At 41.3% G+C, this 72,089-nt stretch overlaps 2 protein-coding genes and 1 long non-coding RNA gene across 3 annotated transcripts; all 3 read left to right on the forward strand.

Annotated features, from left to right (window-relative positions):
• Nucleotides 1-2,442: 2,442 nt before the first annotated feature.
• On the forward strand, nt 2,443-3,736 carry LOC111189591 (uncharacterized). The gene is made up of 4 exons (XR_007428164.1): nt 2,443-2,553; nt 2,644-2,731; nt 2,932-2,977; nt 3,481-3,736. It is a non-coding gene; the product is annotated as an uncharacterized LOC111189591 (long non-coding RNA).
• Nucleotides 3,737-29,269: 25,533 nt separating this feature from the next.
• On the forward strand, nt 29,270-39,824 carry LOC107197490 (B-cell receptor CD22-like). The gene is made up of 7 exons (XM_049469493.1): nt 29,270-29,377; nt 29,730-30,065; nt 33,546-33,785; nt 34,263-34,517; nt 35,000-35,254; nt 38,879-39,133; nt 39,248-39,824. Exons 1-7 carry the CDS (start codon nt 29,320-29,322, stop codon nt 39,547-39,549), a joined length of 1,701 nt encoding a protein of 566 aa, XP_049325450.1. The 5' UTR covers nt 29,270-29,319; the 3' UTR covers nt 39,550-39,824.
• Nucleotides 39,825-40,345: 521 nt separating this feature from the next.
• Nucleotides 40,346-41,415, forward strand: LOC125785817 (B-cell receptor CD22; the record flags this gene model as incomplete). The annotated part of the gene is made up of 2 exons (XM_049469988.1): nt 40,346-40,577; nt 40,692-41,415. Coding segments are annotated over 2 exons (507 nt in total), but the record flags the coding sequence as incomplete, so codon positions are not given.
• Between the last annotated feature and the right edge of the window lie 30,674 nt (nt 41,416-72,089).

Here is a 72,089-nt window from a genome sequence, read left to right on the forward strand (position 1 = left end):
AGTGATGGAAACCCACCTGTACAGAAATACACCTGGTTTAAGAAGGTGGATAAAGACGTTCAGCAGAAATGGACCGGTCAGATCTACAGCATCACAAACATCAGATCTGCAGACAGTGGAGAATATCAGTGCATGGCAACCAACACACAAGGGTCTCGATACTCAAAGTACAAGTCATTAACTGTTCTACGTAAGTTCTTATTCTTTGTTTCTAATGTAGAAATTCTACAAATTAAAATCAGTAATTACTAAATTTTAAGATGCTGCATATTCATGACATTAGTTTTCTAATTAAAATAGAAAATAATTAAAATCTAATGTATTTGTATCAGGAAATCTGGTACCAGACTCAATAACTGCAATGTGTCAATCTGCCTGTAGATCCTCCAAAGAGCGTCTCAGTGTCCATCAGTTCCTCTGGTGAAATAGTGGAGGGCAGTTCAGTGACTCTGACCTGCAGCAGTGATGGAAACCCACCTGTACAGAAATACACCTGGTTTAAGAAGGTGGATAAAGACGTTCAGCAGAAATGGACCGGCCAGATCTACATCATCACAAACATCAGATCTGCAGACAGTGGAGAATATCAGTGCATGGCAACCAACACACAAGGGTCTCAATCATCAGAGTACAAGTCATTAACTGTTCTACGTAAGTTTTTGTTTTTTGTTTCTAATGTATAAATTCTAAAATATAAAAATCAGTCACCTCTATATTTTAAGATACTCTACAAACTTTATATTTTTTCTAGATCCTCCAAAGAGCGTCTCAGTGTCCATCAGTCCCTCTGGTAAAATAGTGGAGGGCAGTTCAGTGACTCTGACCTGCAGCAGTGATGGAAACCCACCTGTGGAATATACCTGGTATAAAGGATCATCATCAGTAGCAACAGGAAAGACCTTCACACTGAACAAGATCAGCTCTGTGAACAGTGGAGAATACAAGTGTAGATCCAGTAATAAACATGGAGAGAAATACTCTGATACTGTAACTCTGAATGTTCTGTGTGAGTGCTTCTTTACTTGTTGTAGTTATTGATTCTGTTTTCTATAACAGCTTAACTTCAAGTGTCTAACAGTTTGTGATTATACTCTCACTGGTGTTGTTCTCTGGTTTCTAGATCCTCCAAAGAGCGTCTCAGTGTCCATCAGTCCCTCTGGTAAAATAGTGGAGGGCAGTTCAGTAACTCTGACCTGCAGCAGTGATGGAAACCCACCTGTACAGAAATACACCTGGTTTAAGAAGGTGGATAAAGACGTTCAGCAGAAATGGACCGGTCAGATCTACAGCATCACAAACATCAGATCTGCAGACAGTGGAGAATATCAGTGCATGGCAACCAACACACAAGGGTCTCGATACTCAAAGTACAAGTCATTAACTGTTCTACGTAAGTTCTTATTCTTTGTTTCTAATGTAGAAATTCTACAAATTAAAATCAGTAATTACTAAATTTTAAGATGCTGCATATTCATGACATTAGTTTTCTAATTAAAATAGAAAATAATTAAAATCTAATGTATTTGTATCAGGAAATCTGGTACCAGACTCAATAACTGCAATGTGTCAATCTGCCTGTAGATCCTCCAAAGAGCGTCTCAGTGTCCATCAGTTCCTCTGGTGAAATAGTGGAGGGCAGTTCAGTGACTCTGACCTGCAGCAGTGATGGAAACCCACCTGTACAGAAATACACCTGGTTTAAGAAGGTGGATAAAGACGTTCAGCAGAAATGGACCGGCCAGATCTACATCATCACAAACATCAGATCTGCAGACAGTGGAGAATATCAGTGCATGGCAACCAACACACAAGGGTCTCGATCATCAGAGTACAAGTCATTAACTGTTCTACGTAAGGTCATGTTATTTGTTTCTAATGTTTGAATTAAACAATTTACAATCATTGCTGTATTTTAGAATGTTCCGTATTTATGATATTTTTCTAGATCCTCCAAAGAGCGTCTCAGTGTCCATCAGTCCCTCTGGTAAAATAGTAGAGGGTAGTTCAGTGACTCTGACCTGCAGCAGTGATGGAAACCCACCTGTGGTATATACCTGGTATAAAGGATCATCATCAGTAGCAACAGGAAAGACCTTCACACTGAACAAGATCAGCTCTGTGAACAGTGGAGAATACAAGTGTAGATCCAGTAATAAACATGGAGAGAAATACTCTGATACTGTAATTCTGAATGTTCTGTGTGAGTGCTGATTCTATTTCTTATATTATTATAACATTTCTTTACTTAAAAGGGTTTGTGTATACTCTTATTAGTTTTTCTATGTTTTCTAGATCCTTCAAAGAACATCTCAGTGTCCATCAGTCCCTCTGGTAAAATATTGGAGGGCAGTTCAGTGACCCTGACTTGCAGCAGTGATGGAAACTCACCTGTACAGAACTACACCTGGTTTAAAGATGGTGGAAGCTCACCTATAGGATCTGGACACAGTTACAGCTTTACCTTGGACTCTGAAAGCAGTGGTCAGTACTACTGTGAGGTTCAGGATGAACACGGATCTAAAATATCAGAAGCAGTGCTGCTTAGTTTCAAAGGTATGATTGACAGAAAACTACTATAACATACAATTTCATGATCATCGGTAGCGAATGTATTACAGATATATTTGTTTTTTTTTTTCACAGGGAATCCAAGTTTCACTCTTTACGTGATTGTTGGAGTTGTGATTGGGTGTGTAGGGTTGGTCCTTGCTCTTGTCATTTTATTTATATGGTAAGCTCATGTACCGTGATTTTAAGCAGTTTGTTTTGAAAGGAGTAATGATATAATATAATGATAGTAATGATAACGCTATACCTCATATGTACTCTAGTAGAGGTTGCTCTTTTTTCTAGTACAGTGCTACTGATTGATACATGCAGAACAGGAAGCTTTATTGGTATTACGTGTGTAATGTTGCTGTGTTTTTTTAGGAGAAAGAGAAGAGGTCCTGTAGCAGAACAATCCAAACCAAAGTGGGTAAGTCTGAAATGCTTTAGCACACCGCTACACATTAGTATTGCTTTCAAATCAATTACTATTATCATTATACTAAGGATGCATAAGTTATTTTTTTGTGTTTGCTAGTAGAGATCCCTGCTTAGATATGTAACTATCAGGAGCATTTGTTGTCAAGGTGGCCACTTTGTCTAGATAGTGCAGCAGGAAACCCTGATTCCTCACTCAAGATAACACATATCCACTGCTCTAGGGTTAAGTGGCGGTGTGCTTTACACTTCTGTATCCAACGGTTAACATTGTGTTTGGTGATTTAAGGTTGAGATGGAGCTGTTGGGTCATGGAAGGCCTCACCTCAATTCCCATAATTCACCTCGCCTTGTAATGAGAACACTGCCCAATTTTAACCACACTCACAAGACAACATGGCTTTTGACACGTCAATCAGAGATACTCAGAGACAAGACCTAGAACCCAATTTTCAGTTTTATTTCAAAGTGTACCTTTGATTATTTTAACCTCAGGAAAACATCTACAGCAGTGTTGCAGTGGATGATACTACAAATGACCCACCACCAGATGCAGCCAATCAAGACGATGGTTTTTATGCTAGAGTACAACTCCCCAGACCAAAGAAACCCACGACCAAAGAGCGCTCTGCAGTTTCCCACGAGGAGGTTCAGTACAGTACCATCCAGCCCCATGGTCAAGAGGTGAGGAAGACTGGAGAAGATGATGTACAGTATGCTAGTGTCAGCTTTCCCCGTACTGTTCCGTCCCACTGGTGAGTAAGTACAACAAATACATTCATTTGACTTAAAATTTAGGATCTTTTAAATGCTTTCCAGATCCCAATCTGATAATTTCTGGTTTACAGGTCTGCTGAACCCAAGGATCCCGCCGTGATCTACAGCAGGGTGAAGTAAACAATATCTGAAGATCTGTTCATGACCCATGCTATGACCCATGAATTTACAGTGTGGCCATGCTGGCTGACCAACATGATCACAATGCTCATCCTGGTCAACCACCTTGGTCTTTCTGGTTGATTATCTTGGACAGTTTAGCCATGTCTTTAGTCCAGCTAGACCATCAATCTCAAGAACATATCTTAGGATGGTCAAGGTTCATTTGAGTTTGATGCACTAGCTGTTCTATTGGCATGACCAGCTCCACCAAACTGGTTTACTAGATTGGTACAGCTGTTTTCCCTATTTGGTAAATCTATTTGACTAGTGGTACCAACTTAGATTGGTCATTCTTTCTGGTGGACCAGCATGGTTAGGCCCCTAACTCATGTCATTCAACCAACTTACATATTTCTTGACTAGTCAGTTGGCAGCAAGCTTGTTCATGCTACTCAACCACATTGATTGTGGTTGAATAGCTTGAACAGTGAACAGTAGACTACCTAAAAACAATCAAACTGAAAAGTTAAGCATATTCTATGGTAGTTAAAAAGTTCATTAACCTGCTAAACTTTCTTGATGCTTTTTCATTTACTAAGCTTTTTTATTTTGTACAGGTGTTTCCACCTTTAAACAGTATTACACAGTGCCTAACACTGGTAACATTGGGAACTACTTATGTTGGCAGACTAGGACTAGAGCAGTACATTAGCTATAAATACTTTAAGTAATTGTTTATTAAATGTGTCTAAGAAGTGGGGGCTCCGAGTGGTCCAATGGGCTAAGGCAATCAAAAACTATGATCGGGAGATTGCTGGTTCGAATCCTGTTCATGTTGGGGCATCACTAGTGATAGGGGAAGTTCCAATTAGTGGGTTGAGTAATTGGCTGTTTAAATTGAAGGGAAAATGGGGAAAAACGTGTCTAAGAGGTTACTTGTTTTTTTAAATGCTTTTTCATCTTATGTCTTATATTTTTACCTGTTCTGTGAGAAAACAAAAATTCTATAGGTGTGAAGTGCTTTAGTGCTTGAGCAGAGCTGGATTATTTGAGTCCATGAGCTCTTTATTATAAACTGCTAAAATCATGCTTATTTACTTTTTTAATTTTAAAGCAAAATATATCTGTTGACTTAAGCTGTACTATCTTTCATTGGCCAGTTAGCTAATTTATACGCTAATTAATTAAGTAATAATGCATGCCATTCAACCAGCTTAACCAGATTGAGGTTGTTTGTTTTAGTGAGTTTTTTAAACGAGTGTATCCTCATTTAAACATAATTAATTATGAGTGATTAAAGAGCACCTACTACTCGTGACATTGGGAACAGCTCATGATGGCAGAGTAGAGAGGTAGTAGAGCAGCAATTTAGCTAAAAGTATTTTTATTATATGTTTAATTAAAGTGTTTAAGAGATTGCTTTGAGTTTTTTTAATGGCTTTTAGGCTTTTGTTTTTTCATATTTATAGATGTGTGAAAAGCGACTTTCATTTATATGAATTGTTAGTTGATATGATGCATTTGATGATAATTCATGACATTTAACTAGCTTGAAGCAGTTTTATTTACTGACCTTTTTTAAACAGTATTAATTGTAAATGCTAAAAGAGTGCCTGCTACTGGTCTGGTGAAATTGGGAACAGCTCATGCTGGCAAAGTAGAGAGGTAGTAAAGCAGCAATTTAGCAATAAGGATTTTTATTATATAGTTGATAAATGTGTTTAAGAGATTGCTGACTTTTCTAAATGTTTTTTTTTGTTATTTGTTTTTTATATTTTATTTTTTTTAGATGTGTTAAAAATGAATTTCATTAATATAAACTGTTAGTAGATATGATGCTTTTGTGCCTTATTTTATTTTAAATTAAAATATATCTGTTGACTAATTACAGGCATGATAATTCATGACATTTAACCAGCATGAGGCTGTTTTATTTACTTAGCTTTTTTTAACAGTATTAATTATAAATGCTTAAAGAGCGCCTACTATTGGTGGCATTGGGAACTGCTCATGTTGCCAGACTAGAGGGGTTATTGAGCAGCAAATTAGCTATAAACATTTTTATTAAATGTTTATTAAATGTGTTTAAGAGACTGGCTTTTTATATACATTTTATATTTTAGTTGTACTGTGTAAGAAAAAAAAAAACTAAATAAATCAGTTAAATTTATAAAATCATGCGTTGTGTCTTTGATTTGATTTTAAAGCACCCCGTCTTTATAGTCATAATAATTATTTGACTGGCTTTATGAAAGCTGGGGCTTTTTTACCTGCTCAGGTGAATACAGTGTGTCTGTAATTTGTAATTAACAGTATTATATCTTTTAGCAGTGGATGGAGATACTGGGTTTTGTAATCACTGTATAAGTGTACCGAGACTGCGCTCTTGTGTCTAAAAGCTCTACAGTAAGAGATTATTCAAATCAATTTAAATATTAGTTAATTTGTCACATACACATTCAGACACGATATTACTACCAGTTAAATGATTTTAACCCTTTCAGACCCAGATTACAATGGACATCATGTACTTTCTTATTTTTTTCAAATGTTTTGTTGCACATAAGACTACTGAAACCTGTTTTTAATCAAAATAGACTATAAAAGAGCCAAAGAAAAAAAAATACAAGCCAAAGAAACAATAGCTTATCCCCACCCACTGCACTGGAAAAAACATCACTAGAGCCAAAGAGGCAAATTAAAAGAACTTAAAACAGCTTGTTTTTTTACTAATTGTATGTAATTTAGAACACTTTTTCCATGTTTATTTTAGTGTTTATGGATGGCTTGTGAACAAAAAGGTCAATAAATATCTAAAATAAAATCTAAAATAAAAATGTTAAGCACAGGCTTCCAATCCAAAAGACAAAAAAAAAATGTTACTTATATAGTTAAGTAAAGTTACTTAAAGTTATTAATATAAATTGTATATTATAATTTAAGAGTCTTCCTTTGTGAGCATTAATATTATACATTTAATATTAATTAAATTATAATAATTATAAATTATATATAACACATAATTCAGGTCTGAAAAGGTTTAAATGAGTGTTCGGTCATGCAGAAAATCAAGTTAAACATATAGATTAAATAATTAAAATAAAAATGTTCTAAATAAGTACTTCAAAGGTTTAAGAGAATATATTTTTAATTGACTCTAATCCAGAATATATGCTGATGACAGTTTAAATCTGCCTTAAACCTGACCAAGTAAGATCATATATTTTATTTAATTTAATTTCACTAAAGGACCTTAAATTCTTACCTTCTTGTGGAAAATATCTTAACAAAAATCAGCAGCACCTTTTATATAATTTATTAAAATAGTATTTATTTCTTACCTTCTTGTAGAAAATACCTTCAACAAAAACGCTTTAATATTGACTGTATAATTAGAGCTATTTTAACTGATGGTAGTTGTGCCCGCATTTATGTGTTCTAATCGTTTACTCTCAGTATTCTGATTTACTTCTACCTCTTCTATCTCTCCTAAAATGAGCATTATGAAGAGAATTAAAGATCTAATCTGATGATTATTTTAGTTCTTCTTCACTTGTTCAGGATGGAAGCTGAGGAGATTAGCATTAGCTAACTAGCCCAGTTCCATGTTTACACTGTAGGAGGAGAGAAATCCCGTCAGAAAGTTGAAATGATGTTTTGTAAGCTTTGTGTAAAGCGGTCAGCAGTTCACAGCGCGGTTCTGACAGACTTTTAGTGGTTAATATTTACAGAAAACTCTCTAAATCACTCACATTTCCTCCATTACTGCTGTCCTGTCAGGAGCTGCAAGTTCGGTTGCTGAGCAACGGCGCCGCGCGCGCGGCTAATAAAGCGCGGGAAAGCAGCTGCCTAATGGTGAAGATTCAGAGCAGGTTAGCTCCAAACAACACGACTTTCCACAGCAAATCCTCTCTGATTCAGAGCCGCTTTTCTCTCCATATAAGATCAGCTCACTCAAACACACCTGCCTGAAATGCCTCACCTGTTCTACAGAGTTTATGGGGAAGAATTCCTCACACTAAATCACTGCAGAACGCTAGAGGGAGCCCGCGAGAGAGACCAAAATGAATGGGGGTGAATGGAGCTAAACGGCTAAAAACACTAATTACACATAGCAACTCTACACTAAACTAGAATATTCATTTAATTTTAGAAAGTAAAATGATGTATTTCGATAAAAGCAAAGAAAACTTTTAAATGTGTGAGTGTTTTTACAGTAAACGAGCAGTTTTAAGCAGTAAAGACGCTAGCATTGCTGCTACTGTGAGCTGATTGACTAGTTGCTTAATATTAAAGCGTTTCTGTTAAGGTAGTTTAACATTTTAACTTTTAAATTCATCACCAGAGACCATTAAAAGTAGCATATAAGACAAAATCCAAAATTAGTAGTGAAAGTGTGTTTATATTCAACATTAAATAGAATCAATACATATTTATATTTATTTTCTGTTTGACTGGACAGTTTTAAATATATTTGTCTGCTTATTAATTACACAGTGTCTGACTGTGCATGTAACAAATTAACTTTAAATCAGATTTGATCTGATTTAAAGAATCTCTTAATGTAGAGCTTTTAGCCACAAGAGGGCAGTCTCTGTACACTTAAACCTTGATTACAAAAACCCAGTATCTCCATTCACTGCTATAATAAATATATAATAATGTTACTTACTAATTACCCCTTTATCAGACACACTTCATTCATCTCATCAGGTAAAGCCCCAACTTTTATTTAGCAATGGCATTAATTATAATGACTGTAGTTAGGGTATATTTCATTGGAACATCAATAAACTCTCACAACTTTAGCATGAAATTGCTGCTAGTATTGTTATATTGTGCTATGTTCTTACACATGAATCAGTTAAAGATAAAGTTTGGAGTTTGGAGCCACTTGAATGGACAAGAATACATATGGTAAATTATATTTTATATTTATATTACTGTAAATAAAAAAATAGCTTTGTTTATGGACAAAATAAAATAAATAAACAAGAATAGTAAGGGATATATGCATTATGCATTTAGCTTAGTTGTACATCAGTTTGTGAAGGTGTGCTCTTTCTTTTTCTAACCATTTGGGCTTTAGGACATTTTATTAAAAATAATGAACATGACCTTCCTCTATGCACCAGTATATGAACCATAACATTAAAAACACTTAACTACTTTTGGAGATGCTCTGCTTATTATATTACAGCTCTTATAATATATAATGTGCCATTAAAACCAGTTCATCCATGCAATTCACTTCCTTTGTCAGTGGTTTTAATGTTATGGCTACTCAATGTCTATTGGTATTGCTGTAATTAGCCACCAATTATACTGAAAGATTGTAGAGTCAGATGTTCCTCTATGTCTTTTGCCATAAAGCAGCAACTTCTAAAGGCATCTTATATTATAATTCTCAAATAGGCTGATGATATGATGATAAGAACATACAGAAAGTGTTGCACTATAAAGCTGCTGATTGTTTTATTGTTTATTTACTGTTCACACAGTAAGAACTGAGGAGACTAATATTAACCAGGTAATAAATACTTTATTGTAATTTATATGTAGGCTGCATTGGTACAGGCGTTAAACTTTATAACTTCATACTGAGTGTGATTTCTATCTGCTGTTTTGAGGCCTGTTCTAGCCTCTGCTTCTCCCACACTCTAAATTTAAATCAGACTACGTCTGCGTTCCACACACACAGTGACATCAGTGCAAAACTATAAACATCATAGCTTCTATTTGTAAACACAGATTGAACCATTACTACAGCTCTCTGGAAGGACACGCCCACTTTCATCTTCATCTTCCTCAGTCACTGATGAAGATAAGGATGATGATAATGATGATTTTCAGGTTTTAGTGCTCATCATCACTGGAGAATCTGAATAGAGTCCTTATCACCTCTGACCCATAAGAGTGTGTGAGCTGTAGTGTGGTTTTAGCGTTGACTCTCAGCACCTGGCCGGCCTTATCTGATCATCTAGAGAGACGTGGTCGGAGTAGATCAGGTATAAAATAAGATGTAGTGTGAGAAAGGGGGCAGAAGTCACTGACACTGACCGTACCCAACGACGACATCTTAACCACATCCCGCCTGCCAGTTTAAACTGGTGAAGCCCCTCCAGTTCTCTGCATTCGTCCTCTGGGTTCAGGAGATGATCGTCGCTTGATGAAGGTAGGAGAACTCTCTCAGTGATTTTAGATTTAGTACAGAGTCAGGAATTTAGATTAATGGACTTTATTCACCCGTATTGTCTTAAGAAAGTCTTCTATCAGATTAATGATGTTTATTAAATTTCTTCTTAAGATCAGTTGGTGATTAAGGCCTAAAGAGTGTAGAAATGAACTGGGTTAAGAAGTGGAGTTGGACTGTTGGTCTCCAGTGGAAGTTTCTACTATAAAACATTAAGTTAGATACTCTGGTAGATAAGAGCTCATATGGAGAGCAGGACAGACCCACCTGAACACACTCTGTACATTCAGCTTCACTCATAGGGGGATTAATGGAGACACACTGAGGGGCTGATTGTGCTGCTGAATAGAGTGTAGGCTGTTGGTAGGTGGATGCTGTACTATTGAAGGTAGATGATGTGTGGTTGCTATGATGTTAAAGGTGGTTGTTATAATACTGCTAGATATGTATCTTGATACACACTCACTCTGTCTCTTTCTCACACACACACTCTTTTTCTTTCTGACACACACACACACACACACTGTCTCTCACACACACACAAACACACACTCTCTCTCTCACACACACACACACTCTCTCTCTCACACACACACACACACACTCTCTCTCTGTCACACACACAGTCTTTCTCCCAAACACACACACACACACACTCTCTCTCACACACACACACTCTCTCTCTCTCACACACACACACACACTCTCTCTCTCTCACACACACACACACACACACACACATTCTCTGTCTCTGATTAACAACTATTCCTGTCATTTTACAATAACTTGTCCTACAATTACATGAAATCTTTAACTTTCAACAGATTCTCCTTATATGATATGTTGCCATCCTATAAACAAGAGTGTTTTTTGTTATTTGACAGAGTTATTCAAACAATGTACAGCATGAAAATGTCAAATTACATATATCTTGAAGTAAATTAAAATAAATGTACAATAATTTGTCAATAAGGGTATTTTTTTACATTTACAGATAAATAACATTTTTTCAACAAAAGGAATCTCATTTATTTGTCTTTTAACTCACAAGCTTTCTGAGCCATGTATTTAACATGTATTTTAATCAACATACACTGTGGCAATCATCTAGAAAAAGCAATGTTAGACTGCACTATCTTCAGAAGCTCTTGTTTAACAGAGAAGTTGAAAATGGCGGAATGTGGATTTATAGAACTATAGATTACAGTGAGGCTGATTAAAATTTTTAAATATTAAACTTTTAATTGACTTCTTCTGTTGGTTCATTTGAATTAAAAAACATCACAGACACGCCAACAGGCGGTAAGCTGAGAGATCCTGCACAGCAACATGAGTTGAAGAAAAGTGCCAGTGGACGAGTACCTCTATAAAAGAGACCAAAACACCCATAAAAACACACAAACACTCCTGCGCCGCCACAATACACTCCAGCCAAACCTGGGGAATAAATGCTAGTGAACATAACAGTGTTTAAATAAATAATAATTTAGGGTAAAGCAGCCCTTAACTTAATTAAACAGTGAAGCTGAAGATTAGATCTGTGTTCCATTTTTTTCAAAATGTGTAATTCTCATTTACAGCTAAATGTAAAAAATATAAAACTACTTTACTGCTCTGTATTTTTACACCAAAGACTGTTTATACATCAGTGTGTTTTTACACTGAAACCCCATAAATTAACATTCAAACCCCTTAAAAAACTGTACAGTAGAGTTTAAAAACAGGGATTCTTGTCATTTAAATTTACAGATTTCGACTGTGCTTTTACAGAGGATTTATTGAAACAGATGTTTTTACTGTGATTTTCAGGTATATTCTGTTTTTTTTACATAAAATACAGATTTTTTTTTTTCTATCTCTGAAGTATCTTGTTCTACCTCTCTCTCTCTCTCTCACACACACACACACACCCTCTCTCTCGCACGCACTGTGGTGGAAATACCTGTGACAATTAATAAAGACAACTGTTAAGGTCTGAGTTGTGTCAAATGAGTAACAAGTTTATTAATGCAAAATATTGAGAGTACAGCTCTGCAAAAGCTCTGAGTGTGCTCTGAGTGACCAACAGTTTCTCTGAGAGTGTTATCCATTCTCACTCTGCCTTATTATGAAAACATAAATCATACTTGTGCATAGGGCTTCCGCCTGCACCTGCATCCTTCAAACCTCCCTTCTGTTCTGTTCCCAGACAGAGTCTAATGTCAGTGTAACCTCTTCTGATTTCATGATTACAATGATTGCATTTGTCATAACAAGGTGGTTATAATGGTGATTATGATGGTGATAATGAAATTTCCCACGTCAGCACACACACACACACACACACACACTCTCTCTATCTCTCTCACGCACACACACACTCTATCTCTCTCACGCACACACACACACCCTCTCTCTCTCTCTCTCACACACACACACACCCTCTCTCTCTCTCACACACACACACACACACACACACCCTCTCTCTCTCTCTCTCTCTCTCTCTCTCACGCAGACACACACACTCATATGTACACAAACTCTCTCATACACACTAAGAAAAGTAAGTACAGATTTGTACTTAAAAGAGTACAAAGCTTGTCGCTGGGGCTGTATCTTATATTGAGGTACATAAAAGTACCTTTAAAAAAAAATCCTTTTTTTGTAACCATGTTTTTTGTGCCAGAAAAGATTATAAACATTAAGAACTTGATGATCCATAATTGTCTGGCTTTCAAATAAAAAATGTGGAATTAAAATAAATATTGTTTATTAGTGCAGTGATACAGAATACTGAATGTACCTTTTGGCTGGTTACAGTTTTTCCACATTGTTTGCACACAAAATGTGGAACTATGCACACAAATCCAAAAACATGAAGCTCATGTGTTGACATTGTGACTCCAAACTGCTAAACTCTAAGCACCATTCTATATGTTTTCACTCAAATATTATTCTAAATCACAGTTTTACAAATCACTAATCACAAATTGCATCATTTAGTACACCTTGGTCTCCTACGAATCACTGACCTTCAAATACATCAATAATAAATACATTTTTTGTTTCCTCTTTGTATGTGAACTGATTTTTCTCGTCATATTTCTCATTGCACTTACATAGATGAAAATTACAGTTTTGCAACAAACTACATGCAGTAAAAATGGCTTACACTTGTGTTGCACATACATGTAGTACTGTACTGCTATATAGGGGCGCCTACACCGCACCAAATAAATATAAATAACAGAAAGCCAACATATTTCCATTGACTTCCATGGTAAGCATTTGAATTTGTACAGTGGCCTCATGAAGTCAAAAACATAACCAAATACTTCTGATTATAGAGCTTTGAATTGATCTTGTCAGTGTTTATTTGATGCTCTGTAAGAGATAAGTATATAAATAGCTGTGTGTGTTATTTTGGTGAAAGGAATCGGTTTTGCTAGAGATTTGTGGAGTTTTAACAAAGCAGTTAATAATTTTCAGTTTGTGTTTAGAGTTTTGAGAAACTGAGCCAAGTTTCGAGAAATGCGTTTAAACATTTGGGAAAAACTGTAAATGGTACAAATCTGTACTTATTACTGTTAGGAATGACTTTGTACTATAGAGTGAACAAATCTGACCCTGTAAAGAACAATATTATACCTTTGAGGGTACAATAATGAAGAGTGTACCTTTAAAGGGGACATGAAACACTTCAAGTATTTAGTTTAATTCACAAGATGTATTTTCACTCTAACAAATTTTATAAGTTTAACAGTTGTCAGTGAAGCGGAATTAAAATAATAAGCAATCTAAATGTCATTTTTTTAAGTAAGGGCAGCGCCATCTTGTCCCAGCGCTGAAAGTGACGTCACGAGGTTGGTTCCCGAACGCCTCACTACTATAATCTATGAGAATACCGTAATTTAGCTACTCAATAGATAATAAAATCCAAACCAACACTTTTGTATTGTCCCTGTGTGTAGTAATACTGGGAGTAGTGAAATTTAATAGGGTGAGGAATGAAAAATATTTACTTTCACTTTCATACCTTCAGCGGGGGCTCGCAGCGCTGAAGCGTGAGAATTCTCCGGTTAGCTGCAATGCTAGGGGTTAGTGGCGAGCACTTTCTAGACCAGGACTATGTGAAGGAGAGGGGTTTGAGTCAGGAGCATTAGCGCCGGACAAATAAGCTGCAGTCCGAGGCTTTTTTCCTCCGTTTTTTATTTTTCCTCTGATCAGCTGGAATGTACAGACCGTCCGACGGATGGTAACGTTACTATGAGAGCAGCAGCTGTGAGCCGCACCAGCCAAACAACACGCCCACCCAGCAGAGCAGCGAGAGGTACCGTTACCGAAAATCTAGATAAAATGACAATTTAAAGATAACATAGCTAGCGTTAGCTACTTAGCTAGCTATCTTATTATAGCTAGCCAACGCTAGCAAACTAGCTAACACTAACTAGATGAAGCTAAGTACCCAGTAAGCATTCTAACTTCTAAACTGAACGGTTTATCAACCAAACAGCGCCTGGGTGTTTCAATATCCACTTAAATCATGTTCGTTTCATTCAGTCTTAATGAACTCTGGACTTTACATGTTGTAGTGACCTTTTAAACAAAACGAACTAAAATGACCTAAGCCACCACAATTAGAAGAAGAGCTGGCGATAGCGGTTTGACTCGCTGTAGCGGGAATTATAACAAAGTCCATACCTTTAAAGCGTTGGATATACCAATCCATTTATTGGTCTGACATCAGCAGTACATATTCCAGCAGTAGTTCCAGCGTTCATGGTCTTTAAATGTCCCGCATTACACACACACCAATAGCGTTCACCGGTCAAAATACTGTTGACTTCCTCGCCAACTCCCCCCCCCCCCCACTCTACCATACATTCACCTATAAACCTTGGCAGCGCCCCCAAGTGAAAAATGTCAATATAAACCAAAATTTTAAAGAAACATAAATAGCTCCAACACACCGGCCCCTATTTGTTAATGGCAAAAGGCCTAAACAATTAATTACATATTACAACAAAAAGGAGCTGCTTTCATTAATGTATTATCATACTTCAAACTATATACATATGCATACAAAATTCAAAAGGTTGGTACAACAACTCATACACCTTCTTGTAAAAGACAAAGTTTTGTTATTGGTCTGGTCAAAAAAATAGTTTTAGTTTGTACTCGTGCTGATCTAACCAGCCCTTTTTTATCTGGGAATGTTTCAAGTACCCTGCCAAGCACCCAGGAATTACGAGGAGCTGTGGTATCTGCAACAAGAACTACATCACCAGGTTCCAGATTTCGTTTGTTTTTGGTCCATTTTTGTCGCTCCTGCAGTAAAGGCAAGTACTCTGTAATCCATCTTTTCCAAAAAAGGTCTGAGATGTACTGCACCTGTCTCCACCTTCTCTTCACATAATGATCAGTCTTATCAAACAGCCCTGGAGGCAAGATTGGTTTCCTTTTCATGGTAAGAAGATGGTTGGGAGTAAGTGGTTCTAGGTCATTTGGATCCTCAGACAATTTAGTGATTGGGCGATCATTGATTATCGCTTCCACTTCACACAAAACTGTATGTAGGCCTTCATCATCTAAATTCTGCTGATGCAAAAGTGATGTAAGGATCTTTCTCACCATCCTAATGATTCGCTCCCATACACCACCATGATGAGAGGCAGCAGGTGCATTAAAACTCCATTTGATTCCTTCCTGCAGAAAGGTCTTCTGTATTTTATCATAGTTTAAAGCTGCAAGTGCTTCCTTTAATTCCCTTTCTGCACCAGTAAAATTGGTTCCATTGTCTGATCTCAAGTGGGAGACTTGTCCTCTTCTACAAATGAATCTTCGAATGGCATTAATACATGCATTTGTATCCAAAGAATATGCTACTTCTAAATTAATGGCTCTACTGGCCATGCATGTGAAAATAACACCATATCGTTTTACAAAGGAGCGTCCTCGTTTCACTTCAAATGGTCCAAAGTAATCAACTCCAACATTAGTAAATGGAGGAAGATCAGGAACCAACCTTTCTACAGGTAAATCGGCCATTTTTTGCTGACCCAGCCTTCCCTTGAATCTTCTACACAAGCCACAATTGGATAGGATTTTTCTTGTTGCCGCATTGGCATGCGTTATCCAATATTTCTCACGTAATTTGGAAAGAACCTGGTTTCTTCCACCATGACCGACCTGTTCATGTATATGTTCATGTATTCGTGCTCTAGAACCGGATTCAATCGATGGATAGTGCTGTCCTTTCTCACCTCATATTTTCCTGAGGACAGTGCGACAATTTCATTGGCAAATTTTTCAAACTGAGAGAAACGAATGACTGCATTTTCTGCTTCAGTTAGATCCTCTGTTGACAAGCTGACGATTTCAACAGTTCTTTCCTTTCTTGCTCAATTCCATTAAGATATGCTTTAGTTTCAGCATCCATGCAACTGCAATTTTTAGCCTCTTCCAATCAGAAAAATATTCAATCCGTTGGCTAGTTACATTTGTTTCAATAATCACAGCATTTATTTTGTGCTCCCTTTTGAGCTCTGGATCTTCAGGAGCAATGCAACAATCCAAATTGACTTCTGGCCACTCCTCCTGTTGTTGACCTTTTAACCATCGTTTGTTTGTGATTAACTTCCCCACTTTCAACCCCCTTGAAGCATCATCTGCAGGATTCTGGGTGGTATGGATGTATCTCCACTGTGTGATGTCTGTTATTTCTCGAATGGTTGATACTCTGTTGGCTACAAATGTACGAAACCTTTTTTCTTCATTTTTTATGTATTTAAGAACTGAAGTACTATCAGTCTAAAAACAAGAATCATCAAGTGGAAGCTGCAGTTCTGTTCTAAGCATCTTATCTATTCTAACAGCCAGGACAGCAGCAGTAAGCTCTAATCGAGGAATGGTAATTTGTTTGAGAGGTGCCACTCTTGATTTGCCAAGCAGAAAAGAAACATGTACATTATTTTGATTTTGTAGTCGAAGATACGTTACTGTTCCATAGCCATTTTCGCTGGCATCTTAGAAGTGATGCAATTGAGCATGATCAAGTTGTCCAAAGTCCTGTGCCTTGATGCATCTGTCAACTTTGAATGCGTGTACTTGTTGAAGATCTGTTAGCCACTTTATCCACTGTTGTTCGAGGCTTTGGGGAATTTGATCATCCCAGCCATAGTTCTTTCTGCACAGCTCCTGTAACATAAGTTTGGCTGGAAGTGTTACAGGAACAAGAAATCCCAAAGGGTCGTAAACTGAGCTCACCACTGATAAAATTCCACGTCTAGTATGCGGTCACTCCTTTTCCATCATTTTGAACTTAAAGGTGTCTGTCTGGACACACCAATAAAGTCCAAGAGCTCTTTCAATGGGCAGTTCATCCCGATCTAAATTCAGTTCCCTCAGGTTTTTAGATCTATCCTTTTCTGGAATGGTTTGTAAAACCTCACGATTGTTGCTAATCCATTGTGTTAAATGGAAGCCACCTTTATGGCAAAGTGCAGCAAGATCTTTAACCATTTGGATAGCTTCGTGTTGAGATGGAAGACTTTTCAAAAAATCATCAACATAAAAGTTATTGTGGACGCTATCAATGACCTCGGTTGGAAACATTTGTTTGTTGTCTTCTGCTGTCTTTCTAAGAGCATAGCAGGCACAGCTCGGAGAGGACACTGCTCCAAACAGATGTACGATCATCCTATATTCTGCAATTTCTCGAGTAATGTCACCATCAGGCCACCATAGAAACCGAAGAAAGTCTGTCTCATTTTCAGCAACTTTAACTTGATGAAACATTGATTGTCAGTCATGAATGCAACTTGATCTTGTCTGAATCTTAGCAGAACACCCAACAAAGAACTGGTAAGATTGGGACCTTGTAGAAGTTGTTTGTTTAAGGATGTGTTCCTGAATTCAGCACCACAGTCAAATACAACACGTAATGTTCCCTTTCGAGGATGGAACACCCCGTGATGAGGAATGTACCAAAGTTTACCATCAGACCGCTCTTGTTGATCCTGGGGTACCTGCTCGGCATAACCATTTTGAATAAGTTCCCTAAGGTACTGTGTATATTCTTGATGGAACATCTCATGTTTCTCAAACTTTCTTTTCAATCCTGAAATGCGCTGTTGGGCAACACAGAAATTGTTTGGCATGACAACATTGTTCATTTTGAAGGGTAGTTTTAAAATGTAATGTCCATCCTTACAGCATATGGTCCTTCCCCATGACTGTTTACCACTTCCCATGGTTCAAGCAGCATAGAAGCATTGGTACCAATCAATAGCTCAACATCAGCCTGAATGTGAGGAATGGAAATGCCATCTAAATAAGGCCATTTAGCCAAATCCTTCCTTTTGATAATGTTGGCTGTGTTCACATGCATTTTCTTTTGTGAATAGACTTCAGGAAGATCATAAAACTGTTTACCATGAAGTCCAGAAATCTCTAATCCATTCACAACATAACTAGAAACTGTTGTCTTTGGACTCATCGTTAGTAAACAGATCTTTGTTTTCCTTCCATTCAAATTCAACTTTGCCATTAAGCTTTCAGAGCAAAAGGTAGATGTACTACCTGGATCCAAGAATGCATAGGTCTGAATGACTTTGTCTCCCTTTTTAGATTTTACTTGGACTGGTAGGATGGATAAAATTCCATGACTTTTCCCGGCCCCTGTATGATCACATGCTTGTGCAGAAACAAGTGCGGTATCCAATGCAGGATCATTGACCATTTCACTGTACGTGTTGACAGCTTTATCCGCCTTAAATTTGAGATGTATATGAAGAATAGTTGGGTGTTTCTGGTCACAAATTTCACAAGTTAAGCGCCTATTGCAATCTTTGCTTACATGCCCACTGTAAGGGCTGGTGGCCGACTGAGGCATCCTCCAGGGCATCGGAGGGTGCGCCAGCCCAGCGCTGAGGGTTGATTTGGCTAATTACCAACACCTGCTGTGAACACTTCAAAAGCAATGCCAACCAGCCACTCGGCGCTGGATCTTTGAAGCTCGTGAGAGCGAATCTATGCCCGTTTTTCGAGCGAGCCTCGGCTCTTTTTCTCTTTTCTTCCCTGCTATCCCTTTGGAGAGAGTATTGTTCGGCACACGCTGGCATACTCCTCCCGCATAAGTATCTTCCTCTATCCCTTTCCTCTCCCTCTCGAGTCTGGTGGAGCTGTGTGCTCTCTCCGGTGTGTGTGTGTGTGTGTGTGTGTAGCAGCCACGAGGCGCGGATTGCTCACCTCTCTTTCCCCCCCGCTGTTCCTCCCCTCTCTGGTGGAACAGCATATAATCCACAAACTCCTTAGTTAAGTTTCGTTTCCTTTGGAAGCTCTTTTGTTCTTCACCTCGTCTTATAAGAGGTAGCCGTTAGCTTCCGCGGCGAGTCTTGTTTACATTCTCCCCCACTATTTCACTCACGCTAGGCGTGGCTTTGTTTTGCACCCGTTTTTGTCCTCCGCCCGTTTTCGTTGCTCCGCCCCTTTTGGCGGAGGCTCTTAAGGGCGATTAAAGCGGCTGCGTCCCAATCCACTCGCTGGTGTAGCGGTTAGGGCATTGGGCCGCGACTGCTACAGCCTGGGTTCGATCCCCGCGTGGTGCGGGGTTTAATAACAAGAATTATATACATAATATTATTATAAATCCTGTTAATATATATATTACCGTTATATTATCATTATCATTCTTATTATTATTATTATATATTATATAATATATATATATATATATTTATATATATATATTATAAATATTATTATTTTTCCTTTTTTCTTGGGTTTACCTGCTTTGAGATCTGCTGCTCTGCACTTGGGTCCTACAACCTTCTGGGCTGGAGAGCTACTGCTCTCCCCCCCATTACAGAAAGATCCAGCCCAACCATGGATCCAGCAGAGCAGTCAGATCTCGAGCAGGTTAAGCTCGCCCTGGGCAACCAGGGGGCTGTCATTGGGCGACATGAGCAGGTCCTGCAGCAGATCTTGGCCCAGCTGCAGGGCCTGACGGCTGTGCTTGCCCCGAATCCACCCCCACCCGCACAGCCAGCCCAGCCTGGGCCTGAGTCCCCTCATTTCGAACACCCGGCCGCTGCCGCACCCTCTGTGGGGCCTCGAGTGGAGCCCCCACTACCGCCCCCGGTGCGGTACGAGGGTGAGCCGGGAGGCTGCAGGGGGTTTCTACTGCAGTGCTCCCTTGCTTTTGAGCTTCAGCCGTCCCGCTTCCAGTCAGAGCGTGCTAAAGTGGCGTACATCGTCTCCCTCCTCTCTGGAAGGGCATCGGCGTGGGCCACCCTGGTGTGGGAACACCAACCGGACGTCTGCGCTACCGCTGAACTGTTCACGGCAGCCCTCATAGGAGGTCGGTGTCAGAGTTTCGCACGCTCTCGACTGAAAGCGGGTGGAACCCCAGCGCTCTGGCAAGCGTGTTCCACCATGGGCTCAATGAGGAACTCAAGGATGAGCTTGCTCATCGTGATACTCCAGCATCCCTTGACGACCTCATTGAGCTCACCCAGAGGCTGGACAACCGCTTGAGGGAGAGGCGCAAGGTGCGGGGCTCGGGTACCACCCCCCGGGGGCCTCGTGGCCAATTCTCGGGTAGTGGGCCATCAGGGGCCACCGAGGGCCCACCTGACCACGGGGTCCAGCCCATGCAGTTGGGGCACACTCGCCTTCCCCGTCAAGAACGCGAGGCGCGTATGCGTGAAGGGAGGTGCCTCTACTGCGGGGCTCCAGGGCACCAGCGTGCCACCTGTCCCGAGCTGGCGTTAAACCCCAACATCCGTTAGGGGAAGAGGGCCCCCTGACGGACCGGCCAGGGTCCCCTCGCACTACGGGAGTATTCCTCAATGCCACACTGGGGTGTGGGTGTTCTGAGGTCCGCCTCCCCGCCTTCCTTGATTCAGGAGAGGCAGGCAACTTTCTAGATGCCACCTTGGCCAGAAGGCTTGCCTTGCCGCTAGTACCCCTAGGGAAGCCCTTACCAATAGCGGCGATCGACGGGCGCTCCCTGGAGCCAGGGGAGGTAACTCACCAAACACGCCCTGTCATGCTACGAGTCGGGACACACTCTGAGCAGATCACACTGTATGTTATCAGTGCTCCCGATTTGCAGCTGATCTTGGGCTTTCCTTGGCTCCAGAGACATAACCCCCATGTTGACTGGCTGTCCCGTTCGGTGGTAGCATGGGGGTCAGCCTGTCGATCGTCCTGCCTCCAACCTCCCAGGGCTTCCAAGGGTGCGGACCCTGATTCCAGGGGCCCTGACCTTTCCCGGGTAACCTCTGATTACCTAGACCTCCGGGAGGTCTTTAGTAAGCAAAAGGCCCAAATCCTGCCCCCCCATCGCCCCTGCGACATGGCTATTGACCTTCTCCCGGGAACTAGTCCCCCCAGGGGAAGGTTGTTCTCCCTCTCAGGCCCTGAGCGCCGGGCGATGGAGGAGTACATCCAGGAGGCCCTTGCCTTGGGATTTATCCGACCCTCTTCCTCCCCGGCCAACGCCGGCTTTTTCTTTGTGGGGAAGAAGGATGGGGGTTTGAGGCCCTGTATAGACTACAGAGGCCTCAACAAGATAACGGTAAAGAACCGTTATCCCCTGCCCCTCATGTCGTCCGCCTTCGAGGCACTGCAGCAGGCCACCATCTTCACTAAGTTGGACCTGCGCAGTGCCTATAATCTAGTCAGGATTAAGGCGGGCGACGAATGGAAGACGGCGTTCATCACCCCCTCTGGGCACTATGAGTACCTGGTAATGCCCTTCGGGTTGATGAATGCCCCCGCTGTCTTCCAGGGGTATATTAATGAGGTGCTCCGGGAGGCGTTGGACAGGTACGTGTTCGTTTACCTGGACGACATACTCGTGTACAGTCGTTCGGTGAACGAACACGTCACCCATGTCCGACGTGTGCTCCAGCTACTGCTAGAGAACCACCTCTACGTCAAACTGGAGAAGTCCGAGTTCCATGTGCAGACAGTGTCCTTCTTGGGATTCATGGTGTCCCATAACACCCTGCACATGGACCCCACCAAGGTCAAGGCAGTCGAGAGCTGGCCCCAACCCACCTCGGTACGCCTGGTCCAGCGCTTCCTGGGCTTTGCTAATTTTTTCCGGCGCTTCGTCCGGAACTTTAGCACTGTGGCCGCTCCACTGACCGCCCTGACCAGGAAGACCTCAGGGCGGTTCACCTGGACCACAGAAGCCCAGGAGGCATTTGATGCTATAAAGAACCTGCTGACCAGGCCGCCTGTTCTCCGACTGCCTGACCCCGGACTCCCATTTGTCGTGGAGGTGGACGCCTCGGAAGTAGGCGTGGGTGCGGTCTTGTCCCAGCGGGTGGGGCTGGATGGCAGACTACACCCATGTGTCTACTATTCCCAACGTCTGACCCCTGCCGAGCAGAGGTATGACGTGGGAGATAAGGAGCTCCTGGCGGTGAAGCTTGCCCTAGAAGAGTGGAGGCACTGGCTTGAGGGGGCCGAACACCCCTTTCTGGTCTGGACTGACCACAAAAACCTGGCCTACATCCAACAGGCCAGGCGCCTAAATCCACGCCAGGCCAGATGGGGGTTGTTTTTCACCCGGTTTTATTTCGTCTTGTCGTACCGCCCTGGGTCCAAGAACATCAAACCGGACGCCCTCTCTCGCCAGTGGGAACCCCTCCCTCTCCTAAGCGAGCCCTCCACCATTTTACCTCTGGCCAGGATCCTGGCGCCCCTTCGGTGGGGACTCTTGGACGCCGTCAGACGGGCCCAAGAGACAGATCCCGGTCCGGGGAACGGCCCACCAGGCCGGGAGTATGTACCCCACTCCCTCAGGAAAAGGGTGCTCACCTGGGGACACTCCTCACCTCAGGTCGCACATCCAGGGGTCACACGCACGCTCGAGTTCCTGCGGCGCCAGTTTTGGTGGCCCCGCATGGAAAAAGACGTGCGTGCCCACGTGGCCGCCTGTGTAGTCTGCACGCAGGGTAAGGACCCCAGAACCAGGCCCACGGGTCTGCTGCACCCTCTAGCAGTCCCCTCGCGTCCCTGGTCACACCTGTCCTTGGACTTTATCACGGGGTTGCCCCCGTCTCGGGGCAACACCGTGATACTAGTCATCGTTGACAGGTTTTCCAAGGCTGGTCGCTTTGTGGCTCTGCCCAAGCTACCAACCGCGCAGGGGACTGCAGAGGTGCTGCTGGACCAGGTGGTCCGCATCCACGGACCACCCGCTGACATCGTGTCAGACCGTGGGGCACAGTTCACCAGCCGGTTCTGGGGGGCCTTTTGCCGCTTACTGGGGGCTGAGGTCAGCCTGTCCTCGGGGTTCCACCCCCAGTCCAACGGTCAGACAGAGAGGGTCAACCAGGATCTGGAAATGACCATCCGCTGTCTGGCTTCCTCTGCCCCGTCTACCTGGTCCAACCAACTGAAGTGGGCGGAGTATGCCCACAACACCCTCTGGCACTCATCGTTGGGAATGTCGCCTTTTGAGTGCCAGTTTGGGTATGCTCCGCCTGCTTTCCCCGGACAGGAGACCACGACGGGGGTGTCTTCGGCCGACCAGACGGTCAGACGTTGCCACAGAGCCTGGAGGAAGGCGCGGGCTGCCCTCTTGTCTGCCAGGGCGACCCAGAAACGCCATGCAGACAGGAGGCGGCGGCCCGCCCCCTCATATAGGGTTGGTCAACGGGTCTGGCTCTCGGCCAAGGACCTCCCGTTGCGGGGTACCCCACCTAACCGTGGGGCCATTCAAAGTCCTTCGCCGGATCAATCCGGTATCATACCGGCTCGCCCTACCACCCGCCCTTAGAAGAGTCCACCCGACCTTCCACGTGTCCCACCTTAGGCCCTACCTCTGTTCTTTGGGTCCGGCTGCTCCCCCGGGTCCCCGCACCATAGGTGGTGCCCCCGCCTACACCGTCCGTCAGCTCCTGGACTCCCGGAGGGTACGCGGGGGCCTCCAGTACCTGGTGGACTGGGAGGGGTACGGTCCGGAGGAGCGGTCCTGGGTGCCCGCTAGACACATCCTGGACCCGGAACTGGTTAGGGCTTTTCGGCGAGACCGTGCGGCGGGTTTAGGGCCGTCGGGTGCCGCCCCTCGGGGGGGGGGTCCTGTAAGGGCTGGTGGCCGACTGAGGCATCCTCCAGGGCATCGGAGGGCGCGCCAGCCCAGCGCCGAGGGTTGATTTGGCTAATTACCAACACCTGCTGTGAACACTTCAAAAGCAACACCAACCAGCCACTCGGCGCTGGATCTTTGAAGCTCGTGAGAGCGAATCTATGCCCGTTTTTCGAGCGAGCCTCGGCTCTTTTTCTCTTTTCTTCCCTGCTATCCCTTTGGAGAGAGTATTGTTCGGCACACGCTGGCATACTCCTCCCGCATAAGTATCTTCCTCTATCCCTTTCCTCTCCCTCTCGAGTCTGGTGGAGCTGTGTGCTCTCTCCGGTGTGTGTGTGTGTGTGTGTAGCAGCCGCGAGGCGCGGATTGCTCACCTCTCTTTCCCCCCCGCTGTTCCTCCCCTCTCTGGTGGAACAGCATATAATCCACAAACTCCTTAGTTAAGTTTCGTTTCCTTTGGAAGCTCTTTTGTTCTTCACCTCGTCTTATAAGGGGTAGCCGTTAGCTTCCGCGGCGAGTCTTGTTTACATTCTCCCCCACTATTTCACTCACGCTAGGCGTGGCTTTGTTTTGCACCCGTTTTCGTCCTCCGCCCGTTTTCGTTGCTCCGCCCCTTTTGGCGGAGGCTCTTAAGGGCGATTAAAGCGGCCGCGTCCCAATCCACTCGCTGGTGTAGCGGTTAGGGCATTGGGCCGCGACTGCTACAGCCTGGGTACGATCACCGCGTGGTGCGGGGTTTAATAACAAGAATTATATACATAATATTATGATAAATCCTGTTAATATATATATTACCGTTATATTATCATTATCATTCTTATTATTATTATTATTATTATATTATATAATATATATATATATTTATATATATATATTATAAATATTATTATTTTTCCTTTTTTCTTGGGTTTACCTGCTTTGAGATCTGCTGCTCTGCACTTGGGTTCTACAACCTTCTGGGCTGGAGAGCTACTGCTCTCCCCCCCATTACACCCACTGCATAAGCAACCAAAACAAATCCCTTTTTCTTTTAGAAAGGAAATCTTTTCCCTGCGTTTAATTTTTTCCAGTTGTGCACAATGCTTCAATGCATGGTTCCGTGTGCAAAACATGCAGTTGTTCTCTGGCAGATTTTGTTGAATTTTTGTTTGTCTGGGTGTTTTCCATACAGGCTTGCTAATGGTTGTCACAGTAGTAGCAAAACTGTCTCCTTTAAGTTTGGGTTTGAATTGTAATTTTCCTTTGTTTACAGGTTTGCTGTTTGGTCCAGTTTGGGTATTCTGAATATCACCAAATATTGGGTCAGACACTATTTTCACTTCACGTTCAATGAACGCAACAATGTCACTGAATTGTGTCTGGCTTCTATGCTTTTCCATGAGGCTACATGCGTGGACTCTCCATTTATCTCTTAATTTGTAGGGAAGCTTCATTATAATTGTTTTCATATTTGCTGGCATGTCCAGTTCATGCATGTATTGCAAATCAGACATTGCATTACAACATTCCCGCAAAAAGAGTGCATAAGCTTGAAGAGCCTTCACATCTTCTGGTTTTACCACTGCCCAGTTGTGCATTTTTTCCAAATATGCAGATGTGACTTAAGCATCATTTCCAAAATGCTGTTGAAGTAAACTTTTAGCTGTTAAGTACCCTCTTTCAGGAGCCATATGCTGGCAGCTACGTACTAATGCACGTGGCTGCCCTCTAGTGTACCGTTCCAGAAAGTACAGACAATCCCCTTTGTTAATTGTTTTTTCCTCCACACAATATTCAAAGGCTTTAATAAATGTTCTGTATTGCAGAGGATCACCTTCAAAGATTGGTACGTCTCTTGGGGGAAGAAGATGAGAGTTATGCTGTTGTATTAGCAATTCTGCTATGTCATTTTGTCTTTGAAGTAAATTTAAGGTGGCATTCTCATTGTTGTTCTGAACATTTGGTTGGGATTGTTCTCCTTGCAATTGTGATCTCCTAGGCCGTATGATCGGTTCATGAACATGGCCTTGTGAGTCTCCTCTTGGTAATTGATAATGTAGTTCTTGGGATTGTGGCGTCTTTGCAATAACTGTTTTATTGACATGTCTTTCTGACTCTCTTGTCTGAAGTTCACTCTGACCACCTCCAGTGTCATCTTGTGTTACTTGTTGCGAACCCAATGCATCAAAATTAAGAAGACTTTTAACCTTTTGTCTTGTAGAAGGATTTGGATTTTCCTCTGTGGCTTTTGTTAAGGAGACTGACTTTTGTTTGGTTTCTTTTTCAAAATAGGACTCCATTCCATCTGAAATGACACTTGATGCTTCATATGTTTTTAAAACAGACAGTTTAGCAGTAGAAGCGGCCAACTCTGCATCAAGCTCCATTTATTCCCTTTTCCTCCTCAGCACCTCAGCTTGCTCCTCCAGAGTGTGCTTTTCCTTTAGAGATGCAGCACGAGCAACAAGTGCTGCTCTTTCTGCCTCAGCTTGGAGACGTGCAAACAGTATAGAAGAGTGGTTAGACCTTTTTGATCTAGAACTGGATTGGCTGTCTTTTTGGCTAGAGCTGTTATTAGAAACACTTGTTTCAATATTAGAAATACTGTCATCAGGATTAACACCATCATTTAGATCAAGCTCTTTACCCTGAATTTCAATGTTTTGACCCAACACAACCTGTTTTGGACATACTTCTTTGTCAGAGTTCTACCTTTTGAAAGTGACAGCCATTTAATCACCCCAGCAGAAAACTCATTTACACTCAGCATTTTTGCTTTAAACCATATGTCATGTTTTTCCTTTTCCTCATCAGGTAATATACCCATTAAAGACTTATGTGCTTCTTTTGCTTCAGTACACAAACCCTGAAACTTTGCAAATACACTTTTAACCTCTATTTCGTGTTCTGTGTCAACCATGAACCCTTGAATTATCGTTTTAAGATTGGATGCTTTACTAAGTTTAGATTTCCTACTTTTTTGTAAAGACTCCAATTTGTCAAGCAATGCCTTTTCAGTAAGTTTTACCACCCTTTTAACAGGCTTTTTGTTCACACTACCGTTACCATTAATACTCTGAGCATTACTATCATTACCCTGGGATTGAACCACGGCGGGCTCACACACACCAGATTCAAAATTCATTTTCATACACTGAACTTTCAATTAAAACCAGTCACTTAAATAACGCAAATTAGTAGACCCTTAAACCCCACCAATGCACATTGGATTTTATTAACTAGTCATTTTAACGTGTGCACACAAGTTAGTTAGTTAAATGGCCATTTTTTTTTTTTTTTTTAAGGTAGCGCTACCATACCTCAACATCCATTGTTCAGTCAGTCCGCCGATCCAACGCAAACATTTCTCCCTTGCCTTTCATGAAGCGTTTCCTATCGCCGCAATCCGTGCACACTCGCCTCGTCCGTCTGAAACGAGAAGCCGTCCAGCCTCAGGGTCCCTCAGAGCCTCCAATAGCCTCCACTTGAACGAAGCTGTCCCATATTCCTCCTTTAGATAAAAACGCAAGCGACCATTCTCCTGCTGCAGTCTTAGCCTTTAAAATGTTGGATATACCAATCCATTTATTGGTCTGACATCAGCAGTACATATTCCAGCGGTAGTTCCAGCGTTCATGGTCTTTAAATGTCCCGCTTTACACACACACCAATAGCGTTCACCGTGCGGTCAAAATACTGTTGACTTCCTCGCCAACTCTACTTCAGCAAACAGTCCGCATCCAATTCTAGTAACGTTAGTCAGTATTTTGACTTAAATATGTAGTGACCTTTTAAACAAAACGAACTAAAATGACCTAAGCCACCACAATTAGAAGAAGAGCTGGCGATAGCGGTTTGACTCGCTGTAGTGGGTATTATAACAAAGTCCATACCTTTAAAACGTTGGATATACCAATCCATTTATTGGTCTGACATCAGCAGTACATATTCCAGCAGTTGTTCCAGCGTTCATGGTCTTTAAATGTCCCGCATTACACACACACCAATAGTGTTCACCGCGGTCAAAATACTGTTGACTTCCTCGCCAACTCTCCCCCCCCCACTCTACCATACATTCACCTATAAACCTTGGCAGCGCCCCCAAGTGAAAAATGTCAATATAAACCAAAATTTTAAAGAAACATAAATAGCTCCAACACATGTTAAATAGCTAAATGTATATAAAATAGCTGGTTAACGGGACGGCAGTACCTGCTGTGGTCGTGCTGCAGGGTTCTGCACGGCTCCACGTAGAGAGAGAATAAACACTCCCAAAACGTCTCGCTCTCAGAAAAGCATCTGAAAAAGTTCTGCTCAGGGTTCTGCAGGAAAGATCTCTGAGTAAATGCTCCATGTTAGCCTAGTTCAGCTTCGTCTTCATCCATAATCTCCACAAACAAAAAGCTCTTTTCCTCTAGCTATATGCCTGGGATCTTAAACCAACCAACCTCGTGACGTCACCAGCGCTGCACGGGCAACATGGCGGCGCCCTAGCTCAAACGTAACAAACATAAATATATTATAATTTAGTGTGTAAACATTTTATATTAACCCCCCCCCCAAATAAATTCCATTATATTTAATACCTTAGAAAACTTGTACAAACTGAAATGTTTCATGTCCCCTTTAAGTACAAAAAAGTACTCATATCTTACCTGTTTTTTGGAGTGTAGTGTGCATAGTAGGGTAATTAACGTTAGAGTTTTGAATAACAGTGTGTTTCTTGTGAAAAACAGATTTTTTAAATGAAATTTGTGTGTTTTAGAGCTGCAGTTTGAGGGTAAAGCATGAATTGTGTTTGTAGTTTAGCAGAGCTGGTTCAGGGGTAAATGAGTTATATGTTGTGGTCATTGTGTCTCAAGTACCGATACTTGTGTTTAAACAATGGAGAAAAACTGTAAACTGAAAGAGTGTTAGGAAGAGGGAGGTGTGTGATTGAATTATACAGTCTGTCGGAGAGAGGGGGTTTAATTGGTTCAGTTAATCTTAAATAGAGTGGGCAGAGGGAGGTGTGTGATTGGCCGAAATAATCCGTCAAAGAGGGGTTTGATTGGTGGAGTTAATCTAAAAGGGAATCTGCGATTAATTATCTGATTATACAATATTTTCTGTATGTATGATAAAACAGTTTGTTTATAAAAATAAACAACAAAATCATAAACTGCACTTATTACCTGTTGTGTTTGTAGACTTTGCAATGATGATGTCACTCCAAATAACTCCGCCCACTTTCATTATTCTTCTCATTGTTAATGGTGAGTCTGTGTTCATTATGAGACATTTCTACACAAAACTTTAAATTATTTAAAAATGTGACTTTACTGTACGCACTGTGCCATGCTGTGTGTGTGTGTGTTTATCAGTTTGTGTACAGTGTGTTGATTTCTGCTTCTCTGCAGCTCCTCCTCCACTCTACTGCAAGATCTGTGAAGCTTCTCACTTTGTGTTTTTAGCTCTAAATGATCTCAGCTTATTGCAGCTGATTATTCCACACTCAGCTGAAATGAACAGGTTTAGAAATGAGCTGAAGTGAAACTTTCTGCAGCATTTTTACTGACTGACCCCCACAGACTCATCATTTACTCTCTTCTGGATTCTGTGTTGCAGGAGTTGGAGCTCAGGATTGGGGTGTGACTTACAGACCTAAATCTATCTGTGCTCTAAAGGGGTCTACAGTGATCATGGACTGTGATTATTCATATGCAGCGGGTCACACAGTTAAAAAGACTTTCTGGACAAAATCCCTGCCACCAGCTGCAGGTGTAGAACCTCCTGATCTGTTAGATGATCCAGAGTACAGAGACAGGGTTCAGAATAAATCCTGCAGACTCAGCCTGAGAGATGTGAGAGAAAGCGACCAGAGTAAATACTACTTCAGATTTATAACAGATAAAGAAGGAGGAAAGTATACGGGTACAGATGGAGTGTATCTTTCAGTAACAGGTAAGCTCCATCAGCAGAAATAACACACTGTACTTCATTCATTGCTGAACAGGATTCCTCCAGCAGTTCTGTAATATAATCACATCAGTCCTTCAAACCACACCTGAAGAACACTGCTTAGAACTGGAGAACCAGAATCCACACAGCATTTCAGAGTAAGAGTGCTGATCTAGGATCAGTTTCTGGGACTGAGATCTTCATAAGCATATCACAAGTTTTAGGGTATTTTTTGGGATAACAATATTCTTGACCATGTGGCAAAACACGGAATATTTTATTACTTAAATTAATTTAATATACTACCATAAAACTATAGAATATACACTTTTATATCATCTAACAGTTTTAAACATTCAGTAATCTGTAAACATTTCTCAATTTTTTGGTTACTGAAATATAAAATTGTCATTTATTTTCAGTGTAGCCGAGCATTTACTAAAACAGGGATTGACATGACAAAGAAAATAATAACTAAATTCAATCATTTTAAAATAACAGTAAATAAAATATGAAAATAGATAAAAATAAAAAAGATGAAAATAAAAACAATAATTATAACAAAACTTGGTTTAATTGATGAGAAAATTAGTTAAAATTAAGCTTAAACTAACTTTTACATAGTGCCATAAAAATACAAAAATAAATAAATGAACTTAAAAAATAAAATCAATAATAATAATAAAATAATAGTACCGTATTTTTCGGGCTATAAGGCGCACTTAAAATACTTATTTTTTCCCAAAAATCGTCATTGCGCCTTATAATGCAGTGCGCCTTGTGTATGGATTTTGCTTGTGTTTACTGACCTCGATTTTTATGTGGTACACGGCGCTCTGTTGTGCAGAATTCCTCACCCACGCCAGAAAAAGATCCCCCTCTTGGGCTAGCGCGCGGTTACCTTTGACTGCCGTACTGCCTCTCGGCTGTGGCTCAGGGTAGCTAGTTTCCACTGTAGCTCCGTGGCCAGAACAAGGTGCCGGTAAACTTTCCTTTCCACCCGTTCTGGGGTAATAGCACAAACTGTTTCTTTTTAGCGCCCACTTCTAAGTAAAGTTAACCTCTTAACACGCGCTGGCCCACCGGCGGGCCAGAAATATTTAATATTTCATAACTGGCTGTGTTTCTGAATAGTTATGAACAGTTACAGGTTCAATATAGACATCCAATATACCATTTTAAAGCTTAGAATCTCTGCTTTTGAGCTATTTAGCCTATTTAGCGGAATATCCTTTCAGAAAATAAACATTTAGGGCGAAATATGCCTTGGTTATGATTTTAATAATTCATAACTCTCATATTTGCGTTTATCGTTCGTCCATATTTCATCGAATGCGGTCATGTCATACACCATTCGAACCGTCTGGCTCTCCGGATTCCAGAACTGTGCTTTTACTGTAGGATGTATGTTTCATGAATTAAAGCTGCGTCAGAGCGCATGTTTCCAGTAATAAAAGGCTCTCCTTTTGTCCTGAGGTAAGCTCCGGTCACTGCCGCCACCCCCCGAACACACACCCGCGCTCAGCCACAGGTCCTACCTTCAAAACGCGTCCAGACTAAAGAGAATCCATCAATCCAGTCTCCTGTAATCCACAGTTATATCCAAACAGCGCTGGAAATCACTTCATCCAGAAATGAAACTTATCCAATCTTTATCTCTGTTTTAAAACCGTTTTATTCACCGAATTCGGCACAACACGCTATTATAGTCAGAAGCCTCGCGGAGTAATGCGGTACTTGCTGTGCTTCAACATAATATTATGGTCTGTCGGAGCGTTGCGGCTACCGTTGTCAGGAGCGTCGCGGAGTAATACGTACTTGCTGTGCTTCAACATAATATTATGGTCTGTCGGAGCGTTGCGGCTACCGTTGTCAGGAGCGTCGCGGAGTAATACGTACTTGCTGTGCTTCAACATAATATTATGGTCTGTCGGAGCGTTGCGGCTACCGTTGTCAGGAGCGTCACGGAGTAATACGGTACTTGCTGTGCTTCAACATAGTAATATTATGGTCTGTCGGAGCGTTACGGCTACCGTTGTCAGGAGCGTCGCGGAGTAATACGGTACTTGCTGTGCTTCAACATAATATTATGGTCTGTCGGAGCGTTACGGCTACCGTTGTCAGGAGCGTCGCGGAGTAATACGGTACTTGCTGTGCTTCAACATAGTAATATTATGGTCTGTCGGAGCGTTACGGCTACCGTTGTCAGGAGCGTAGCGGAGTAATACTAACTGTGCTTCAACATAGTCTTACGGTGTGTGTGTAAGGACCGTGAAATGGCTCCAGTTAAGAGACATGCTTAAGAGACATTTAGTGCGCCTTATAATCCAGTGCGCCTTGTGTATGGACTAACACTAAAAATAGACCGTTCACTCATCGTGCGCCTTATAATACGGTGCGCCTTATAGTCCGAAAAATACGGTAATAATAAAAGAAAATCAAAATAAGTTAAAAAGCAATAATACAAAACTAAAAAAAAAAATAAAGAAATAAGGAAAGAAATAAAAAGGAAATAAATACCTAAGAGGAGAACTAAAAGTTAAGAATAAATAAGATTAAATAAAACAGGCACAGGCTGTCTGAAGGTGGTTAGATATTAAAAGTTTAAATGATTTAGTGACACCAGTGAGTTTTAGGGGGTTTTAGAGTTTCCTGTAGTGAATTCCAGCTCACTGGTGCTCTGTAGCTAAAAGCTGATTTTCCCAGTTCACTAAAAACATTTGGAACCTGGCAGCTGATCCAATTACTAGAGCGAGTCAGATAATCACTGTTCTTTACATTCATCAATGAAGTGATGTGTTCTGGCAAATGAATGGAATATTAATATTATTATTATTGTTTATGATACAATAGATTGTGTTTGATACCCCTAAATCAAAATCCATTTTCTTATTTTACCATTTTGTTTTTAAAACAATTTAAAAGTTTTTAACGCTTTCACATCTTTTACAAACATGATTCTGACTCTACCCAAAGATTCCCTTGTAGCAATTCCCTTTAATCAGCTAATGTGAGGATGATACAGTAGAAGTGTGTTATCTCTTGTTGGCAGGTCTCCAGGTGGAGGGTCCTGAGAGAGTGATGGAGGGAGATAAAGTCACTCTCACATGTAAAACTACCTGCAGTCTGACTGACAGAACATCATTCACCTGGTACAGAAATGGAGCTGCTTTATCCTCCAGTACTGAACAGCTCTACCTGCAGTCGGTCAGCAGGGAGGATGCAGACAGGTATAGCTGTTCTGTACTGGATCAGAAACTTCACTCTCCTGAGGTCACTCTTAATGATTTATGTAAGTATTAATTAACTTAGAGAACAGTAAAAATGTTACCATATTTAACAGGAAGTAGATCTGAGCTAAGATCAGCTTTACAATAATCTAGAGCCGCTTCTGAGAAGTATAAAGAGTCTAGAACTGGAATTAATGATCAGGTCTGAGCTGATTTACACAGTGCACTGTCCTCTGTTTTCTGTTTACTCCAGATCTGAAGGTGGAGGTTCCTGAGGAAGTGATGGAGGGAGATGAAGTCACTCTCACATGTAAATCAATCTTCACTCTGACTTCCACAACTACATTCACCTGGTACAGAAATGGAGCTGCTTTATCCTCCAGAACTGAACAGCTCTACCTGCAGCCGGTCAGCAGGGAGAATGCAGGCAGGTATAGCTGTGGTGTACTGGATCAGAAACTTCACTCTCCTGAGGTCACTCTTAGTGTCAGATGTAAGTACAGATTCTGGATTCATGCTGGACTAATTGTGGTCTAATAAAACCCAAAGCTAATGCAGCTTCAGTAACTTCATTAATCTTTATTTAATCTGTAATAAATCAGTCAATTAATCCTATAAATATGGTATCTGTTTAGTGTCACCATGATTTCCTGACTGTTTTAGTAAAAACACACTTTTACTGTATAACTGGTAAAAATCTTAATTGCAGTACTGGAGATTCACGGTACTGTCATACTTTTGGTTTATCTAAAGTGATGAGAAGTTTTAAATGGCAGTAATTCTGAGTTATTTGGTGAAATGAACTGTGAAAATATTATAGCAGTACCAAAGTTAATGTAGGATATCTGCAATAAAGCACTATATTCTTTAACAGCTAATTAAAATAGAAAATACTTTAAATCAAACTGATTTGTATAAGTAAATCTGGTAGCAAGCTCAGTAGGTGCAATTCCTGTCTTTTTACCTCTAGATCCTCCAAAGAGCGTCTCAGTGTCCATCAGTCCCTCTGGTAAAATAGTAGAGGGCAGTTCAGTGACTCTGACCTGCAGCAGTGATGGAAACCCACCTGTGGAATATACCTGGTATAAAGGATCATCATTAGTAGCAACAGGAAAGACCTTCCCACTGAAGAAGATCAGCTCTGTGAACAGTGGAGAATACAAGTGTAGATCCAGTAATAAATATGGAGAGAAATACTCTGATACTGTAACTCTGAATGTTCTGTGTGAGTGCTTCTTTACTTGTTTCTCTTAATGATTCTGTTTTCTATACCAGCTTTACTTCTAGTGTCTAACAGTCTGTGATTATACTCTCTCTGCTGCTGTTCTCTGTTTTCTAGATCCGCCAAAGAACATCTCAGTGTCCATCAGTCCCTCTGGTGAAATAGTGGAGGGCAGTTCAGTGACTCTGACCTGCAGCAGTGATGGAAACCCACCTGTACAGAAATACACCTGGTTTAAGAAGGTGGATAAAGACGTTCAGCAGAAATGGACCGGTCAGATCTACAGCATCACAAACATCAGATCTGCAGACAGCGGAGAATATCAGTGCATGGCAACCAACACACAAGGGTCTCAATCATCAGAGTACAAGTCATTAAATGTTCTACGTAAGTTATTTTTCTTTGATTCTAATGTATAAATTAGACAATTTAAATCAATCATGGCAAAACTTTTAAGATGCTCCATATTAATGACATTTTTCTAGATCCTCCAAAGAGCATCTCAGTGTCCATCAGTCCCTCTGGTGAAATAGTGGAGGGCAGTTCAATGACTCTGACCTGCAGCAGTGATGGAAACCCACCTGTGGAATATACCTGGTATAAAGGATCATCATCAGTAGCAACAGGAAAGACCTTCACACTGAACAAGATCAGCTCTGTGAACAGTGGAGAATACAAGTGTAGATCCAGTAATAAACATGGAGAGAAATACTCTGATACTGTAACTCTGAATGTTCTGTGTAAGTTCTTGTTTATTTTTTTCTGTTGAATAATTCTATATTTTATAACAGCTTTACTTCACGTGTCTAACAGTCAGTGATTATACTCTCACTGGTGTTGTTCTCTGGTTTCTAGATCCTCCAAAGAGCGTCTCAGTGTCCATCAGTCCCTCTGGTGAAATAGTGGAGGGCAGTTCAGTGACTCTGACCTGCAGCAGTGATGGAAACCCACCTGTACAGAAATACACCTGGTTTAAGAAGGTGAATAAAGATGTTCAGCAGAAATGGACCGGTCAGATCTACAGCATCACAAACATCAGATCTGCAGACAGTGGAGAATATCAGTGCATGGCAACCAACACACAAGGGTCTCAATCATCAGAGTACAAAAAATTAACTGTTCTATGTAAGTTCTTGTTCTTTGTTTCTAGTGTATAAATTATACAATTTAAAATATGTCATTGCTTTATTTTAGGATGTTCCGTATTTATGACATTTTTCTAGATCCTCCAAAGAGCGTCTCAGTGTCCATCAGTCCCTCTGGTAAAATAGTGGAGGGCAGTTCAGTGACTCTGACCTGCAGCAGTGATGGAAACCCACCTGTACAGAAATACACCTGGTTTAAGAAGGTGGATAAAGACGTTCAGCAGAAATGGACCGGTCAGATCTACAGCATCAAAAACATCAGATCTGGAGACAGTGGAGAATATCAGTGCATGGCAACCAACACACAAGCGTCTCGATCATCAGAGTACAAAAAATTAACTGTTCTATGTAAGTTATTTTTCTTTGTTTCTAATGTGTAAATTATACAATTTTGCTAGTATTTTCCCATGCCCTTGACTGGAAAAGAAGGAAAAGAGAGGGGGGGCAAACTCAGAAGGTTGGGCAGGAGTTTGGGGCAGTTTTGCTGGAAAAGCGTGAAGCTGAAGCCCCAAAAAGTTTGATCAGAAGTTCGAGTATGGCAAGAAGATTGTGAGTGGGTCTGTAGCTGTGGTAGGCTTGGGATCTCTAATTGGAGAATTTGGGATGTGTGATCAGGTAGTTCTTGGGAGAACCGGAGGCTGCGCTGATTCGAGCTGGTGAATTTGTGTATGATTTGAGGGTAAGGTTACGTAATCTAGGATAGTGCGATCGCGCGGGGCTCTCATTGACATCTTTGATGAACAGAGAATAGGTGGTGGTTGGAAAGGGTGAGGAGATTGGAGTAGTGGTTAAGATGGAATTAAGGCAGAGAGGTAAAAGTAAGAAGGGTAAGTACAATGCTGGCAAGATGATTAAGGCAGTGTGGGGTTCTAGGGAAAGACAGATAGGGAAGTAATTAAGTGAGGTGTTTAGGGTGCTGCCAGCCTCCTGTCCTGGAATAACAGCATAGAGGGTGAGGTCCAGGGAGTCCGAATCGGTTGAAGAGGAGTATGGTGTCAAACAACTGAATGATGCGCGTGGTGTAGTTTAAGGACCGAAAGAGAAGGCTCCGCTCCACGTCGCATAGCAGGAGCGACCAATGAAGGTAGACAGGGTGCCCACGGCGGTCCAGCTCGACCCGGGGAAGTGAAGAGAAGCAGGACAAAGATGGTTCATGGTGAAGATGATTAAGGCGACAAGACAATGAAGGTGGCGATGATTGGTAGATGATGGCAAAGACGACGGCGTAGGTGGCGATGATGATGAAGTTGACAATGATGGTGGCGAAGATAATGCCGAAAAGGGAAGGGGTACGGACGAAGAGAGAGGTGGTTGGGATGAAGAGAGAGGTGGTTGGGATGTTGGAGGAAGGGGTCGGGATGACGGAGGGAGGGGTCGGGATGACGGAGGGATGAGATGGGGATGATGAAGGGTGGGGATGGGATGACAGAGGTAGTGGTCGGGATGACGGAGGGAGGGGTCAGAATGAAGGAGGGAGGGTTTGGGATGATAGAGGGAGGGGTCGGGATGATGGAGGGAGGGGTCGGGAAGACCGAAGGAGGAGATGGGATGACGGAAGGAGGGGTTGGGATGATGGAGGAGTGAGAACAGGAACCCACAGGAGCGGGAAGGAGAGAGAGAGGGAAGAGGAGGACTGCCGGAAGAGAAAGAGTAAGAGCGGCAGAAAAGGGGGGCCGGCTGCGTGTGAGGAACGCCGAGCCGGCAGTGGGCACAGGGCTAGGGAGGGGAAGCCCAGGGCGGCCGTGACGGTGAATTCAAAAACATCATGGACACGCCCACGCACCGAGCCGAGAGATCCGGCATGGCGGCATGCACTGAAGAAAAGCGCTAGTGGATGCGCACTGTGAGAGAGCAGCGCCGTGAGGGGTGGAGCCTCCGCGTGTTTCGGCCGGCCGGGTGGAAAAAACAGAGAGAGAGAGAGAGAGAAAACAAGCCCGAATGCGTAGAGAGCATAGAAAGGAGAGAGAGGAGGAGTTGTCCGCTTAGGGCGGAAGAACGCCGGTTGGAAGAGGAAACGGAGAAAACGGGTCCACACGGATAAAGGAAAGTCCGGTAAAGCGGCGTGGGCGCCGGAGCGGCAGCGGAGAGAGAGACAAGAGTCGCTGAAGTCTGAACACGACCTCGCGGGAGTGGCCAGACCGGGCCGAGGAGCCAGGAGAGGAGACGCCAGCCGCGCCAGTTGGGAAAACACACGCTTACCAGGGAATGCAGCTGGGAGCAGTGACGGTGGAGGAGCCGGGGTGGCAGAGAACGGCCAGCGGCAGGAGACATACAGGTGGAGGATCATCGCAGAGCAGGCAAGGAGCGGGAGCCAGCACCACATGCGAGGTTGTTCGACACACAGGTAAAGTAGAAGTGACGGTTTATATAGGTTGGAGAGTGGGAGGAGTAAGGGCGTGGATCAAACTCCCAAAATTACGTTATTTAACTCCACTTAAAATAAGTCATTACTGTATGTTAAGATGCTCCATATTCATGACATTTTTCTAGATCCTCCAAAGAGCGTCTCAGTGTCCATCAGTCCCTCTGGTGAAATAGTGGAGGGCAGTTCAGTGACTCTGACCTGCAGCAGTGATGGAAACCCACCTGTACAGAAATACACCTGGTTTAAGAACGAGAATAAAGAATCTCTGCCTAAATGGACCGGTCAGATCTACCGCATCAAAAACATCAGATCTGCAGACAGTGGAGAATATCAGTGCATGGCAACCAACACACAAGGGTCTCAATCATCAGAGTACAAGTCATTAACTGTTCTACGTAAGTTTTTGTTTTTTGTTTCTAATGTATAAATTCTAAAATATAAAAATCAGTCACCTCTATATTTTAAGATACTCTACAAACTTTATATTTTTTCTAGATCCTCCAAAAAGCGTCTCAGTATCCATCAGTCCCTCTGGTGAAATAGTGGAGGGCAGTTCAGTGACTCTGACCTGCAGCAGTGATGGAAACCCACCTGTACAGAAATACACCTGGTTTAAGAAGGTGGATAAAGGCGTTCAGCAGAAATGGACCGGTCAGATCTACAGCATCACAAACATCAGATCTGCAGACAGTGGAGAATATCAGTGCATGGCAACCAACACACAAGGGTCTCAATCATCAGAGTACAAGTCATTAACTGTCCTATGTAAGTTTTCTATCTTTGTTTCTAATGTTTAAATTATACAATTTCATCTCTATATGTTAAGATGCTCTACAATGTTATTTTTTTTCTAGGTCCTCCAAAAAGTGTCTCAGTGTCCATCAGTCCCTCTGGTGAAATAGTGGAGGGCAGTTCAGTAACTCTGACCTGCAGCAGTGATGGAAACCCACCTGTGGAATATACCTGGTATAAAGGATCATCATCAGTAGCAACAGGAAAGACCTTCACACTGAACAAGATCAGCTCTGTGAACAGTGGAGAATACAAGTGTAGATCCAGTAATAAACATGGAGAGAAATACTCTGATACTGTAACTCTGAATGTTCTGTGTGAGTGCTTCTTTACGCATTTCTGTTAATGATTCTGTTTTTTATAACAGCTTTACTTCAAGTGTCTAACAGTCTGTGATTATACTCTCACTGCTGCTGTTCTCTGGTTTCTAGATCCTCCAAAGAGCGTCTCAGTGTCCATCAGTCCCTCTGGTAAAATAGTGGAGGGCAGTTCAGTGACTCTGACCTGCAGCAGTGATGGAAACCCACCTGTACAGAAATACACCTGGTTTAAGAAGGTGGATAAAGACGTTCAGCAGAAATGGACCGGTCAGATCTACAGCATCAAAAACATCAGATCTGCAGACAGTGGAGAATATCAGTGCATGGCAACCAACACACAAGGGTCTCGATCATCAGAGTACAAGTCATTAACTGTCCTATGTAAGTTCTTGTTCTTTGTTTATAATGTTTAAATTATATAATTTTATCTCTGTATGTTAAGATGCTGTAATTTTTTTTCTAGATCCTCCAAAGAGCGTCTCAGTGTCCATCAGTCCCTCTGGTAAAATAGTGGAGGGCAGTTCAGTGACTCTGACCTGCAGCAGTGATGGAAACCCACCTGTACAGAAATACACCTGGTTTAAGAAGGTGGATAAAGACGTTCAGCAGAAATGGACCGGTCAGATCTACAGCATCAAAAACATCAGATCTGCAGACAGTGGAGAATATCAGTGCATGGCAACCAACACACAAGGGTCTCAATCATCAGAGTACAAGTCATTAACTGTTCTACGTAAGTTTTTGTTTTTTGTTTCTAATGTATAAATTCTAAAATATAAAAATCAGTCACCTCTATATTTTAAGATACTCTACAAACTTTATATTTTTTCTAGATCCTCCAAAGAGCGTCTCAGTGTCCATCAGTCCCTCTGGTGAAATAGAGGAGGGCAGTTCAGTGACTCTGACCTGCAGCAGTGATGGAAACACACCTGTACAGAAATACACCTGGTTTAAGAAGGTGGATAAAGACGTTCAGCAGAAATGGACCGGTCAGATCTACAGCATCACAAACATCAGATCTGCAGACAGTGGAGAATATCAGTGTATGGCAACCAACACACAAGGGTCTCGATACTCAAAGTACAAGTCATTAACTGTTCTACGTAAGTTCTTGTTCTTTATTTCTAATGTATAAATTATATAATTTTATCTCTGTATTTTAAGATGCTGTAATTTTTTTTTCTAGATCCTCCAAAGAGCGTCTCAGTGTCCATCAGGCCCTCTGGTAAAATAGTGGAGGGCAGTTCAGTGACTCTGACCTGCAGCAGTGATGGAAACCCACCTGTGGAATATACCTGGTATAAAGGATCATCATCAGTAGCAACAGGAAAGACCTTCAAACTGAACAAGATCAGCTCTGTGAACAGTGGAGAATACAAGTGTAGATCCAGTAATAAACATGGAGAGAAATACTCTGATACTGTAACTCTGAATGTTCTGTGTGAGTGCTTCTTTACTTGTTTCAGTTATTGATTCTGTTTTCTATACCAGCTTTACTTCAAGTGTCTAACAGTCAGTGATTATACTCTCACTGCTGCTGTTCTCTGGTTTCTAGATCCTCCAAAGAGCGTCTCAGTGTCCATCAGTCCCTCTGGTAAACTAGTGGAGGACAGTTCAGTGACTCTGACCTGCAGCAGTGATGGAAACCCACCTGTACAGAAATACACCTGGTTTAAGAAGGTAGATAAAGACGTTCAGCAGAAATGGACCGGTCAGATCTACAGCATCACAAACATCAGATCTGCAGACAGTGGAGAATATCAGTGCATGGCAACCAACACACAAGGGTCTCAATCATCAGAGTACAAAACATTAACTGTTCAACGTTAGTTCTCTATCTTTGTTTCTAATGTATAAATTAGACAATTTCATCTCTGTATGTTAAGATGCTCTACATTGTTATTTTTTTCTAGATCCTCCAAAGAGCGTCTCAGTGTCCATCAGTCCCTCTGGTAAAATAGTAGAGGGCAGTTCAGTAACTCTGACCTGCAGCAGTGATGGAAACCCACCTGTGGAATATACCTGGTATAAAGGATCATCATCAGTAGCAACAGGAAAGACCTTCACACTGAACAAGATCAGCTCTGTGAACAGTGGAGAATACAAGTGTAGATCCAGTAATAAACATGGAGAGAAATACTCTGATACTGTAACCCTGAATGTACTGTGTGAGTGCTTCTTTACTTGTTGTAGTTATTGATTTTATTTAGTATCTTGTTATAACAGCTCGTTACTTTAAAGGGTCTGTGATGATACTCTCAATTCTTGTTTTTCTATGTTTTCTAGATCCTTCAAAGAGCGTCTCAGTGTCAATCAGTGCCTCAGGTGAAATAGTGGAGGGCAGTTCAGTGACTCTGACCTGCAGCAGTGATGGAAACCCACCTGTACAGAAATACACCTGGTTTAAAGATGGTGGAAGCTCACCTGTAGGATCTGGACACAGTTACAGCTTTACCTTGGACTCTGAAAGCAGTGGTCAGTACTACTGTGAGGTTCAAGATGAACACGGATCTAAAATATCAGAAGCAGTGCTGCTTAGTTTCAAAGGTATGATTGAGAAAAAACTACTATAACATACAGTCTCATAATCATAGGTAGTGAATGTATAACAGTAATGATTGTTTCTTACACAGGGAATCTGAGTGTTACTCTGTATATCATTGGTGGAGTCTTGGTCGGGTGTGTAGGTTTGATCCTTTTTCCAGTCATTCTGTTTATAAGGTGAGTACATGTTTTCCTATGTTATTTTATTATATTTGAATCAGTTATTTGTCAGTGTTCCTTCATGTAGTGATGAACTATTTTTCTGAAAGCAGGAAGAAGAAGAACAAGAGGAGAAAGAAGGATGAACACGACTACCAGGTGAGCTGTTAAAGATTGGCTGCTGTTGGAGTGAAGCTGTAGAGTTTAGTGTTTTTCTGATCTGACTGAGATCCTGAAGGGTTTGTTTCTGATCTGTTGAGTTGATTCAGTGGGTTAGAGCAGGGTAAACCCTCCACTCTGCAGTGTAGAGGAACTCCAGCAGCTGGAGTTATTACAGATCTTCACCTGTAGATGGCAGTACTGATCTAAGACCTGTGTGTAGAGAAGCACAGGTGTAGAGTAGAGCTCTGTCCAAGGTGCTGATATTAAGCAGACTTAATGAAGAACAGATCAGAAGATCTAGGCTTTGGTTAAAGGAGGATATTCTGATTAATATTCTGATTTAATGAAGGAGTGAATTTATTTAGTTCTGTGTTTAAACTGTTTCTGTTCTCTAACCCTCCTCTCGCCAGAACACTGACCCTAATGCTCAGGACGACACGTACACAGCTCTTAACCCCATGACCAGATCCTCTAATGATGTTTACGACACACTTAATGCAGTAAGACAGACCGTTCCTTCCTCTGAGCTCTGAATCTGTTGTAGCTCCTGGAATCGTGTTGTTGAGGAGAGCTGTGTTAATTCTTACCCCATAGGTGGAGTTACGTGGGACAGAGTTCAGTAAAATGTTCTGGTTTGTTTTAAATTCACATGAAAATTGAAATTACACATTCAGGATGTTTTTTTTTTAACGTTTTTACATTCTGCAAGCCTATCTCCTGTGTTAATAAACCCCAGTGTTTTTCTCTACAGTTAATACATTTTATAGGAGTTATTCTGTGATATTTAAAGAGGTGTGGTGATGTGGTGATTGACAGCTGAGGGCAGGTTGATTGACAGGTTGCCTGAGAGTGTGAATGCGCACCGCCACTGTGACATCCTGTCCATACTTATATACAGTCTATGTTTATCACAGACACCAAGAGGGAGATTCAGATAATACAGGAGGGAATTCTGGGACTAAAACACACAATGTATCTTTAGTTAATCAGTGAAAACTAAAACTGTTTCTGTTCTCTAACCCTCCTCTCTCCAGAACACTGACTCTAATACTCAGGACGACACGTACACAGCTCTTAACTCCATGACCAGATCCTCTAATGATGTGTACGACACACTTGCAGTAAGTAGATCTAGATCTTCAATATCTCAGATTCAATAATAAACGCTCTAATAATAACTCTAATAGTCTTGATTTCTGCTTCATTCTGTCTTTCACTCAAACAGACTGTTCATTCCAGTCCTTCTGATGATGCGTACACAGCTCTGGATCCTCAGAGCAGATCACCTGAGTACCAAACTCTAGCAGAGACTGAATTCACTTAACTGGAACAACTTGTTGGAGATCACCAGTTCAAATCCAGGACTGGGAGTCTAAACCTGAAGACGCTTCCCTAAACCCCTTTACTTTATAGTCCAGCATGTTGATCCACAGTGTAGCACACTGAGAAAGAAAAGGGATTATGGGGGTTTGCAGTGATTTACTGGGTAGAAAATTAAAAAGATAAATTTAGTAGCTTTAAGAGCTTTTAGAGTTTATCTTTTAGAGATCCTGCTTTGGACATCTTCTTTCTCTAATGTATTTCATTAATATTAATATTAATACACACAATTATCAGTTATATATAATAAATAACTTACAAATCAGAAATCATTTCTTTTAAATATGCTCTTTCTTATTATGTTTAGTGTGATCAGTGTGTGTAGATTTGTTAAGAGTTGTTAATCTAAAATGTAGTGTTAAAGTTATTTTCTTTTAGTGTTTTAGTATTTTTTTTATTTACTATTTTAACCAGTAACTAATATCTGTAGTACTTGTACTATATAATACAATAACATGTATGTATATTTATGTTTTTCTTTTTTACAATTCTTTAGGGAAATGTTTTTGAGTTTTAATTTGACATTGAGCATTTTAATTATTTCACCAATACTAATAATATATATTTTTTTCTTTTTGAACAGTGAGGTTGAAATAAAATGTTTAAATAAAATGTTATTATTATTATTATTATTATTATTATTATTATTATTATTATTATTAGTAGTAGTAGTAGTAGTAGTACAAAATATTATTAAAAAAGGTATTTTTGTTATTTTTCTTATTAGTTGTACATTTTACATTTATTTGTAATCAAAAGTGAATAAAACGATAAGTAATCCTCTGAAAATGTATTTTAAATTCTTTTTGTTAATATGTACTTATATAGACTTCTATACATTGGTCATATTATGTTTATGGTTATATTATCCTTGTGATCTTTAATTTGTACTTTTTTTTATTATGTAAGTATTACTATCTACTGTAGGAACAATCTGGTTTGCATAAATAAAGACATTGTTCATTTTCACCAGGAGTCTTTCTTTAAGAAGTGAAGAACATCTATCTCTCTTATGGTGTTCCCCAGGGCTCAGTTCTTGGGTCTTTTACTTTTCAGTATAAACATTAACACTGGTGAATAGAATTAAACAGCACGGCCTTACAAAGCAATGTATACTAGGGGTGTGCCATTTCGTAACGTACGTGATAATATCGCCAATATTTTCAAGGTACTACTTTTTTTTTTACTGTTTTTAGCAATAGAAAAAAAATGACACTGTTCTTGTTTACCATTATATATCTACTAGAGACAGATTATGTCTCTTCATTATCATTTATTTTACTTCAATCCTGGATATATGGAGATATATGAAGTGCATTCTGGATCATTGACTTCTGTTGCAAATCTAATAACATTCTTGTATTTTTTAATATCTCAGTTTGGGGTGTGCCATTTCATATCGTACAGAATAATAAAATATAATATTTATTTTGTTGCAGTAGTGTATTCTTGAACTTTTTTTATCATATCGCCAAGAGTATCACTATCGCAAAAATACCATAAAATATCATGATATTATTTTAGGGCCATATCACCCACCCCTAATATATACAATAATGCATCAGATCAGAAGCTCAGTAAGGAATCATTTAATACTCATATTAAATTATTTAGATTAGATTAGTGGAAAATCTCACCCAAGACTCTACAAGTTCCCTACAGACACATTTAATTCATTAATTACTGAAACAGAGACAGTGCTGTTCATTAATAACTGAAATATGAGCCGGCAGAAGAGGAAGATGATGAAGAGTCAGGTGATTCACTACAGAGCTCCAGATATCAGTCTGTCAGTGATGGTCTGATGGACAGTCTGCATGTAATTATAACTACAGTCCTCTAGAGGGCAGCATCAACCAACCGTACATCACAACCCAGCTCTGACATCATCACTACAGCGACCAATCAGAACAGAACAACAGAAAAAAGGAGAAGCACACAGAAAGAGAGAACAGTAAAAGCAGAAGAGCTTTATACGATATATGGACAAAAGTAATGGGACACCTGCTGTTAAACTGTATCTTCTGAAATAAAGATATTTAAAAATAGTTTATGCTGCTTTTGATGGAGTAACTGTCTTTACTCTCCAGAGGAGACACGCCCACCTCCGCCTTCATCTTCCTCAGCCACTGATGAAGATGAAGTTTATGATAATTAGGATGATGATGATATGGGTGAAGAAGAAGATGATGATGATTAGGATGAGGAAGATGATTAGAATGAGGAGGATGATGATGGTTAGGATAAGGAGGAGGGTGATTAGAATGAGGTTAATGAAGGTGATAAGGGTGAGAAAGATGATTAGGATGAGGAGGATAATTAGGTTGAGGAAGATGAGGAGAAGGATGATCATGATTAGGGTGAGGAGGATAATGATTAGAATGAGGACGATAATTAGAATGCAGTGGATGATGATTAAGATGAGGATGATGAGAATGTGGACGATGATAATGATAGGGAGGGTGATGGTGATGATGATCAGGACGATGATGATAAGGAGGATGATGTTGATAAGGGTGAAAAAGAGAATGATAATGATTAGGGTAAGGAAGATGATAATTAGGTTAAGGAGGATGATGATAAGGGTAAAGAAGAGGGTGATGATTAGGATGAGGAAGATTATGATTAGGATGATAAGGGTGAGAAAGATGATTAGAAGAAGGAGGATGATGACAGTTAGGAAAAGAAGGAGGATGATGATGATTAGAATGAGGCTGATGAAGATGATAAGGTGAGGATGAGGATAATGAGGATTAGTTTGAGGAAGATAATGATTAGAATGAGAAAGAGGATGAGGATAATTACGATGATGAAGATGATGATAAGGGTGAGGAGGAGGATAATTAGGATGAGGAAGATGATGATATTGATGAAGACAAGGATGATAATGATGAGGAGGACAATTGCGGTGATGATGAACAGAATGGAGGACGGTGCAGTTTTCAGTGCTCATAATCACTGGAGAATCTGAAGAGGGTCATTATCACCTCTGACCCATAAGAGTGTGTGAGCTGTAGTGTGTTTTTGAACTGGCCGGCCTTATCTGATCATCTAGAGAGACGTAGTCGGAGTAGACCAGAGATAAAAAAAGAAGGCAGAAGTCACTGACACTGACCGTACCCAACAACGTCATCTTAACCACATCCCGCCTGCCAGTTTAAACTGGTGAAGCGCCTCCAGTTCTCTGCATTCGTCCTCTGGGTTCAGGAGACGATCGTCGCTTGATGAAGGTAGAACTCTCTCAGTGCTTTTAGATTTAGTACAGAGTCAGGAATTTAGATTAATGGACTTTATTCACTTAAGAACCTTGTGATGATGTCAGGGCCCTGAACACATCACCACCAACTCCAGAGACATTTTACCTGCAAAAGACATTTTTACACAAACACAGTACTTACCTGGATCCTGTGGAAATGGCGGCGCGCGAGCCACCCGGGTCCTTAAGGTCTGGGTAGAGACCAAGGGGTGTCCTGGGGCAGGGGAGCCTGGGGGTACCTGTGAAAAAGAGAACAGAGAAAATAATACATTAACATTGTAAAATTATCATCAATACTTACCTGGACGTCCAAATGTTTACATGCATGTCATTCTGTTTGTAAATATGTTAATATTGTACATATATAATCATGTTATATATAATCATTGTTGTCTTACCCACCTGCCCTCAAGTTAATTACTTGTTGGTTTAGCCCGGGATGGGCTAAAGGTATTTAAAGGCAGGCGGGTACACTATTGGGGGGCTGGTTGAGCGTGGCTGGTATGCCGACGGGAGTTTATTGTGCTGAGTATTAGCGTTTGTGGTGGTAGCTGCCAATCCACCTTTAACTCCTACCAGTGTAGCGTGTAAACAGTTTGTATATATATTGTAAATTTCGTTTTGTTTTCATTTTTGTTTTTGGGTTCGGGTGCTTAATTTGTCACAATAAACACTTCAAAAGGGATTCTTACCTGGTTCCAGGCTGTTTTTGCGTCTCTGCCTCACCTCTCTCCGGTAACCTCCTGACCACTTGTCCTCACACTACCACAAACCTCTCTTTGGTAAAAGTCAGTTCACATCAAATTCATGATGTTTATTAAATTTCTTCTTAAGATCAGTTGGTGATTAAGGCCTAAAGAGTGTAGAAATGAACTGGGTTAAGAAGTGGAGTTGGACTGTAGGTTTTCAGTGGAAGTTTCTACTATAAAATATTAATTTAGATAATCTGTCTATTCATTGTGCTGCTCGTGTGCTGCTGACTAGAGTGTAGGATGTTGGTTGGTGGGTGCTTTACTATTGAAGGTAACAGTTGTGTGGTTGCTATGATCGCATGGGTGGCTATTAGAATGCTGCTAGGTGTTTATCTTTTTCTCATGATGCATCACAGTATCTTGAAGAGAACATTAACCTATGCCAAATGCCAATCACTAGAGGGTTAAACTCTCATTAGTGTATTGTTTTTCATTCTAGTGAACATTTATATACTATAACATTCATGACTTTATTCAAACATGGTGATATAAAGAGGGTACATGGTTAAAGTGAACCGTAAAGATGAACTGTAAATGATAGGTTACACAGAAGGCCTAAAGGCCTGTACATTGCTTGCATCTCTATGGCAACATGACCAACAACCCCCCCCCCCCCCCCCCCCTGCCAACAGTAGTGTGTATCCGTGTGGGATGTGGGTTGTGGTGGGTTATGTTAGTGGGTGGGGTCTTTCCTCTTTTTTCATGACTCTCTTCTACTCTCTCTTTCTCTCATTACTTTCTTTTCCTGTTTGTTAGCCTGTATGTCAATCATGCTCGTTCCCTTTTTCTACAATACTGACCAAGAAACAGCGCCACCTAAAGGCAACTGACTGTCTAACTTTTGTAATGTATTTGAAAATGTGTATCTGCTGGTAGAGTGGTATGTGACAGCAAAGAACAGGACTGATGCAGTAAACAGCAGAAGAGCAATGCTAAAACTGTGTGTGTGTGTGTGTTGTATATTGCAGTTGAAAACCTCAAGGCTGCTTCTAGTTGCTACAGTAAGTAGTGAGGAGATCACCATCATTCAGGTGTGAAATACTTTATTATTTACGATAATCCAAATATATTTATTTATTTTTTATATATATATATTTATATATTTTAAATATATATTTATTTAAATTAAAAATTTAACCTTAAAATTTAAGGTTCTGCTTTTCTGTCTGTTGACTGTTTGAGCTGTTTTACTGTTTTTGGAGATTATGGTTGACATATCGAGAAGTTAATGTGCAATTATTTACTCAACACTGATTATGTTTGATTGGTTGAGTTAATCTAGAGTCTTTAAAGGGAGGCATTGGGATTGTGTTTAACTCACTGAGTTAATTTGAAAGAGAGCTGGGGAAGGGGTGGAGATAATATGAATAAGAGCTAAGTAGGGGTGGAGAAAATCTGGAAAAGAGCTGAGTAAGGGGTGGTGTTAATATGGAAGAGCGCTGGGGAAGGGGTGGTGTTAATCTGTAACAGAGCTGGGAAAGGGGTGGTGTTAATCTGGAAGAGAGCTGGGAAAGGGATGGAGTTAATCTGGAAGAGAGCTGGGGAAGGGGTGGAGATAATATGAATAAGAACTAAGTAGGGGTGGAGAACATCTGGGAAAAAGCTGAGTAAGGGGTGGTGTTAATCTAGAAGAGCGCTGGGGATGGGGTGTTGCTAATTAAGAATAGAGCTGGGAAGTGTTGGAATTTAATCTAGAAGAGAGCTGTGGAGAGGGCGGTGTTAATCTAGAAGAGCCCTGGGGAAGGGGTGGTGTTAATTTAGAAGAGAGTTAGGGAGAGGGTGGTGTTAATCTAGGATAGAGCTGGGGAAGGATTGGGATTTAATCTGGTAGAGCGCTGGGGATGGGGTGGTGTTAATCTGGCAGAGAGGGTGGTGTTAATCTAAAATAGAGCTGGGAAGGGTTAGGATTTAATCTAGAAAAGAGCTGGGGAAGGGGTGATATTAATCTAGAAGAGATTTGGGAAGAATTAGGATTTAATCTAGAAGAGATCTGGGAAGAATTAGGATTTAATCTAGAAGAGATCTGGGAAGAATTAGGATTTAATCTAGAAGAGATCTGGGAAGTTAGGATTTAATCTAGAAAAGAGCTGGGGAAGGGGTGATGTTAATCTGGAAGAGATCTGGGGAAGGGGTGGTGATAATCTGAAAGAAAGACGATGAAGGGGTGATGTTAGGAGGTGGATGTGTCTGATTGGTTGAGACAATATGAAACAGAGCTAGAGAGGAGTTTGACTGGTTAAATCAAATCTAGAAGAGAGTTAGAAGTTAGGTCTGATATATGGTGTTGATACTGTATTTGCAGTGTATGATAAATGGTGTATGGTATGGTAAATGTACAGTTTGCTTAAAAAAATTCAAATATTTTTTTCCTTGCTGTGTTAATAGATTTTGCAACAATGATGTCACTCAAATTAGTTCTAACCCTTCTCATTGGTCTACTTATTGTTAATGGTGAGTCTTTGTTATACATTATAAGATATTTCTGCACAATGCTTTAAAAATATTTCAAAATAGGTCTTTACTGTTCGCACTGTGCTCGGCTGTTCTCTGTCTATTTTTATGATTCTCAGCTCCTCCTCCACTCTACTGCAAGATCTGTGTAGCTTCTCACTTTCTGTTTTTAGCTCCAAATGATCTCAGCTTATTGCAGCTGATTATTCCACACTCAGCTGAAATGAACAGGTTTAGAAATGAGCTGAAGTGAAACTTTCTGCAGCATTTTTACTGACTGACCCCCACAGACTCATCATTTACTCTCTTCTGGATTCTGTGTTGCAGGAGTTGGAGCTCAGGATGGGTGGGGTGTGATTTACAGACCTGAATCTATCTGTGCTCTAAAGGGGTCTACAGTGATCATGGACTGCACTTACTCATATCCAGAGGGTCACACAGTCCAAACAGCTTTCTGGACAAAATCCCTCCCACCAGCTGCAGGTGTAGAACCTCCTGATCTGTTAAAGGAAGAACAGTACAAAAGCAGGGCTCAGTATATTGGAAATAAACAACACAACTGCAGCCTCAGCCTCAGAGATGTGAGAGAAAGCGACCAGAGTAAATACTACTTCAGATTTATAACAGATGAAGGAGGAAAGTATCAGGGTGCAGATGGAGTGTATCTTTCAGTAACAGGTAAGCTCCATCAGCAGAAATAACACACTGTACTTCATTCACTGCTGAACAGGATTCCTCCAGCAGTTCTGTAATATAATCACATCAGTCCTTCAAACCACACCTGAAGAACACTGCTTAGAACTGCAGAACCAGAATCCACACAGCATTTCAGAGTAAGAGTGCTGATCTAGGATCAGTTTCTGGGACTGAGATCTTCATAAACAGGACTGGATCTGATCCTAGATCAGTATTATCACTGAATATCAGATCAGATTTAGCTGCATTCTAGTAAATTCTCAGTGTTAATGAACTCCTGCTGATTAAGACTAAGCATTTATTCAGCTAATGTGAGGATGATACAGTAGAAGTGTGTTATCTCTTGTTGGCAGGTCTCCAGGTGGAGGTTCCTGAGAGAGTGATGGAGGGAGATAAAGTCACTCTCACATGTAAAACTAACTGCAGTCTGACTGGCAGTCCATCATTCACCTGGTACAGAAATGGAGCTCCTTTATCCTCCAGTACTGAAAAACTCTACGTGCAGACGATCAGCAGGGAGGATGCAGGCAGGTATAGCTGTGCTGTACTGGATCAGAATCTTCACTCTCCTGAAGTCACTCTTAATGTTTTAGGTAAGTATTAATTAATTTACTTAATCTTAGTATCATTTACAGTGGTGTGAGAAAGTGTTTGCCCCTTCATGATTTCTTATTTTCGTGCATGTTTGACTCTTAAATAGTTGCGATCATCAAACAAAAAAAAATGAAAAAATTAAAATTAAAAATCCAAAACTTAACCCCTAGCAGCTTCAGTCTGCGGCTGACTGAGTAAGCTTTTGCTGTTTGTCTACAAAAAAGTTGATTATCTGGAGAGTTTTAACTTTGGAAATGCTGTACAGCAGAACGATACACGTAAAGTCAGCACCCGAGAGGTAAACAGATTAACACCAGCAGTCTGTTAGCCTAGCTAGCACTGAACTGACAGTATTGTAAAGGTATTGTGGCGATCGCGAGGAAGCCATTTGACTCGGGAGACGAGGTCAATCATAAGCTCTGTTTATTTAACAGGGAACTGCTCACTTATTGCTCTTATAAGAGCATGGAGAGTTAAACCCAAGGCAGCATACAGTGAAAACAGCCCTAAGGTCACTAAACTGGCTAAGAATCTACCGGATGGTAGATTCAGAGTGGTGCCCCCCCACTCTGCATAACCCCACCTAAGAGGGAGGCCCCACACCTGACACCCACTCACACACAGATACGCAGAGGCGGGCACACAGAGACAGGCACACCACAGGCATACCACAGGCATACAGCAGAAGCACACGCAGGATAACAGACCCCACCCCCTGCGCTCGCTACATAGCCCCCCCCTTACAGCCAACCGTCTCGGTGGCAAAACACAGGGTAAACACATGAGCTACAACATAGCAGTAAACAACAATAAACAACATTTTTTTTTTTTTTTTTTTTTAGTCCAACACAAAGTCTCTCAGGTGTGAGGGAGCGCGCCGAACACGGGCAGCAGCTCTGCCCCGCGCTTCCTCCGGAAAACCACCACCCCCAGTTCCTGGTGGTGTCGTAACCCCCAAAGTCCCAGCACCTTCCCCAGCCTCCAAAGTTTCTTTGGGCTGGTAGGGTGCTAGCCGGTCCCTGTGGACCACAACAGTCCGCCGGCCCGTGCGGACCCGATACACCACCTCGGAGAGGCGCTCCAGCACCTGGCACGGCCCCTCCCAGTCGGACTGGAGCTTGGGGCAGCGTCCTTTCCTGCGCTGCGGGTTATGGAACCAAACACGGGTCCCGGGCTCCAGTGGCACGCCTTGGCAGCGCATATCGTATCCGCGCTTTTGTTTGTTAGAAGCCCCCCCTTGGTTCTCACGCGCAGCTTGATGCACGGCCGTGAGCCGCTCAGCCAGATCGCGCACATACTCCGGTGCATTTTCGGGCACATCCAGCCCCGCGGGCAGCCCAAACGCCAAGTCCACTGGCGTGCGGAGCTCCCGTCCGAACATGAGCTGCGCTGGGGTGAAACCGGTGGACTCTTGAACCACCGCTCGGCAGGAGAGTAGCACCAGCGGCAGATGTCGGTCCCAGTCTTTTTGATGGCGGCTTGTGGTTATGGCCAGCTGGGTCGCGAGCGTGCGGTTGAACCGCTCTACCAAGCCATCGCTCTGCGGGTGAAGGGGGGTGGTGCGGGTCTTACGTACCCCCAGCCGTTTGCAGACCTCCGCCATCACCTGGGATTCGAAGTTCCGACCTTGGTCGCTGTGGAGCTCCTCAGGGATGCCGAAGCGGCAGAAGAAGTCCTCCACCAGCCGGGTAGCGGTGGTCGCCGCGCTTTGGTCAGGCACTGCATACGCCTCGGGCCACTTGGTGAAGAAATCCATGGCCACGAGGACGTACCTGTTCCCATCCTCAGTCACCGGGAATGGCCCCAGCACGTCCACCGCGACTCTCTCCATCGGTGCACCTGAGCGCAGAGACTGCAGCGGCGCTCTGGATCTACCCACCGGCCCTTTTTTTGCGGTGCATGAATCACAGCAGTGGACAAACAGTTCTACATCAGCCCAGCAGCCTGGCCAGTAAAAACGCTGGCTGGGTGAAAAAGACCATCCTCAAATCGAAATTGAGTTAAAAGAAGAGGTCAAAATTTTAGGTTTAATTATGAAAAGAAATAATTGTTATGATTTTAATTGGGACAAAAAAAGTCAAGAAATTAAAAATGAATTAGGTCGGTGGAAAATCGCAAACTACAAAACAAGAATTAACATAATTAAATCCTTCATATTACCGAAATAAAATTTCTTGGCTACAATTTTTCCTCCTAAAGAGTCTCTTATCATTAGTTTAAATAAATTATGTGTACGTTTCATCTGGGGGAATAATAGGGAGGTTACTAAAAGGGACCTTCTCTTTAAAAATAAAGCACTAGGTGGTTTAGGTGCCTTAGATTTAGGATTAAAACTAAAGGTAACCTACTGTAAAATGGTGGCACAGGCACTAAAAAGGGAGGCAGTATGGATAGGGAAAAAAAAGTCTTGGGAAAAGAAAAGAGGGAAAGCAAGACGAAGTGTACAGTTTTTTAAATTAATATATAGTGATTTTATATTTAAATATAAGGACCTTAATATAGACTGGTGCAACACATCGAGTAAAGACATTTATGAAATTATAAACAAAGAAGAACATGGTGGTATGTATGAATATAGACATTTAAATGAATTGGAGTGTAAACAATGTATTAAAAATGTAAATTTTAAAGGAATTTCTGAAAATATGAGAGATGTTATATGGTTGATTAGTGTAAGAAGAATTGCTGTAAGATGTGTTGTAAAATGGAGTTGTTTTGTTAAGACAAAGACTTGCCCCTTGTTAAACTGCCAAGAAGATGAGACGGTGGAGCACTTATTGATTGAGTGTTCTAGAACTGTAAAGGTATGGGAGAAGGTAAGGGATATTGATTTTCCATTTGATTTAAATGAAAAAATTATACTGTATGGGATATTTGAAGGAAAGTTACAAAGAAATGTACATGATTTATATTGGTTGATAGTTTGTGTTGTTAATTATAAAATTTGGACAACCAGATGCAAAATGATAATAAACCAAATACAAATAACTGATGATATAGTTTTTAAGCAAATTATATGCGAACTTAAACGGCAAAGGACAATGGACATCAGACACAACAAATATTATCCCTGGACTATTTTAAATTTATAAGCTTTGTAAGAAACTGAATTTATTGAATGTATTGTTATTATGCCCTATTATCTGTTATATATGTATATATATATGTATATATATGTATTATGTGATTAAGTATATGATGTAATGTTTATTATATTGTAATGCACTAATCTTTAATAAAGTCTGTTTAAAAAGCTAAAAACGCTGCCGAAGTTGTCGGAGCGTCTTAGTGACGCCAAAGTGTCCCACACTGGCTGGCCCATGGATGGCACACAAGACGCGCTGCCGCAAGCTCCGCGGCACTAGCAACTGCCACGCATATCTCCCCGGCACAGCATCTTCCCAGCGCCGGTAAAGCAAGCCCCCACGCTCACACAAGCTGTCCCAGGCTGAGCGATAGGCTTTGCACTCTGGGCCGAGCGGCGTCACGTCTCGCCAGTCTGGCCGCTGCCCTGCGCGCTTCCACTGCAGAATTATTTTGAGCACAGAGTCCTCCCCCTGCTCTTTCACAAACTCTTCCCGGCTGTACGGCTCTGTTTCGCCGCTATCAGAGTCACTGACTGGGGCCACTCTCTCTTCCACCTCCGCCTCGCGCTGCTCCAGCCGCGCACAGTAGCGACACTCTAACTCCAGACACGGGCGGCGTGACAGTGCGTCCGCGTTACTGTGCAAGCGCCCCGCACGGTGAAGGATGGTGAATTGGAATTCTTGGAGAGCAGTAATCCACCGAGCAACTTGCCCCTCTGGCTCTTTAAACTGCATTAGCCACGTTAACGAGGCATGATGTCCGCAACACAAAGGGGGTAGCATACAGGTAGTGTCTGAAATGTTTCAGTCCCGAGACTACTGCTAACAGTTCCCGGCGTGTAACACAGTAATTGTGCTCCTGCTTGCTGAGTGCACGGCTGTAATACGCGATCACGCGCTCCTGGCCCCCCTGCACTTGCGATAACACAGCCCCAAGCCCTCTGTTACTCGCATCCGAATCCACAATAAACTGTCCACCCACCTGCGGTAACGCCAGTACAGGAGCTGAACACAACACACTGCGCAGGTGACGAAACGCCTTTTCCGCCTCGTCTGTCCACTGAAACGGCATGCCTTTCTCCGTCAGCCGGTGGAGCGGCGCTGCAATATCCGCGAAGCCCTGAACAAATCTCCGGTAGTAGGAGGCGAGCCCTAAGAAGCTCCGAAGCTCACTTACGTCACGCGGCGTTGGCCACTGCTGGACAGCTTGCACTTTACTCGGATCGGTTGCCACTCCGTCTCCGCTGACGACGTGCGCCAGGAACTGGACCTTGCGCTGCAGTAAAAGGCATTTCTTTGGGTGCAGCCGGAGGTTGGCGGCTTTGATGGCGCCAATGACTTGCTCCAACCGCCCCAGAGCCTCGTCAAAGGTCGGTGCGTGCGCGAGCAGGTCATCCAGGTAAAGGATGCACCGCTCTTTGGGGATGTCGGCTAAGACGCGCTCCATCAAACGCTCAAAGGTGGCTGGCGCGTTCCGTAAACCGAACGGCATCACGCGGAACTGCCATAGCCCAGACCCCAGCGTGAACGCAGTCTTTTCTGGTGCCTCCGGCGCCAGCTCCACTGCGCAATATCCACTGCGCAGATCCAGCGAGCTGAACCACGTCGACCCGGCCACTTTATCCAGCGCGTCGTCGATACGGGGCAGAGGGTACGAGTCCGCTTTCGTCGCTGCATTCAGGCGGCGGTAGTCCACGCAGAACCGCCAGCCTCCGTCTTTCTTCTTTACTAGCACGACGGGGGCTGCCCACGGGCTGCTGGACGGTTCGATGACTCCACTCTCTGCCATCTCTTTTAGTTTTTGCTTGGCCGCTTGCTGCTTGGCTACGGGCAGACGGTGCGCTCTCAGCCGAATGGGCGACGTGGCGCCCGTATCTATGTGGTGCTGTACCAGATTGGTGCGTGTACAGTCCTCCTCCCTCGCCGCGAACGCGTCTAAGTTCGCCTTGAGGAGCGCCCACAGCCGCTCACCTTGCTCCGCCGTGAGGCCTTGGATGCTGCGCTGCCATAACTCGCGGACTGCTGCCAGTGTGCTCTCTGCTGGGGACGATTCAGGCTCTCTCTGCCGCCTGACCCGATCGGGACCACTTGTGCTTGCTGCTACGCCGGAACTTGCCAGGGGAATGTGCGATTTGCCCACTCTGAGCGAAGCTACGAGGATATCGAGGACTGCTCCCAGATTTTGGAGAAAGTCCAGCCCCAGGATACACGCGTCGCGGATGGGCGCCAGGCAGCTCCCCACCCCTCACTGGGGGGTCCCGCCTTCGTTTTCCGCCGGCTCCGTGGCGCGGCACTGGCTCGTCTTATGCCCGCGCCGCTTGCACCGCCAACATCCCAGGGTGCTTGGGGAGGCCTCCGCTGTGTGAACTCGAGCCGCTCGTACCTCGTCTGCTACCTCCGCTTCCACCAGATAACAGGACGCGGGTCTTGGGTCTGTGAGGATGAGCGCCGCTCTCTCCACCTCCTCCACCGCTTGGCTCAGCGTTGTCACTTTTGACAGTCTCACATGACGTTGGAGACTGCCAGGCGCTTGCGCATTGAAAAATGCGTCAAGCGCGAGCTCATCGCGGGCTTGGCTGGAAAACGTGGGGTATGCTTGTCTCACCAGTGTTCGGAGTTCCGCTGCGAGGACGCTCAGCTTTTCTCCTTTTTCCCGCTTTCTCTCTCTTAATTGCTGGCGAAGCGTTTGTGTTGGAGGAGTCGTGCCAAAGCGCTGGCGCAGGGCTGCTTTGAGCGCTTCCAGATCCCCATGTTCTTCTGTAGGCAGATCCACCAGCACTTGTAGCGCCTTGCCCAGCAAGGCTAAGCATAACCGGGTAGCAATCATCGCGGGAGACCAGCCGTAGTGCTTGGCTACCACCACCAGCTGTGCCTCGTATGGCTCCCAGGCGGCTTCTCCGTTGTAGCGGGGAAGATTGATGCTCGCTGCCGTCGCCGTCAATGCTGTGGTGGGCGGGGCGTGGTACTGCCCGCTCCGTCTCCAGCCGCCGTCTCTTTCGCTGGGCAGCCCGCCGCCGTCGCGCTGCTGGCGGCCGTCATCTCCTCGTTCTCGGGCGTTGCCGTCATTCTGCTGTCGGCGCCGTTCCCTCGAGTCTTCGCTAGCCAGCCGGGCTCGTGGCTGACTAGCCCCGTCGGGTAGGGAAGGGCAGGCGTAACGCTCGGTACCCTCCTCCCGCGGTTCGCTGCTTCGCTGCTGGATCTTTCCTCCGACCAGTCTCCGGATCCGCTGGTCTAGCTCATCCATCTCGGCCACCAGATCCCACTTCTGACACCAGTGTGGCGATCGCGAGGACGCCATTTGACTCGGGAGACGAGGTCAATCAAAAGCTCTGTTTATTTAACAGGGAACCACTCACTTATTGCTCTTATAAGAGCATGGAGAGTTAAACCCAAGGCAGCATACAGTGAAAACAGCCCTAAAGTCACTAAACTGGCTAAGAATCTACCGGATGGTAGATTCAGAGTGGTGCCCCCCACTCTGCATAACCCCACCTAAGAGGGAGGCCCCACACCTGACACCCACTCACACACAGATACGCAGAGGCGGGCACACAGAGACAGGCACACCACAGGCATACCACAGGCATACAGCAGAAGCACATGCAGGTTAAAAGACCCCACCCCCTGCGCTCGCTACAGTATTAACTACAGACTGGAGTGAACTATATTCATAATCCACATTTTGTTTAAAACCACCGGATCTTCAAACACTAACCAGCACAAACACGCCCATCTGTTATTAAAAAAAGTCATTTATTTAGCTCGGAAATACAGTTAGCATCGCTAGTTAGCCGTTAGCCATCTCTTGAACTACAGCCATAATCCACATCTAATATCAAACCACAGTTCCTACCAACCCTAATCAGCACTAATAAATCAATCAGTTATTAAAAATCAGTGATTAATTCAGCTTGGAAATACAGTTAGCATCGCCGGTTAGCCGTTAGCTATTGCAGTTAATCCTCAACGCTACCTGTCAAAATAAAAGTCTCCTGCGCAACTGTTGCAAAAATGCCCTGAATTTAATATTTAACATATTTAATATTTAACTTTTTAAAAATATTTAATAAATATTTAAATATTTAATTTGAAAGCAAACTTGTGTATTTGCATATAAAGTGTGTCAAATAAATTACTTTTAAATGCATTTCCATTAAATGCACTTGTGTATACTCTTCAAAGGGCTGTGTGGTCTGTTTCAGCCTCATAATGTAACCTTAATCTTAGTACTATTAATAAACTAAAAGTATTGGTATTTGTATCGGTATCAGCATTTTATATCAGTTTTAAATCGGTATCGGATCGGAGCTGAAAAAAGTGTATCGTCCCATCACTAGTTCTAGCCACACTCAGGCCTGATTACTGCCAAACCTGTTCTTAATCAAATTACTTAAATAGGACCTGCATGACAAAGTAAGGTACGCCAAAAGATACTCAAAAGCAAGACATCATGGCAATATCCATCTGAAAAAGGTTATAAAGCCATTTCTAAGTTTTGGGACTCCAGCAAACCACAGTGAGAGCCATTATAATCAAATGGTGAAAACATGGTACAGTGGTGAACCTTTCCAGGAGTGACCGGTTCGACTAAAATGATCCCAGAAGAGCAGAAACGACTCACAAAAAGAACATTACGGCTTGTCTCAACTTTGCTAGAAAACATCTTGATTATCTTCAAGACTTTTGTGAAAATACTCTGTTTACTGATGAGACAAAAGTTTCAGGGTTATATAGTCTGGAGCTGTTTTTCTGCTTTAGGACCTGGAAGGCTTGCTGTGATAAATGCCACAATGAATTCCACTGTCTACCAAAAAATCCTGAAGGAGAATGTTCGGCCATCTGTTCATGACGTTAAGCTAACAAACTTGGGTTCTGCAGCAGGACAATGATCCAAAACACACATGCAAGTCCACCTCTGAATGGCTGAAGAAAAACAAAATGAAGACTTTGGAGTGGCCTAGTCAAAGCCTAAACTGAATCCTATTGGGATGCTGTGGCATGACCTTAAAAAGGCGGTTCATGCTTAAAACCCTCCAATGTGAAGTAATTACAACAATTAAAGATTGGGCAATCTAACCCGAGCCTGTGCACATTCTGAGCTTTTTAAAAACAAATTTTGGCTGTTTAAATTAGCGAAATCTGTTCAGAATTACATTATTTAACACTGCAACACAGTATAATTAATACTGTACTTAATGATCAATTCTGAGCTGGTGTTTTTTGTTTACTCTAGACCTGCAGGTGGATCTCCAGGTGGAGGTTCCTGAGAGAGTGATGGAAGGAGATAACGTCACTCTCACATGTAAAACTACCTGCAGTCTGACTGGTACAGAAATGGAACTGCTTTATCCTCCAGAACTGAACAGCTCTACCTGCAGTCGGTCAGCAGGGAGGATGCAGACAGGTATAGCTGTGCTGTACTGGATCAGAAACTTTACTCTCCTGAGATCACTCTTAATGTCAGATGTAAGTACAGATTCTGGGTTCATGCTGAAATAACTATGGTCTAGTAAAACCGAAAGCTACTTTTTGTATTTAACTAAATTTATTTAACCTGTAATAAATCAGTCGATAAGTCCTAATATGGCAACTTTTTAGTGATTTCCTGACTCAAGCAGCAGAAACACACTTTTACTGTAAAACTGCGGATCCTAATTGCAGTGCTGGAGATCCAGTGAGCTGCAGGCTTTAATATTTTCTCTACTTAAACACACCGGAACTCACCTGTGATACAGGATTCAGTAATGTAATTCTTATAATTTATTACAATTTATTAGAAGTTTTGAATAGCAGTAATTCTGAGTTGTTTAGTGAAATTAATTGTGAAACTGTAACAACAGTACAGTAATATTTATATGTCGAAGTTAATTTTGGATATCTGCAATAAAAAACTCTATTCTTAAACAACTAGTTAAAAAAGAAAATACTTAAAATCTGATTTATTTATATCAGAAAATCTAACAGCAGACTTGTAATGTGTCTTTTTACCTCTAGTTCCTCCAAAGAGCGTCTCAGTGTCCATCAGTCCCTCTGGTAAAATAGTGGAGGGCAGTTCAGTGACTCTGACCTGCAGCAGTGATGGAAACCCACCTGTGGAATATACCTGGTATAAAGGATCATCATCAGTAGCAACAGGAAAGACCTTCACACTGAACAAGATCAGCTCTGTCTGTTTTGTGTGAGTAATTAATTGATTTTCAGTAATTGAAAACTCACTAATGTCATAAAGATAACAGAAACAAACAGATCTATTGTATATTCTGTTATGACGTGTTTTCTAGATCCTCCAAAGAATGTCTCAGTGTCCATCAGTCCCTCTGGTGAAATATTGGAGGGCAGTTCAGTGACTCTGACCTGCAGCAGTGATGGAAACTCACCTGTACAGAAATACACCTGGTTTAAAGATGGTGGAAGCTCACCTGTAGGAGCTGGACACAGTTACAGCTTTACCTTGGACTCTGAAAGCAGTGGTCAGTACTACTGTAAGGCTCAGAATGAACACGGATCTAAAATATCAGAAGCAGTGCTGCTTAGTTTCAAAGGTATGATTGATTGATCACTCCTTTTTAATACAACATTATTAATATTAGAATGTTAGTATTAAATATGGAACAGTAATGATTGTTTCTTACACAGCGAATCCGAGTGTTACTCTGTATGTGATTGGTGGAGTCGTGGTCGGGTGTCTAAGCTTGATCCTCCTTCATGTCGTTTTGTTTATAAGGTGAGTACATGTCCTGTACTAGAGAGCACTGTACCTCATATATACTTTGGTAGAGAATTATTTTATTATAAGTATATTATAATGAACTTTTGATTGATAGATAGTAGACAAGAAGCTTTAGTATAATAACTTCTCTAATGTTGCTGTTTTTATTTTATTTTTTTCAGGAGAAAGAGAAGAGGTCCTGTACCTGAAGACCCCAAAACAAAACAGGTAAGTCACATAGGCTTTAACACATCACTGCAATCATCATTAGCATTATACACACTGATCAGCAATAACAATAAAACCATTGACGTTAAATTGAATATCACTGATTATCTGGTTATATACACTAATATACCTTATTGGAAGTTAATGAATGCTGTATTGACATGTGGGACATGTGTAGGGTCTCCTATATTGAATGTGCAAGTAAATGTTCCAGTTGTTTATCTATCAGTACCACCCACTGTGCTGTCCCCTGTATTATTTTCTCAAGTCTCAGGAAAACATCGACAGCAGTGTAGAAGTTGAAGCAACATCAAATGACCCACCAGCAGATGCAGCCAATCAAGATGATGGTTTTTATTCTAGTGTAGAACTCCTCAGACCCCAGAAATCCAGGACCGAAGAGTGCTCTGCAGTTTCCCATGAGGAGGTTCAGTACAGTACCATCCAGCACCACCATGTTCAAGAGGCAAAGAAGACTGGAGAAGAAGATGTTCAGTATGCTAGTGTCAGCTTTACCTGTACTACTCCGGATTACAGGTAAGTTGGAACTACAAATACCTTAATATGAACTAACATAAAGATCTTTAATATGCTTCTAGATCACAATCAGATAATTTCTGGTTTACAGGTCTACTGCACCTGATGATCCCTCTGTGATCTACAGTGGGGTGAAATAATCACCTGAAGATTTTTTTATGACTCACGCTATGACCCCAATTTACAGTGAATTTACATTCTGGTTGACTAACAGGATTATGGATAATCATGTTGGTTGACCTTGTTGGCCATGCTGGTCAATCACCTTGGTTATGCTTGGCCAGACCACACATGCTAGTCCAGCTAGACCATCAAGCTCAAATAAAACATAATTTTGATAGCTTTGATAGCTCTTTTTGTCAGTATCACCAGCTGAACCAGCATGGTCATTAGCCCTAATAGTCAACAAGCCTGGTCATACTGGCTATCCACCTAAACCATTAAATCAAACTCAAATGAAAACATGTAGTGAACTCCATCTAAGCTTATCCAGGTTTATACTGTTTTTTTTTTTTTACTTTTTTTTTTTTTTTTTTTACAGATGTTTCCACATTTAAACAGTATTATAAATGCTTAAACAGTGCCTACTACTGGTGACCTTTGGAACTGCTCATGCTGGCAGACGTGTGAGGTAGTAGAGCAGCAGATAGCAATTAAGATTAATATAAAATGATTATTAAATGTGTCTAAGAGGTTGTTGGATTTTTAAAATGCCTTTTAATCTAAATTCTTTTATATATTTTATGTGTACTGTGTGTGGTAAAAGATAGAAACAATTTGCATAGCTGTGGCTCTAGGTTATTAGCAGAACTGGGTAATTTTGATAGTACATCTGATCATTATAAAAATATAATAAAATATATAAATTATACTTTTAATACTTAATTTTTTACAAGTTTATCCATGTTCAAACAGTATAAATAATGAATTCTTAAACAGTGCCTGTTACTGGTGACCTTGGGAACTGTTCATGTTGGCAGATCAGGGAGGTAATAGAGCAGCAAATTAGTTATACAAATCTTTATTACATGTTTATTAAATGTGTACAAGGAGTTTCTTGGATTTAAAAAAAATGCTTCCTTATTGTTTTTTTTTTTTACTGAATATTGTTAAAAGTTTAAAAAATGTTTTGTGCCTTAATTTGATTTAAAGTAAAATATATATGTTGGTGTTTATTTATTTGTTTTGTTTATTATTTTGTTGGTTTTTAAAATTCGTTTTATCTTAATAAATTCATAATTACTTTATTTCATATTTTATATTGTAGCGAGCGCAGGGGGTGGGGTCTGTTCTCCTGCGTGTGCTTCTGCTGTATGCCTGTGGTATGCCTGTGGTGTGCCTGTCTCTGTGTGCCCGCCTCTGCGTATCTGTGTGTGAGTGGGTGTCAGGTGTGGGGCCTCCCTCTTAGGTGGGGTTATGCAGAGTGGGGGGCACCACTCTGAATCTACCATCCGGTAGATTCTTAGCCAGTTTAGTGACATTAGGGCTGTTTTCACTGTATGCTGCCTTGGGTTTAACTCTCCATGCTCTTATAAGAGCAATAAGTGAGCGGTTTCCTGTTAAATAAACAGAGCTTTTGATTGACCTCGTCTCCAGAGTCAAATGGCTTCCCCGCGATCGCTACAATATCTTAGGTTTTCTGTATGGTGAAAAATAAATCAGTTCCATATACTCATAATATCAATCGTGTTTTTTTAATTTATTTTATTTTCGCACAAGTATTGCTTTTTAGACCAGATGTAGTTTTAATATAATTTAGGTTCGTTTTTATATTTATATTTGTGTGTATATGCATTTAATGTCCTCTGTACGGGTTACACTGAATACTCTAAATGTAATATGAGTAGGCTAATATTAATATAATTTAATTACTCTTTACTTTTGTGTGTTTAACCTAAATCAGCAGGACCTTTTACGTAATTTATCCCAATAGTATTTATTTCTTACCTTCTTGTAGAAAATACCTTCAACAAAAACGCTTTAAAATTGACCGTATAGTTAGAGCTATTTTAACTGACGTAGATTACTTTCATTTATGTGTTTTAACCATTTATTCTCCTTTATTTTGAGTTTTTTTCACACAGTAGTATTCTGATTTACTTCTATCACTTCTATCTCTCCTAAAATGTGCATTATGAAGAGAATTAAAGATCTAATCTGTTGATTATTTTAGTTCTTCACTCGTTCAGGATGGAAGCTGAGGAGATTAGCATTAGCTAACTAGCCCAGTTCCATGTTTACACTGTAGGAGGAGAGAAATCCCGTCAGAAAGTTGAAATGATGTTTTGTAAGCTTTGTGTAAAGCGGTCAGCAGTTCACAGCGCGGTTCTGACAGACTTTTAGTGGTTAATATTTACAGAAAACTCTCTAAATCACTCACATTTCCTCCATTACTGCTGTCCTGTCAGGAGCTGCGAGTTCGGTTGCTGAGCAACGGCGCCGCGCGCGCGGCTGATAAAGCGCGGGAAAGCAGCTGCCTGTAGGCTAATGGTGAAGATTCAGAGCAGGTTAGCTCCAAACAACACGACTTTCCACAGCAAATCCTCTCAGATTCAGAGCCGCTTTTCTCTCCATATAAGATCAGCTCACTAAAACACACCTGCCTGAAATGCCTCACCTGTTCTACAGAGTTTATGGGGAAGAATTCCTCACACTAAATCACTGCAGAACGCTAGAGGGAGCCCGCGAGAGAGACCAAAATGAATGGGGGTGAATGGAGCTAAACGGCTAAAAACACTAATTAAACATAGTAACTCTGCACTAAACAAGAATATTCATTTATTTTTAGAAATTAAAATGATGTATTTTGGTTAAAAACAAAGACATTTTTAAAATTTGTGAGTGTTTTTACACTAGACGAACAGTTGTAAGCAGTAAAGACGCTAGCATTGCTGCTACTGTGAGCTGATTGACTAGTTGCTTAATATTAAAGCATTTCTGTTAAGGTAGTTTAACATTTGAACTTTTAAATTCATCACCAGAGACCATTAAAAGTAGCATTTAAGACAAAATCCAAAATTAGCAGGTGAAAGTGTGTTTATATTCATCATTAAATAGAATCTATACATATTTATATTTATTTTCTGTTTGACAGGACAGTTTTAAATATATTTGCCTGCTTATTAATTACACAGTGTCTGACTGTGCATGTAACAAATTAACTTTAAATCAGATTTGATCTGATTTAAAGAATCTCTTAATGTACAGCTTTTAGCCACAAGAGGGCAGTCTCGGTACACTTAATAAAATAATGTTATAATAAATATCTAATAATGTTACTTACTAATTACCCCTTTATCAGACACACTTCATTCATCTCATCAGGTAAAGCCCCAACTTTTATTTAGCAATGGCATTAATTATAATGACTGTAATTATGGTATATTTCATTGGAACATCAATAAACTCTCACAAGGTTAGCATGAACACATGATTAGTATTAATATACAGTACTTTGTTGTTATACATGAATCAGTTAAAGATAAAGTTTGGAGATTGGAGCCACTTGAAGGGACAAGAATACATATGGGAAATTATATTTTACATTTATATTATTTTAAATTAATAATTTAATTAGCTTTGATAATGGTCTAAATAAAATAAATAAACAAGAAGAGTAAGGAATAAATGCATCATGCATTTAGCTTAGTTGTACATCAGTTTGTGAAGGTGTGCTCTTTCTTTTTCTAACCATTTGGGCTTTAGGACATTTTATTAAAAATAATGAACATGACGTTCCTCTATGCACCAGTATATGAACCATAACATTAAAAACACTTAACTACTTTTAGACATGGTCTGCCTAATATATCCCAGCCCTTATAATATATCCTGTGCCATTAAAACCAGGTCATCCATGTTATTCACTTCCCTTGTCAGTGGATTTAATGTTATGGCTACTCAATGTCTATTGGTATTGCTGTCATTAGCCACCAGTTATATTTAAAGATTGTAGAGTCAGATGTTCCTCTTTTTTTTCTTTTGCCATGAAGCAGCAACTTCTAAAGGCATCTTATATAATAATTCTTAAATAGGCTGATGATATGATGATAAGAACATACAGAAAGTGTTGCACTATAAAGCTGCTGATTGTTTTATTGTTTATTTGCTGTTCACACAGTAAGAACTGAGGAGACTCGTATTAACCAGGTAATAAATACTTTATTGTAATTTATATGTAAGCTACATTGGTACAGATGCTTTATAACATCATACTGAATGTGCTTTCTATCTGCTGTGTTGAGGCCTTTTCTAGCCTCTGCTTCTCCCACGCTCTAAATTTAAATCAGGCTACATCTGCGCTCCACACACACAGTGACATCAGTGCAAAACTAAAAACGTCATAGCTTCTATTTGTAAACACTGATTGAACCATTACTGCAGCTCTCTGGAAGGACACGCCCACTTTCATCTTCATCTTCCTCAGTCACTGATGAAGATAAGGATGATGATAATGATGATTTTCAGGTTTTAGTGCTCATCATCACTGGAGAATCTGAATAGAGTCCTTTTCACCTCTGACCCATAAGTGTGTGTGAGCTGTAGTGTGGTTTTAGCATTGACTCTCAGCACCTGGCCGGCCTTATCTGGTCATCTAGAGAGACGTGGTCGGAGTAGATCAGGTATAAAATAAGATGTAGTGTGAGAAAGGGGGCAGAAGTCACTGACACTGACCGTACCCAACGACGACATCTTAACCACATCCCGCCTGCCAGTTTAAACTGGTGAAGCCCCTCCAGTTCTCTGCATTCGTCCTCTGGGTTCAGGAGATGATCGTCGCTTGATGAAGGTAGGAGAAATCTCTCAGTGCTTTTAGATTTAGTACAGAGTCAGGAATTTAGATTAATGGACTTTATTTACCAAAATTGTCTTAAAAAGTCAGTTTATATCAGATTCATGATGTTTATTAAATTTCTTCTTAAGATCAGTTGGTGATTAAGGCCTAAAGAGTGTAGAAATGAACTGGGTTAAGAAGTGGAGTTGGACTGTTGGTCTCCAGTGGAAGTTTCTACTATAAAACATTAAGTTAGATACTCTGGTAGATAAGAGCTCATATAGAGAGCAGGACAGACCCACCCGAACACACTCTGTACATTCAGCTTCACTCATAGGGGGATTAATGGAGACACACTGAGGGGCTGATTGTGCTGCTGAATAGAGTGTAGGCTGTTGGTAGGTGGATGCTGTACTATTGAAGGTAGATGCTGTGTGGTTGTTATGATATTAAAGGTGGTTGCTATGATGTTAAAGGTGGTTGTTATAATACTGCTAGATATGTATCTTGATACACACACTCACACACACACACACACTCTCTCTCTCACACACTGTCTCTCTCTCTCACACACACACACACACACTCTCTCTCTCTCACACACACTGTCTCTCACACACACACAAACACACACTCTCTCTCACACACACTCTCTCTCTCACACACACACTCTCTCTCTCTCACACACACACACACACACTCTCTCTCTCACACACACACTCTCTCTCTCTCTCTCACACACACACACTCTCTCTCACACACACACACTCTCTCTCACACACACTGTCTCTCACACACACACAAACACACACTCTCTCTCTCACACACACACACTCTCTCTCTCACACACACACACACACACACACTCTCTCTCACACACACAGTCTCTCTCCCAAACACACACACACACACACATACACTCTCTCTCTCACACACACACACTCTCTCTCTCTCACACACACACACACACACACACTCTCTCTTACACACACACACTCTCTCTCACACACACACACACACACACACACACACACATACACACACACTTTCTCTGTCTCTGATTAACAACTATTCCTGTCATTTTACAATAACTTGTCCTACAATTACATGAAATCTTTAACTTTCAACAGATTCTCCTTAAATGATATGTTGCCATCCTATAAACAAGAGTGTTTTTTGTTATTTGACAGAGTTATTCAAACGATGTACAGCATGAAAATGTCAAATTACATATATCTTGAAGTAAATTAAAATAAATGTACAATAATTTGTCAATAAGGGTCTTTTTTCTTTACATTTACAGATAATTACAAATAATTATTTTTTCAACAAAAGGAATCTCATTTATTCGTCTTTTAACTCACAAGCTATCTGAGCCATGTATTTAACATGTATTTTAATCAACATACACTGTGGCAATCATCTAGAAAAAGCAATGTTAGACTGCACTATCTTCAGAAGCTCTTGTTTAACAGAGAAGCTGAAAATGGCGGAATGTGGATTTATAGAACTATAGATTACAGTGAGGCTGATTAAAATTTTTAAATATTAAACTTATAATTGACTTCTTCTGTTGGTTCATTTGAATTAAAAACATCACAGACACGCCAACAGGTGGTAATCTGAGAGATCCTGCACAGAAACATGAGTTCAAGAAAAGTGCCAGTGGACGCGTACCTCTATAAAAGAGGCCAAAACACCCATAAAAACACACAAACACTCCTGCGCCGCCACAATACACTCCAGCCAAACCTGGGGAATAAATGCTAGTGAACATAACAGTGTTTAAATAAATAATAATTTAGAGTAAAGCAGCCCTGAAACTTAATTAAACAGTGAAACTGAAGATTAGATCTGTGTTCCATTTGGTTTCAAAATTTGTACTTAAAAGAGTACAAAGCTTTTCGCTGGGGCTGTATCTTACAGTTTTTCCCAAATGTTTAAACGCATTTTTAGAAACTCAGCTCAGTTTCTCAAAACTCTAAACACAAACTGAAAATTATTAACTCCTTTGTTGAAACTCTACAAATCTCCAGCAAAACTGATTCCTTCCACCAAAACAACACACACAGCTATTTTATGCTTATCTCTTACAGAGCATCAAATAAACACTGACAAGATAAATTCAGAGCACTGTTATCAGAAGTGTTTGGTTGTGTTTTTGACTTCATGAGGCCGCTGTACAAATTCAAAAGCATACAAGTCCATGGAAATATGTTGGCTTTCTCTTGTTTTTACTTATTTGTTGTGGTGTAGGACCCCCCCATTTACAGTACTATACAAATATAAGCTATATGTACTGTATGTAAAATGTTGCAAAACTGTAATTTCCACCTATTTTCACAATGACAAACATGATAAGGAAAATTCACATACAAAGAGGACACAAAAATGTATTTATTGCAAAATGCAAAGAAACACATCACTGTTCATCAGACCCCTGATCTCGATCAGGCCAGAAGACCTCATCTACATCAGCTGCAATATTCTCCCTCACCAAACAGCGGGGGAAAAATGCCTTGCATGGTGAATCCATCTTTGGCAATCATCTGCGTGGATGTCATCACATGCCTCCCCCATTACATGAAGTAGAGCCACACACTCGTGGGGTCTGCGTTTGTACACTTTCCACTTCCATGCAGAAAAGAATTCCTCTATTGGATGGAGAAATGGGGAATATGGTGGAAGGTGCAGCACAACAAACTGTGGATTTAGAGAACCAATCATTGACCAGAGCTGCCCAGTGGAAACTTACATTATCCCAGATGACAACATAGGAGGGCTGTATCAGTCACATGAGGCCTCTTTTATACTCTGACAAATGATTGAAATGTTCTTCTAATTAAGTTTATATAGCTGCAACTTGTGTGAGACTACTTGGTAATTAGAGTTTTGTATTTGGAGGTCAGTGATTCTCAGGTGAGCAAGGTTTTCTTAATGATGCAATTTGTGTTTAGTGATTTGCAAAGCTGTGATTTAGAATTATATTTGAGTGAGAACATATAGAATTGTGTTTAGAGTTAAGCAGTTTGGAGTCACAATGTTGACACATGAGCTTCATGTTTTTGGATTTGTGTGCATAGTTCCACATTTTTTGTGTAAACATTTGGGAAAAACTGTATATTGAGGTACAAAAAAGTACCTTTCAAAAAAAGTCATTTTTTGTACCCATGTTTTTTGTGCCAGTAAAGATTATAAACATTAAGAACTTGATGATCCATAATTGTCTGGCTTTCAAATAAAAAATGTAGAATTAAAATAAATATTGTTTATTAGTGCAGTGATACAGAATACTGAATGTACCTTTTGGCTGGTTACAGTTTTTCCACATTGTTTGCACACAAAATGTGGAACTATGCACACAAATCCAAAAACATGAAGCTCATGTGTTGACATTGTGACTCCAAACGGCTAAACTCTAAACACAATTCTATATGTTTTCACTCAAATATTATTCTAAATCACAGTTTTACACATCACTAAACACAAATTGCATCATTTAGTACAGCTTGGTGTCCTACGAATCACTGAACTTCATATACATAGATAATAAATTCATTTTTTGTTTCCTCTTTGTATGTGAACTGATTTTCATGTTTCTCATTGTACTTACATAGGTGAAAATTACAGTTTTGCAACAAACTACATGCAGTAAAAATGGCTTACATTTGTGTTGCATATACATGTAGTACTGTACTGCTATGTAGGGGGCTCCTACACCGCACCAAATAAATATAAAGAACAGAAAGCCAACATATTTCCATTGACTTCCATGGTATGCATTTGAATTTGTACAGTGGCTTAATGAAGTCAAAAACATAACCAAATACTTCTGATTATAGAGCTTTGAATTGATCTTGTCAGTGTTTATTTGATGCTCTGTAAGAGATAAGTATATAAATAGCTGTGTGTGATGTTTTGGTGAAAGAAATCAGTTTTGCTAGAGATTTGTGGAGTTTTAACAAAGCAGTTAATAATTTTCAGTTTGTGTTTAGAGTTTTGAGAAACTGAGCCAAGTTTCTAGAAATGCGTTTAAACATTTGAGAAAAACTGTAAATGGTACAAATCTGTACTTATTACTGTTAGGAATGACTTTGTACTTCAGAGTGAACAAATCTGACCCTGTAAAGACTAATATTGTACCTTTGCGGGTACAATTATGACGAGTGTACCTCTGAGTACAAAAAAGAGTGTAGTGTGCATAGTAGGGTAATTAGCATTAGAGTTTTTAATAACAGTGTGTTTCTTGTGAAAAACAGATTTTTTAATGAAATTTGTGTTTTAGAGCTGCAGTTTGAGGGTAAAGCAGGAATTGAGTTTGTAGTTTAGCAGAACTGTTTTAGGGGTAAATGAGTTATATGTTGTGGTCATTGTGTCTCAAGTACCGATACTTGTGTTTAAACAATGGAGAAAAACTGTAAACTGAAAGAGTGTTAGGAAGAGGGAGGTGTGTGACTGAATTAGACAGTCTGTCGGAGAGAGGGGGTTTAATTGGTTCAGTTAATCTGAAATAGAGTGGGCAGAGGGAGGTGTGTGATTGGCCGAGATATATAAAACAGATCTATAAAAGAGGGGTTTGATTGGTGGAGTTAATCTAAAAGGGAATCTGTGATTAATTATCTGATTATACAATATTTTCTGTATGTATAATAAAAAAGTTTGTTTATAAAAATAAACAAACAAAATCATAAACTGCACTTATTACCTGTTGTGTTTATAGACTTTGCAATGATGATGTCATTCCAAATAACTCCGCCCACTCTCATTGTTCTTCTCATAGTTAATGGTGAGTCTTTGTTATACATTATAAGATATTTCTGCACAATGCTTTAAAACACATGTGTCAAACACAAGGCCCGCGGGCCAAATGTGGCCCGCCACGTCTTTTTATGTGGCCCGCGAGAGCTTGTAAGATCTTAGTGTCTATAATAAATAAGTCAGAAGCGTTCTTTGACCAAAAAATACATTTCCCACAATGCTTGTCGATTGTATTACCCGCAAAGTTACGGCTTACTGCCACTACACGGCAGTGTAGTCATTGATGTGGAAACCCTGCCGGAGGGAAGGTGTAACTTCGCGGGTGGAATTGAGACATATAAATGTTCATCCCATAATGTCCAGAAAAAGAGAAGTTGATGCAGACGGACGGCTGTGCTTCAAGGCGAAAGACCGGTATGCCTTTTGTGTTACGAAGAGTGTTACTGACCAAAATAAACGCTTTTTAGGAGAGATATAAGTTCTGTGTAAATATTTATAAGACAATAGCTGACAAAATCTGTTTTAATGACGTTAATAAACATCACTGGGACAGCGCTAGTCGCAGTTTCACCGCAGCAAAGTACGAGGACGTGAATCACTTATCTAACCAGCCTTTACTGATTTCTGCCCTCAATAACCCTTTCAATAACCTCCAATAGCCTTTAATAGTCTTCAGTAGCCTTCAACAGTCTAACCTTGCAGCCGTGGTGTGTCCACTAAACTCCGTAGTTATAAACATCCTGAGGTTAGCAGCGCGATAACTGACCTGTTTATAATGTAATCCCAGCAGTGACTCATGCTCTAAACGGCTGCTGTTAGCTGATTGGGCTGAAAGATGAACTGTAGAGAGCTGTATTATTCGGTTAC

This window comes from Astyanax mexicanus, chromosome 21 (assembly GCF_023375975.1).
Source record: "Astyanax mexicanus isolate ESR-SI-001 chromosome 21, AstMex3_surface, whole genome shotgun sequence".
NCBI lineage: Eukaryota > Metazoa > Chordata > Actinopteri > Characiformes > Acestrorhamphidae > Astyanax > Astyanax mexicanus.

Bases quoted from the DNA above. Each gene is read 5' to 3' on its own strand.
- LOC107197490 (XM_049469493.1), top strand. From the start codon at position 29,320: ATGATGATGTCACTCCAAATAACTCCGCCCACTTTCATTATTCTTCTC. The intron at 29,378-29,729 runs GTGAGTCTGTGT...TCTGTGTTGCAG, and splicing joins TATTCTTCTCATTGTTAATG to GAGTTGGAGCTCAGGATTGG. The intron at 34,518-34,999 runs GTGAGTGCTTCT...ACATTTTTCTAG, and splicing joins TGTAACTCTGAATGTTCTGT to ATCCTCCAAAGAGCATCTCA.